This window comes from Ipomoea nil, unplaced genomic scaffold, assembly GCF_001879475.1.
Source record: "Ipomoea nil cultivar Tokyo-kokei standard unplaced genomic scaffold, Asagao_1.1 scaffold0193, whole genome shotgun sequence".
Classification (NCBI taxonomy): Eukaryota; Viridiplantae; Streptophyta; class Magnoliopsida; order Solanales; family Convolvulaceae; genus Ipomoea; species Ipomoea nil.
In genome coordinates, this window is record NW_017616621.1 from 813,912 (window position 1) to 886,000 (window position 72,089).

Here is a 72,089-nt window from a genome sequence, read left to right on the forward strand (position 1 = left end):
GGTATTATTATATATACTGCATATTTCTATTATCTGGGAATGAATGAGCAAGTTTATGCTTGATGCATGCCCTGCAAATGAGAAACATTTGGGTGTCCTTGAGCCCATGCCTCAATACCATTGCATACTCTGCAAAAGCAATCACAATAAGATAAGTACCTGAGCTGCGCTCTCCATTGCCTTTGACAATACTACATTGACAAGACCTACAGCTCTAGGAATGTTGCATGTGCATCTTTCTATTATGTCTGATTAAAGAACTTTATCCTTAATGACCTTGAAATTTTGTGGTGAGTAACAAGCTAGGGGATGTGTTGCAGCCTCACACATACCAACCAACTCGTATTCTATATGTGATTCATCATATTCAGGTTCCATGACGATACTGCATCTTTTATAGTCTGGGATTATATTGATCAAGGAAGTTTATCCTTAATGCCCTGCCCTACAAATGAGAAACATTTGGCTGTCAAAAAATATCAAAAGCATTTTTTGAAAGAGAAACCAAAAAGCTAAGCTAGTTTTGTTTTATTATAGATCAAATAGTATGTTGCAATTAATCGGCATGCAGATATTGTAAGTATTTTCCCTAATATAGTATATTATAATATATTGTATTAATTAAGTGGTTGTGGTGCAAGTGGAAGATTAAGTCAGTTAGTGGCTTAATCTGTTAGGCAACTCAGGATATTCAGTTAAGCTTTAACTGAATATCTGCCTACATTGATGGCATGTAGGCTTCTAAGCAAAATAGTCCTCCCACAGCTCTCGTGTTCAGGACACGCACCATCACGTATTCGGGAGAGAAGTGGTAGACAAAACGACACTAACCTTTATTCTGCAGGTTTACCATCTCGTGGCAATACCAACGACTATGGCTGGGGATATTCGGGCGATCCTAAAGCTTCCGCTGTAACGAGGCAGGTTACTCGTTTACTATAGTTTATGTTAGCATTAATATTATTATCTAACATTTGGTATCAGAGCCCTATTAATCTCTGCCTAGTTGATTAATTAGTAACAAATATATATTTTGAAAATATATTTGTTTTTGTTTTAAAAAAAAAAAAACAAAAAAAAAACAACGAACTATAATTCCATGCTTGCCTAAGCATATTACAGTACATTTTTTTTTGGTAGATATGTACTGTTGGTTTTCTTTTGTTGTTTTTGGTTTGTCAGCACCGTGGCTGGCGATGGAGGTGGGCATTGGCTGCCATGGTGGCGTCATCCATGGATACATCCCTGTCTAGCAGTTGCTGTTTCTTCTTCATCGGTGCTGCAGTGGAAAAAGAGAAGAAGCCTTCATCCTCGCCACTGCAAATTCAGGCGGCGTTGGCGGGCGTTGCGACGAGGCTAGGCATCCGGCGACGTCCGGCTTCCTCTCCCTCTTAAAGCCGCGGGCAGTGGGTGGCGTCGGCGAACCAGGGCGCCGCTGGACTAGCGTTGTGACAAGCTTTGGCATTGCGGCGTGGTGGTCCGGCTCGGCGGAGGAGGGCTGAATTATCGGCGTCATCGCTGTTCTCTTCTCCCCTTCAGGTGTCACTAGTTCCGGCCGTCGCTGCATCAGACTCCAGTGGCGTCGCTGCTGGTCTCTGTCTTCAACGGCCGATTTGTTCGTCCAGTGTGTTTGAACGGTGATGAACGGCGCAAGGAGAAAGAAACGGAGAATATGAGACCTCTTATTTCTCCTAAAACTTTGGACAAACAATCTCATCCTGGTACGCCTTGAATGATCCAATTATCTATTATTTACCATATGTATTAATATTTGCCTTATATTTAATAATTATGTTTATATATATTAATTTTGGTAAATGGTAATTATTTGGTTTAACATTACCATATTAATATTACCTTAATTAATATTGTAAATTATTTTGGCAAATGGTAAATATTAGTAATTGTTTAATTTTGAAATAATAATGCCCTTTAGTTATTCTTTGAATTTTGGCATTAAAAATTTCAAATTGAGATTAATTATGACATTATTTGTGATGATTGAATTATTATCATTATTAGCACCATTCTTGTCACAATTAAATTATTATTCATTTTGAGCAAATATTACGTTTTAATTTGCCATTTAAATTTTAATTTAATATTGAGAGTGATATTGTCACGCCCCACTTTTAGGACATGACACGGCCGTATCGTTACGTGAAGACCTGTAACAATACGAAGCCTAACCATACATACCTCTCAGAATCTTCATAATAACTCTTGAATATACAATAATTCCACAACCCAAAATTACAAAATATAATCGACTTGTTCTTCCCAAAAACTCATCAAATCCACTATTAGATATTTATAATTAAGAGTAGTATGTCCAAAATGCATCACAAGCACCAAAACGAAGCACAATGGTCTACCAAAAATACAAAGGGTCAAAGGGAAAGTCTAAATAAACAAAAATCCATGATAAGCTCCAAAACTAGGACTAAGTCTCCAAGTTTCAAAAGTCACCTTCGAGACCCCACCACTTGTGCTCGTGCTATTCACATGTCCTTAACTACTCTGAAACATGAGAAAAAATACAAATAATGAGCTAATGCCCAGTAAGTGATACTCCTCTCAACCCCGGATCAAGTAGCCCCAATATAATACAAAAAGCTTTAGAGTAACAACTAGATGCAAAACTCAATCCTTAAATTATATCAAAATCATAACATACTTCCATCATACTATACACAAATTCCCAAAACGAAAAACTTTAGCTACATGGGCATCAATATTATGTCATAATACAATACTTTCAAAAGCACCAATCATTCCTTTACATATAACTCATTGGCAACCTACAACCACCATTATATTATGTGGCACATGCCATTATCGGTATAATGGTCCAAAAAGACTCGACGATTCGGAATGAGTCAGGCTCGACGATTCAGAATGAGCCGGATGGAACGTTCCAACAAATAATTCGAAAGACTTGACGATTCGAAATGAGTCAAGCTCGACGATTCGGAATGAGCAATTAGGAACATTCCAAGCCAACCAAAACAAACAACAAAATGTAGGTTGCCTCATGAGTTTGATCAAATAATCAAAATAGTTCTTATAATCAAATAGCCCGATGTAGTAAAAATCATTTGCTTAAAATCACATAACAAAGTTCATATTTCCAAAATAGGTAATAAGTTTATCAAACTAAGAAATATGCAAGGTATAAACCATTCTCAAAATAATAATTTTCTTAGTACATAACTCTTTAGACATCATAGAATGGTTTATTAAACCAAAGTAATTTCAAAGGGATTGAAATGGCTTAGTTAGAAGAACTTAAGTTAATATAATCGTGAGGTTAAGAGTTCAAATCTCACTTTAAGCAAACAACCCATTTTATAAACATATAGCATACAAGTAAAACAGCACACAAAATGTTAGCAAGGGGAGTTGAACACACGACATGCAACATCTCACCAAGGCACCAACACAGCACCAACAAACCACTCCAACACCTCTACACATAGTGCCAGCTTTCAGTCCAGAATATATAAGTCAAGACCCGAAACAGTTTCAGTCCAAAATATTCAACATTTCCAGGGAAAAAACCAGAGTTTTGAAACACAGTTCCGGTAGACATTTCCAGTCCAAAAACGCAGCTCAAAACATCAATATACAACTTAAAACACAAGTTTAATTTATAGTATAGGGTAAAAAAAGTTTGAGAGAAATAAACACTTACCTAAAAACATCCAAATCTTAGCTATTAAGCTCGCCCAAATACTCCTTGTCAAAATCCCTAATATTTTCAAACATTAATCTTAGGGCTCAAGTGATAAACCCAACTCAAAGAGTGAAATATAGAGGTCAAACTTACCTAGAATACTCCAATAGCTTTGAGATCTAAGCTTGAAGAAGATGGAGATCAAAGCTCCAAGGTTTTTCCTTCCCCTATCTCTCTCTAGTTAGCTCCCCTTATCTTCTTTCAAATGAAATGTTTATCCAAGACCAAAGTGGTTCCTTAACCTTTAAGGGTAAAGAGGGGTAATTTAGTAAATTCATCCAATATCAATTTTAATAACCTTTGACTTGTTGACCTATTTTAATAACATAGGTATATTTTTTATTTCCAAGATAGTGGGTATTACAATCTCCCCACCTTAAAATAAGTTTCGTCCTCGAAACTTACGTACCATCAAACTTGAAGAGTTTAGGATAGCTATCCTTCATATCATCTTCCTTTTCCCATGTTGCTTCTCTTGGAGTATGATGTGAACATTGCACTTTAACAAATGGGATTACTCGGGACCTCAATACTTGTTCCTTTTGGTCAATGATGCGAAGATGTACTTCTTCATAAGTTAAGTCATCCTAACTTGCAAAGGTTGATACTCCACAACATGACCCGGATCTGCAATGTATCTTCGTTGCATTGATACATGGAATACATTGTGTACTCTAGCTAGTTGTGGTGGTAGGGCTAGCTCATAAGCCAAACTACCAACTCTACTCAAAATCTCAAATGGTCCACTGTAATGTGCACATAGTTTTCCTTTTTCTCCAAACCTCATTACTCCTCGAGATGGTGAAACTTTTAAATACACAAAATCTCCAACTTTGAATTTCAATTTTCTTCTTTTCAAGTTAGCCCAGCTCTTTTGTCTGTCTTGGGAAGCTTTAATTCTTTTCCTAATTAATTGAATCTTCTCAAATGTGATTTGTACAGGTTTTGGCTCTAAGATCTTTCTTTCTCCAACTTCATCGTAATATAAAGGAGATCTACATTTCTTTCCAAATAAAGCTTCAAAAGGTGACATTCCTATACTCAATTGGTAGCTATTGTTATATGCAAACTCAATTTAAGTTAAGTATTTACTCCAACTACCCTTGAAATATAATCCAAGCCACAAGCTCGAAGAATATCCTCCAAGGTCAGAATAGTCCTCTCGGTTTGCCCATCTGTTTGTGGATGAAATGCAGTGCTTAATTTTAATTCAGTCCACATGGCTCATTATAAGCTTCTCCAAAATTTTGACACAAATCAAGAGTTTCAGTCAGATACTATACTAACAGGTACACCATGAAACCTTACAACTTCTTTCACATACAACTTAGCTAGGTCTTCTTAATGGGTATAAAAATGTGCAAGCTTAGTGAGTCGATCCACAATAACCCAAATTGTATTTTTCCCACGAATCTTAATCAACTTAGGCAACTTTAATGCGATCTAATAATACCAATTTTGTAATCATAGTTTCTAATATCCTTCCTTGCTTATTTTGCAAGATAACCTCAACTTTTAAATCTTGAAAATCTTTCAACAATTGGGTTTGAGTAGTTACCACTATCACATTAACCGTGGAAAACTTACAACTTAAAGCACCAGCTACCATGTTAGCTTTACATGGATGATAATTAATAGTGAGGTTATATTCTTTTATTAGCTCCAACTATCATCGTTGTCTCATGTTCATTTCCTTTTGGGTAAAGAGGCACTCCAAACTCTTATGGTCTGAAAATATTTGACAAGATTCTCCATACAGGTAGTGCCTTCAAATTTTTAAAGCAAAAACCATAGCTGCTAGTTCTAAGTCATGAGTGGGGTTGTTAACTTCATGAGACTTCAATTGTCAAGAGGCATAGGCTACCACCTTATCATTTTGCATCAACACATATACTAATCCGCTTCTTGAAGCATCACTATAAATAACAAATCTTTCTTCCCCAGATAATAGGGCTAAGATAGGTGCACTAACCAATAATTCCTTTAATTCTTGAAAGTTCTTCTCACACTCCTCATCCCAATTAAACTTTATACCCTTCCGAGTTAACCGAATCAATGACATAGTTATTAATGAGAAGTCTTTCACAAATCTCTTGTAATAACTTGCTAAACCCAGAAAACTCTTTAATTCTGTAATATTAGTGGGTCTCGGCCATTGTGTTATTGCTTCAACCTTAGTTGTGTCTACAGAAATCCCGTCTCTAGAAATTACATGACCAAGAAAAGATACCTCTTTGCGCTAAAATTCACATTTACTTAGCTTGGCATACAATTCATTTCCCTTCAAGGTGTGCAAGATGGTCCTTAGATGTTGAGCATGTTCTTCCTCACTCTTTGAATATTGCAAAATGTCATCAATAAATACCACAACAAATTTGTCCAGAAACGACTTGAGGACCCTATTCATTAAATCCATAAAGAAAGTAGGAGCATTAGTTAGCCCGAACAACTTCACCAAAAATTCATAATGGCCATACTGGGTCCTAAAAGCAATCTTGGGTACATCACTAGCTTTAACCTTCAATTGATGATACTCTGATCTCAAATCAATTTTTGAGAAGTATTTAGCACCTTGCAACTGGTCAAATAAATCATCTATGTGAGGTAGAAGATACATGTTCTTGACAGTAACTTTATTCAATTCCCAATAGTCAATACACAATCGCAAGCTACAAATTTTTTTTTCTTCTTCTTCATAAATAACACTGTTGCACGCCGAAGAGATACACTAGCTCTAATAAATCCCATATCAAGCAATTCTTGCATTGCACCTTTAACTCACATAGCTCAGATGGTGCCATGCGGTAAGGGGCCTTTGAGATTGGAATAGTTCCGGAACAACCTCTATTTCAAACTCAATTTCTCTATCTAGAGGCCAGGTAACCTATGTAAACGCTCTGGGAACACGTATGGAAATTCCTTAACAACTAGGATATCATCTAACTTAACTTCTTTCTGGTGGGTATCCATTACATAAGTCAAGAAACCGCTACACCCTTTTGCCAATTCTTTCTTAGCTTTCAATGCAGAAATTACTTTCAATGGCACTTCCGAAACCAACACTCCACTCCTAGGAAAGTGTCCCAATAGTAAAGATAGATTGTCCAGGAATTTGAAACACCACATTCCAACGAGCGCAATCAATGTGGCATAGTTTCTGGATAGCCAATCCATTCCTAATATCATATCTAAATCCTGCATATCGAGCTGAATTAAATCAATTGACACATCACTCCCATTAATTTGTAGATGACAATCTTGAAACCAAGTATCTGTTACCACCATCTTCCCCATACGGTTATTAACATACAAATGATCACTCAACTTCTTAGCTTGCAAATATAAATCCTTTGCAACTTCTCATAAATAAAATAATGCGAAGAACTTGAATCACACAACACAAAAACATCTACAACTACATTCCGAATAGGCGACACATTTAACAACAGCCTAACTCTGCAACTTGAATCCCCATTAAAGGCCTCCAAACAGACGCCATCACCTGTCTCATCACCTTGAATATAATGTTCCGGTCGGTAAGAAAGCGACCAACCAACTTACAGATATTAATGCCCCTTTAGTTTTTTTCTTAATTTTGGCATTAAATTCATAATTAAGGTGCATATTAAATTGCCTGAATTATTGCAATTTATTTAGGATTTATGAGTTAATAATATATTAATGTGCAAAATCCAAACATACTTTGTATATTCATAAATTATTTTATTATAATTGTACATTTAGAAAAGCATATATTAAGATTGGATATAGCATATTATTAATTCATAGCCTTCATACTAAATATCATTCAATTTTGGATCCTTAGGCTAATTTTGGACAATATAGCCTATTAAGACAGCTTGTTGGTTTCTCAATTAATTTTGAGTATACTTTAGTCCTATTTTTTCACATGGGACTTTAAAACCTATTTTGAACAAGCTATTTAGGACCTATCTTGGTCAGTATGGACCCTGGCATCATGCTATTATTTGATTGATATTTTAATAGTAATTGTAGCATTTTATTTGATTATAACATGTTTATTAAGTTTCAATTATTACTAACTACCGTATTTTGTTAACCGTATTTATTGTTGGTGATAATATAATGTTTGGATCTATTTCCATATTAGAGCATTTATCATTCATGTTATAATTAACTTGGGACATTAAGGTTTATGGGCCTGACTTAAGCAATTTTGTGCTATAATTATTATCATTGCATGATTTTGAGTCATTAAGGGTTTAAGGATTACATTTACTATTTGAAGTCATTAAGAATTATAATTATTGTTTTGGCCATTAAGAATTATAACTATTATTTAAGTTGATTATGTTTTAATCTATTAATAGTTTTCAGGGTCTTAACGATAATCTTAAGTATTTTTCATGGCAAGCAATGTACATAGTTGATATATTGCCTTTCGAATGGTAATTTGGTTATACCTTAATTTCAGTTTCCTTATGGACTCATTACAGTCTTGATTAATTATTATGTGGTAAATTGAGATTAGTATTTAGCATCCCTTAATTACAGTTTTACATTTAATTGCAATTATCATTAATTTGCATTATTAATTACTGTTATTAAGTTTAGGGGCTAATCTCATGTATTACCTTTCATAATAATTATTCATTCATGTTAATCTACTATATTTGGTACATTGGTAAGATTACCCATGTCATTTCATTTTTCATTATTATTAATAATGGTAATTAAGTGTTACCAATAAACTGTTACATACCATTGGGCGATTCAACTAAACTCTCCGTGAAGATGGAAGATTTTGGAGGTTTTCTTCGCTATCGCTGTTAGTGCTATCGATAGATGCAGTTTGCATCATTAAGGTACGCAAATCATTAATTACAGTTTATTATTATTGGTAACTATTGTTATAGCTGTTAACCATTTTGAACTAGTCACATTTTATCCTTAAGAATATGGAAACATTAAGATATGTATTACCATGTTTGTCATTATTAAAATGTTCATAGTGATTATAATGCTCCTTATTACTATTAATATTTTACTTAATGATAACATTATTTTTTATGGTATTAAGACATGAATTGTTTCCAAATTGATTTATGTGGCATTTTTTCGGACTTAAGTTTTATTAAATTTTGAAGTGATATCCGAAAATGTTTTAAAGGTTAACAAGTTTTAACTATTGTTTTTTCATATTTAGTCTCCAAATTAACATAATACTATTATTATGGCTATTTATTGCCTTTTTGGTTTATTTGCAATTTTATGCCATTAATAATACTATTAATTGAGTTTTGGAGTGTGCTTTTGAATCAATTCAGATTTTGGAAAAATATGTTTTCTTGGCAATCTATGACATAATTTATTTAGTATTTGAATTATGATTTTAGATGTCATTGCCCACATTTAGTTAACTATGAATAATTGAATACACATTTGGTGTTTTTCATACTCTTTAGATGGTTTTATGCTTTTAATCACATTAAGTGCATAATATTAAATTTAATTATGCAATTAGAATTTGTGAGATTTTTTATTTATGAATAAAACATATACTATGGCTTGATATTTGTGAATTCAGCCTGTTTCTCACAAAGTTGATTTTATGCAATTAAAACTTTTTCACGTGGGCTTATAGTTTTTAACCTTTCAAGTATATATCTATTACATTATTATTCAAATTTTGGATTTCTTTTGGTTAGAAATCATACTAGTTTTGAATATTAATTGTATACTTTGAGGTTATTGCTCATATTTAAAATTGTTTTGTTTTATTATAGATCAAATAGTATGTTGCAATTAATCGGCATGCAGATATGTCTCTACGTAAGTACCATTTTTCAAATAGCAATAAATCCACAGTGAGGTCTACATGTGGATATGGTGATTCTTTAGATCAAGCCTGTTGATTTTAATCTATGAAAAAAAAAAAAAAAAAAGACAATGAAATAAGATATTATCAGAGAAAAAAATAGTAAAATTAAAGCTTTTATAAAGAAAGTAAAAAATTAAGAATGAAGCATGTTAACTGCATTGTAGTAAACCATTTACCACTACCATTTAAGTGGTTAGTTAACCCCTCAAATTTTGCATTATAAAAGTGGAGTTGTTAGCAATCAAAAAGGCGTGAGTTTTCGAAGATTATTTCATATTGTAATTTTAAAAAGGAGTGCTCAGTTAAAATAAAATGATTACATATCGATTACCTAATTAAAGAGTGACTTCAAGATTTTAAATCCTTTCTTTAAAACCAAGATCAGTGTCAAATCTTTGCTTTAAAGCCATACAGTATGCATAAGATGGAGGTTATTTATAGTTAATTCTAATAACAGAAGTTTTCACAATTATACTTAATTAGCCTTGCAAATCATTATCAATCTGGCACCAAATGAGATAGTACAAAGTAAGCAAGCAATTCCTCTTACCTCTACATTATCTCATATAGGCACCAAATGATTTGACCTGCATATATGCCACACCCAACAAACATGATTTCTTTGAAAAACATGATTACTTAACTCAAGCATACTGGCAAATGACCAACATGCATGCGTCTATCTCCGGCAAGGAAAAACTGACCACTGTCCATTTGACAGGAAGCCACAACTCTCACAAATAATTGGTAGACATGAGATATGTATCCGTGTACATACCATTTTTCTAATAGCAATTAGCTCACTATGATGTCGGCCAAGTCCTCTTCTACATGTGGATAAGGTGATTCCTCAAATTCAAGCCCATCGGTTTTTATCTATGGAAAATGGAGAGAACGAAATGAGTTCAGAAAAAGAAATAGTAGTAGCTTTTGTAAAGAATGTATAAGAAAATTAAAAAAAAAATGAAGAAATATAGTAATTCACATACTTTTCCGTGGCACCTTCAGTAATGGAAAAGAAATATAGTAATTGTGAATGGATCATGTGTTGTAGCTTCTAACCTCAAAAATGCAGTTTCCTTTTTCAACTTGCCAGTATCCAACTTAGTTGACAGCAGGTTCAAATTTTCTGTTAAACACCAAGGGAATTTTACAATGTTCGGCGAGGAAAAATTGACCATTGTCCATTTGACAGACTGGAAGCCACAACTCTCAATTATGTGGGATTGAGTAACTTAATCCTTAATGCCTTGCAAATGAGAATCATTTAGCTGTCAAACAATATCAAATGCATTTAAAAAAAAAAAAAAAAAAAAAAAAAAAAAAAAAAAAAAAAAAAAACAGAAAACTAGTCATGTTTTCTAATATATCATAAAGTATTTTAGAAATAATGGGCAGACCATAAAGTATGTTGGAGACAATGGGCAGACATGAGATATGTATCTGAGTACATACTATTTTCTAATAGCACTTAGCTCACTATATATGATGTCTGCCAAGTCCTCTTTTACATGTGGATACGGTGATTCCTCATATTCAAGCCCATAGGTTTTGATCTAGGAAAATGGAGAGAACAAAATGAGATCAGAAAAAGAAATTGTAAAGAATGTATAAGAAAATAAAAAATTATGAATGAAGCAAATATGATGTAGCTTCTAACCTCAAACATTCAATTTTTTTCATAATGGATGCAGCCTTCTTGAATCTGCCTGGCAACAACAACAATACAAGGGCTGCACCTGTTTCAACTCAATTGACTGCAAAATATTGCAAAACTCCGATCCCGGGAATCTCTTCCAAACAATGGCAGAATCTTAGACACAAGTGCCAGTGTTACGAAAGTGAAGAGAGAAAGTTTCTAATGTGCTGTCATATATTATATCAAACTCTCATAGGAATAGAAAATACAAACCCTATAAATAGGTACTAGAAAATTACGAATAGAAACAAGTTTCCATATGTCCTACCTACCTAAAACCCTAAACTGCCTAATATATAGAGATTCTATATATCAAATATATATTCCTTAACACTCCCCCTCAAGTTGGAGCATATATTTTAATAATGCACAACTTGTTACACAAATGAGTGATAACCCAAAATAACTAAATAACTAATAACTCAAGTCCATTTGATCGAACAAGCTTAAAATTGGATACTCATACTCCCCCTCCAACGAAAGCTTCGAAGGCCACGAATCCCACGAACAATGGATGAACACAAAGTGACCGAACAAGCTTGAAATTGGAAACTCCCCCTGAAACGAAAGCTGTGAACACCACCAATACCTACGGACAGTTGGGTGAACTTAACGTGATACACCGAACAAGCTTGGGATTGGACCATCCCCTGAACAGGAAGCTTGGACGCCACCAATACCGCAACTCCGGGTGAACAGAAAGTGGACCGAACAAGCTTGAACACACAAAGTAAAGAAGACAAACTCCAAACTAGAGGACACAAATTCTTTACTAGCAAAAGGGAAGTATCTTGACTAACAAAAGGGAAGCATGCTCCAATCAACGAGCATAAAAAAGGAGACAACACCAAAACGAAGGAGAGATAACACCAAACCGAGGCAACACCAAAACAAGATAGGACAAAAACAAGACAACACCAAAACACAAAACGAGACAGCACTAAAACACAAAACAAGACAGCACCAAAACGAGACAAACTGACCGTAGAACAAAAGTCAATGGTCCAAACTAAGTCAGAACCAAGACAAACAGACTTAGGCGACTCAGGAACAAGTTGACCAAAACGTTTTTTTAATCGTTGGAGGAGCCTCACGCACCGGCGGCACGTGAGGCTCACGCTAGTCAAAACGTGACGACAACGGAGCGGAAAAAAAAATTATCGTAAAGGCTCAGATACCATGTTACTAAAGTGAAGAGAGAGAGTTTCAAATGTGCTGTCATATATTATATCAAACTCTCATAGGAATAGAAAATACAAAACCCTATAAATAGGTACTAGAAAATTACGAATAGAAACAAGTTTCCATATGTCCTACCTACCTAAAACCCTAAACTGCATAATATATAGAGATTCTATATATCAAATATATATTCCTTAACAGCCAGAAATATGGAAGGAATATTTATTAGCCTTCAACTGCTTCAGGCTTTTTTTGTTCAAGAAGCAAGAATCCGAATTGATAGAATCCTCCTTCAACTACTTCCCCTACTTTTCCGTGGAAGGAATTTTCTAGCTTGAACGCCAACTACGTACAGTTATATGCCTCTCAAAATGATTAAAACCCATTCAATCTCAACTTCTCGGGTAGGAAAGGAAACACAGACCGATTTTAAGAGTTACAGTGCAGTCAACAGAAACTTAAATCATTATTAGCTTCTCAAGCCCTTCCAAACAGTCAAGGTTGTCCAATTGATGGATTACTGTAACGACCCTGCAAGCTGGTCCCAATGGTGAAGATAAGGAGGGGAAGGGAAGAGAAGCAACGAGTGAGAAAGAGGAGTCTGTAATTGATAAAGGCTGAAAGTCGAGGGACCAAAACGACGCCGTAAGAAGGGTGGTTGAGAGAGCCGTTATAATTTAAGCCATACGACGTCGTTGTGAAGGAGCCGTTGCGGTGGTTAAAAGAAGGCATCAGACGACACCGTTTTGAAGCATCTGTTATTTCCTGCTGCTGAACGAGCTCCTGGATTGAAGGGGACTGTTATGCCAGCTATTTTTCATTGATATTAGCTTTATTTTTCTGTTGCCTTAGCCTTAAAAGGGGGTGTAAACAGCAGAGAAGTTTTTTATGGAATGAATACAACCCTATTTTCTTCTTCTTTCTCCTTCTATTTCTCCTCTCTACCCCAAATTCCCCATTACTAGACCGTAGATCTGGTTCTTTTACTCAAGTGCCTTACATTTGGTATCAGAGCTCACGATGGAGGACCGTATGCGAAAGTTGGAGGCTACCGTGATTGAGCTCAACAGCAAAATTGACAACGGGATCCAGGCCACACAAGATTCAGTCACTGAGTTGAGCTCACAGATGAATACCCAGTTTGCATCCTTCAGAGATGAGATGATCAACTTACTGCGGCTGAATCGACCTGCACCTCCAGTCATGGGACACTCACCTGGGCAATCCTCAGTCCAAGGGCGAGTTCCTGAGAGTTCAGGAGGCAGGCCAGACAAGGCACCTGTGCAAGAGCCTGAACTGGAAGAATTGGACCCTGAGACAATGGCTTCTGAAGGGCCACAAGCTGAGTGGATCCCTAGGAGAAGGATAGTGGGGGGCCTTAGGCCAGGAGCAGGACAAAATTCAGACATCTACCCCAGATTTAAAAGTGAGTTTCCACCCTTTGATTACGCTAATCCTAGACAGTGGGTGCTCAGGTGTGAAAAATTCTTTGTGTTATCTCATATTCCTAGATATGATGTGATAAATCTGCTGTATGTCCACTTGAGTGGGAAGGTTGGACTGTGGTTTGAGGGGTACATTCATGGGTTGAGAGAAGGGTTCCAGTGGATAGACTTTACAGAGGCTGTGTGTAAGCGATTTGGGGATAGTGGTGTGTCACTCATGGAGGATTTTACTGCCTTTAAGCAATGGAGTGGAGTGGATGAGTATACTGATGGGTATGAGGGGTTCAAAAGCCTTTTATTGCAAGCACACCCTGGTCTCACAGAGAACTACTTCCTGGAAAACTACATTGCTAGGCTCAAGCAAAATCTAAGATGCTTTGTCAGAACTGCCAAGCCAAACAGTCTAGAAGATGCCATCTGGCTAGCCAGACAGTATGAAAAGGGGCTGAAAGGGAGTGATGGACCTAAGGCTCCCAGTTGGAACTCCAAACCTACACAAAACCCTAGAACATATAGCCCAAATACCAACCAATCTTACCCTCAGAACCCAAACCACAAACCACCCTTGCAACACCAACCTACTGCCTCTAAATCACCAGAGGTCACCCAATTCAGAAACCAACTAAGAGAACAGAGGAGGTGCTTCAGGTGTTTTGAACCCTGGCAGCCTGGGCATAAGTGTAGTGGTCCTACCTTCAATATCATAGAGGGCCAAGAGAACAATGAATTGCCTAGCTTAGTGGAAGCAGAAGAGGATGGGACAATTCCTGAAGAGGCAGAAATATCATTATGTGCTGTGGTGGGTGGAGAAGGCCTAAATACTATTAAGTTGTTGGGATGTATTCAGAGGCAGCCTATTGTCATACTAGTAGACAGTGGAAGCACCCATAGCTTCCTTGATCCCCAGTTGCTTGATCACATGAGGAGGCAACCTGAGAAGGCCAAAGCCTTGGAAGTCACAGTGGCAAGTGGTGATAAGGTGATTAGTGATTCAGTTTGCCCCAATCTGAGTTGGCAGATACAACAAGAAAGTTTTACAAAAGATTTCAGGTTATTGAGACTTGGGGGTTGTGATATGGTGCTTGGTATGGATTGGGTGGATCTGTTTGCCCCCATTCAGCTACACACAAGGCCCCCTGGTATTTCTTTCCACAAGGATGGGAGAAAAGTTTTTCTGAAGGGATTGACTAAGAAGGTGATTTTGAAAGCTGCCACAGACAAGCAGCTTAAGAAGTGGCACAAAGAAGGAGTGCAAGGCTTCCTTGTGCAATGTTGCACTGTGACAACCTCCCACTTACCCTCCAAATCAGCCACCAATATCACTAAACCACAACCTAAGTTCCCTGAGCTCAGCAGTTTACTCTCAGAGTTCCAAGACCTATTCCAAGAGCCAAAAACCCTACCACCCAAGAGAGCCTTAGACCATACTATCACCCTCATACCTGGAGCTAAGCCTGTTAATGTGGGGCCTTATAGGTATTCTTTTGATCAAAAGAATACCATTGAGAAAATGGTTGATGAAATGTTGGCTGCTGGGGTGGTTACCCCTAGCTCTTCTTGCTTTGCATCCCCAGTCCTACTTGTCCCCAAGAAAGATAGCTCATGGAGGTTTTGTATAGATTACAGGGCACTTAACAATATCACAGTGAAGAATAAGTTCCCTATTCCACTAGTGGAAGACCTTTTCTCAGAATTGTCTGGAGCCAACTGTTTTTCTAAGCTGGATCTCAGGTCAGGGTACCATCAGGTTAGGATGAAGGAAGGGGAGGAATTCAAAATAGCATTTAGGACTCATCAGGGGCTCTATGAGTTCAAGGTGATGCCATTTGGGCTCACCAATGCACCAGCTACCTTTCAAGCCCTAATGAACTCAGTATTCAAACCATTGTTGAGGAAATTTGTTTTGGTTTTCTTTGATGATATACTGGTCTACAGTCCTAGCTGGGAAGTCCATTGGCAGCACCTAAGAGAGGTCCTTCTAACCATGAGACAGCATCAACTTCTAGCCAAAATGAGTAAGTGCTCATTTGCACAAACTCAAGTGGAATACTTAGGGCACATCATCTCCCAGGAAGGCTTGCAGACTGATCCTACTAAATTGGAAGCTGTGGCAGCTTGGCCTAGACCTAAGACTGTCAAGGCCTTGAGGGGTTTCCTAGGTCTTACAGGCTACTACAGAAGGTTTATAAGAGCCTATGGGGTGTTGAGCAAACCCTTAACAGAGATGTTAAAGAAGGATGGATTTAAATGGGGTCCAGAGTCTGATCAGGCTTTTGAGCAACTCAAGTCTGCTTTGTGTAATTCCCCAGTTCTAGCATTGCCTAACTTTCAGAAAGACTTCATAGTGGAAGCTGATGCAAGCCATAAAGGGATGGGGGCTGTGTTGGTCCAAGAGGGTAAGCCTATAGCCTTTTTCAGCAAAGCATTTGGGGAGAAACACCTTGGGCTGTCTATCTATGAAAAGGAATACCTTTCCATTATAAATGCTGTGGATAGATGGAGACCATACTTGTTAGGAAGGCACTTTGCTATCAAAACTGATCACCATAGCCTTCAGTTTCTCTTGGAACAAAAGATTACTACTGCCCTACAACAGAAAGGATTATCTAAGCTTCTAGGGCTGGACTACTCCATCCAGTACAAGAGAGGGGCAGATAACCAAGTAGCTGATGCCCTATCCAGAAGGGACTATGATGAAGGTCCAGTTTTGAATGCAATCTCAGTAGTACAACCTCAGTGGTTAGAAGAGGTTCTCAATAGTTACACAGGGGACACTTGGGCTTCCACTAACCTGACTGCTGCCCTAATTGACCCTACAGACACTACCATTACAGTCACTAGTGGGCTCTTAAGATATAAAGGCAGGCTTTATATTGGCTCCAATGGAACCTTGAGGAAGGAATTGATGTTGAAACTGCATGAATCTGCCATTGGGGGACACTCTGGTCAGACAGGTACATACCAAAGAATGAAGGCACTCTTCTATTGGAAGGGGTTGAAGAGAGATGTGATTGAGTTGGTTAGGACATGTGACACCTGCCAAAGGTGCAAACATGAGAATGTGGCCAATCCTGGTCTTCTACAACCCTTAAACATCCCAGAAGAAGCTTGGCAAAGCATTTCCATGGACTTCATAGAGGGTTTGCCACTGTCCAAGCAGAAAAATGTCATCTTAGTGGTGGTTGATAGATTGACAAAATATGCACACTTCATTGCAGTATCTCACCCTTACACTGCTGAAATTATTGCTAATCTCTTTATGGAAAATATATACAGACTACATGGGCTTCCTAGGAGTATCATCTCAGACAGAGACAAGGTATTCACTAGTAGGTTTTGGCAGGCTCTATTTAAGAATATGCAGGTCCAATTAAATCTTTCCACAGCCTATCACCCCCAAACTGATGGCCAAACAGAAAGGGTCAATCAGTGCTTGGAAAGTTACCTGAGGTGCATGGCTTTTCAAAAACCTGCTAGCTGGGGAAAGTGGCTTCACCTTGCAGAATGGTGGTACAACACCAACTACCATTCTGCCTTGAAATGCACCCCATTCCAGGCCCTCTATGGGTATACTCCTCCAGCTCTAGTCTGCAATGCAATCCACAAGGATGAGGAGTCCAGTTGGCTGATTGAAAGAAATGCTGTGTTGGCCACTCTTAAGGAGAATCTGAAACAAGCCCAGAATAGGATGAAAGTGCAGGCAGATAAGGGTAGGAGTGAAAGGGTCCTCATGGTGGGAGATTGGGTTTATTTGAAGATACAGCCCTATAGACAGGTCTCTTTAGCAGTCAGGAGCAACCTCAAATTGGCTTCTAAATACTATGGGCCCTACAAGGTCATTGAGAAGGTGGGGGCAGTAGCATATAAGTTGCAATTACCTGCAGGAGCACAATTGCATCCAGTGTTTCATGTTTCCCAATTGAAGAAAAGGGTGGGGGAAGGCACAGTGGTGCAGCTCGACCCTCCAGTACTGGACAGGGATGGGCAATTGTTGACTGAACCTGTCGCAGTATTGGGCAAGAGATTAGTGGAGAGAAACAACCAGGCTGTTACACAACTTCTGGTACAGTGGGCTAATCTCCCTGACTCTGCTGCAACCTGGGAAGATTATTACCACTTGAAGAGCCAATTTCCTTCTTTTGATCCTTGGGGACAAGGATCGTCTGGTGGGGGAGGTGATGTAACGACCCTGCAAGTTGGTCCCAATGGTGAAGATAAGGAGGGGAAGGGAAGAGAAGCAACGAGTGAGAAAGAGGAGTCTGTAATTGATAAAGGCTGAAAGTCGAGGGACCAAAACGACGCCGTAAGAAGGGTGGTTGAGAGAGCCGTTATAATTTAAGCCATACGACGTCGTTGTGAAGGAGCCGTTGCGGTGGTTAAAAGAAGGCATCAGACGAAACCGTTTTGAAGCATCTGTTATTTCCTGCTGCTGAACGAGCTCCTGGATTGAAGGGGACTGTTATGCCAGCTATTTTTCATTGATATTAGCTTTATTTTTCTGTTGCCTTAGCCTTAAAAGGGGGTGTAAACAGCAGAGAAGTTTTTTATGGAATGAATACAGCCCTATTTTCTTCTTCTTTCTCCTTCTATTTCTCCTCTCTACCCCAAATTCCCCATTACTAGACCGTAGATCTGGTTCTTTTACTCAAGTGCCTTACAATTACTGCACAGTTCACAAGTGAAATCGGGTCATCTTTAATGGCCTGCAAATCACAAACTATTTCTGTCAAAGAATATCCACTGCATTTCTTGAAACAATGTAATTATGATCAATAGTACAGCTTGAGTTTTTGAAGAATACGATTTTTGCAGGTTCTGCAAGCTAAGCTATTTCAAAAATACTATGCATCTGGCAACTTCTGGATACTCTGTAGGGTAGTAGCAATCAATCATAATAAGTTTCTTTCATTAATGAGGAATCATTCTCTCTTAACCAAACAAGTAACTAATTAAACTGTCTAGTACAGTGCATCTTTCTATTATGTTGTTGGAGTGACTGCACGGTACATTTTCACAGCTGAGGTCTAAGGAAACAACGAAATTAAAACCTTCAATATATCTGATCTGTACAAGGAAACAACACCAGTCCTCCCCCGGAATATATAGAGCAATATTGATGTTCTTTCAGGTAATAATGTGGTGATAGAGTGATATAATTCTAAATTATAAAAATGAATTTATTTTTTTGTAATTACAACTATACAAGCCTGACTCTAGGCACCAGAGTTTATCCTCTCTTTTGTTGAAACTGATTGGAAGAAGGACAAGGGAAGAATGACAACCCTCCAACTTTTTTTTCCATTGTAACTGCTTGGCAGAAGCGACAAGGAAAGAGTGACGCCCCTCCAATTTGATCTATGGAAACTGGAGACAACGAAATGAGATTAGAAAAGGAAATAGTAACAGCTTGCTTTTCTAAAGAAAATAAAATATTAAGAATGAAGCATGATGTAGCCTCTAACCTCGACCATCAATTTTGAATTGAATTGAAAGATCGGTTGATGAAGTCATGAGGAACCAATTCATTTGTAACCTTCAATTATCTATACAACTAATACAAGGTAGCAAGACCATTTCATTTTATCTTGCGTGCAAATGTAAATGCAGATACAAAGACACCATTTTAAACTAACTGTTAGTTCACTACAAGCCCGACCAAGTTGTCTTGTATAGACTCTTGTATTTGTAATTCATTGCATTCATGGATTTTGATCTACGAAAAAATAGTGCAAAACAGAGAAAACAAAATGAGATCAAATCAGAAAAAGAATGCATCAAACATATCATCATCACAGAAACAAAGTTGTTAGATAGCAACTGTATGTAGAGGTGTAAGTTTTGTAGGATAATTTCATACTGTGATTCTAAACTTCTCCATTTTTTATTTCATACTCTTAGTTGTTGGCAAATTATATTGAATGTTTCATTCATTTATCCGGCCTAATAGAAATAGTAATTAGTAGTTCAATAGTCGTGAAGTTAAAATAAAAAGCAACATGATTTAGCTTTATTGGGGAAAGCTAATATAAGGTGTGCTTCTTCTGCACGTTTTGCAACCTCTTTGAAGAATACAAAATTTTAAGGTCCTGAAAGCAATTTCAAGATCACTGTAAAATCTTTCATTTTAATGCCTTACAGAATGCCTAAAATGGATATAAATATAATCCATCTCATGAAGAAGTTTTTAGAATTATAATAAGCCTTAGCTTGACAAATCATCAATATCAATTAGTGAGGGGCAGAACTGTTGAACAAAATATATAAAAACAATAAGTGTAGTCTCACTATGAACTTAATGTTTTACTTGAAACAAAACACATACATCCATCCTTCAATTAGAAGGAAATAATTTATCAAGTCTTCTTACCTCTACATCTTCAATACTTGACTACAAGCAGCTTAGCTTCCCAGTTTTCAAAAAGGTATTCAATTGACATACCAATCTCCAAAAGCACATTAGTACTCGGGATTAATTATATTGCGAGAGGTAGATAAAAGAAACATAGATGTAAATTAAAGTAGTATGATCATCACATATAGGCATGCACCAAATGAGATGAAATACCTTCAATTCCTTGCCTAGTGACATATACTCATGAAGTAGTAGTATATCTTTAATGACCAACATACTCATGAAATAACTGACCATTGTCCATTTGACAGCCCGGAAGCCACAACTCTCAATTATGTGGGATTGATGAAGTTTATCCTTAATGCCTTGCAAATGAGAAACATTTGGCTGTCAAACAATATCAAATGCATTATTTTGAAAAAGAAACCAGAAAACTAGTCATGTTTTCTAATAGATCATAAAGTATGTTGGAAATAATTGGCAGACATGAGATATGTATCTGTGTATATACCATTTTTCTAATAGCAATTAGGTCAATATGATGTTGGCCAAGTCCTCTTCTACATGTGGATAAGGTGATTCCTCATATTCAAGCCCATCGGTTTTTATCGATGGAAAATGGAGACAACGAAATGAGATCAGAAAAAGAAATAGTAGTAGCTTTTGTAAAGAATGTATAAGAAAATTTAAAAAAAAAATGATGAATGAAGCATGATGTAGCTTCTGACCTCAAACAATCCAATTCATAATGAATGCAGCCTTCTTGAATCTGCTTGGCAGTAGCAACAACAGAAGGGCTGCACTGTTTCATCTCAATTGACAGCAAAATATCTGCAAAAAACTCTTCCAAACAATGGCAGAATCTTAGACACAAGTACCAGAGATATGGAAGGAATATCTCTTAAGCTGGAGCAACATGCCAACTACCATTATATGCCTCTCAAAATGATTAAACCTGCTCAATCTCAACTTCTCCAGTAGGAAAGGAAACACAGACCGATTTGAAGGGTTACAGAAACTAAAATCGTTAGCTTCAATTCTCAAGGCCTTCCAAACAGTCAAGATTGTCCAATTGATGGATTACTGCACAATTCACAAGTGAAATTGGGTCATCTTCAATGGCCTGCAAATGAGAGACTATTAGTCTGTCAAAGAATATCCACTGCATTTCTTGAAACAAGGCAGTTATGATCAATAATAAGCTTGGATTTTACTGAGTAACAAGGAAAGAAAAGCACCAAACTAGAAATCTATGTTTCGAATTGAAGATCAGTTGATGAAGTCATGAGGAACCAACACCATTATATTATTCCATTTCATTTGGTATGCATATGTAAAAGCAACCTACCTAGCTCACACATACCATTTTCAAATAATTGTTAATTTACTGCAAACACAGCCCGACCAAGTGATAAGAATGTTTTTTTACACATCCATCAAGTATCAAATCATAGTATATTGCTCCATCAAAGAGGTGTGAGTTTTGGGAGCTTCTCCATTTTTTATTTCATAGTTTGAATTGTTGGCAAATTGAATGTATCGTAAAAAATGGTAAAAAAACAACAATCACCTGACTACTGACTACAGGATTTGAAAGCTAGCATTGTCTTTGAAATCAGGCAGAATCACTGTAAAGTCTTTGATTTGATGCCTTACAAGATGCCTGAAATGGAAGTGTAATCAATCTCATGAAGAAGTTTTCAGAATTATACTTAGCCTTGCAAATCAATATCTGTTAGCTAGAGGCACAACTTTTCAACACATATAATACATATCAAATAATAAATGTGTAATATAAGAGATCAAGATAAAGAAATTGTTCCCCTTCATTAAATTTCCAACAAACGAAGGTTTTAGCTCCAAGGAACAAGAATTTTAGCTTACTGAAATTTCAGTCGGTGCCTTTCCAATTTGAACCATTGGAGACTTGTTTCAGTTTTATCAGCTCAAGAAAAGGAAGCCCAACAAAGTCGTCTTCCAACCTCCAAATTTGGTAATGGACATTTGGCAAGCTAATACATGTAATGTAGCTTCAGAAGTACCATTTTGTAACAACATTTATAATTCACTCTGAGATCATATCAGAGTGTGAGGCTGGTCAAGTTGTCTTATGTAGATATATCTGTATCGGTACTATGTATGTGATTCATCATCATATTAAGTGCCCAGGATTTTGATCTATTAAAGGAATAGGGTGTTAGTTGAGAAGATCTTTCTTAGCCTTAGTTTTAGGTGTTTGAAATCTATGACTAGGATTAGTTCTTGTCTTATATAAATAGCTCTATACTTCCTTGTACATCTACACACAGAACATATAGAAATATATACAAGTTGAGTTCATTGTTTAACATGGTATCAAAGCGAGATTGAGGTGACTGGGTAGTGGGCTTTGATCGGCGCCGTTGGGAGGAGCGGAACAGCCATCGGAGTTCTCACGCGCCAGCGCAGTCCTAGGGTTTCGACGCCACGTGCCGGTGCGTGCGCACTGGTCCGGCGTTTTCTCCGGTCGCGGCTTGCACTGTTGGGCTTGTCTCTGTACACCCGACACATCTACAGTGGTGGTGTAGCCTGGTGTTGAGGAGATTTTTTATGGCTGCGATGTCTTCGTCTCCTGCTGCGTAAGTGGTGCAAAAATTCCAACTGGGGAAATTGAAGAGTGTTGCTGGTCGCGAGAGAGAGAAACCAGCGAGAGAGAAAAATCGCTAGAGAGAGAAAGAAAGAAAGAGAGAGAGGGGTAGGGTTTGTGAAAATATGGCTGAGGAGAGTGAACAGAGGATGAAGGGCTGCGTCAAGTGGTTCAGTGACCAGAAGGGGTTTGGGTTCATAACCCCCGACGACGGCGGTGAGGATCTGTTTGGTCAAGAGAGACAGCCGAGAGAGATGGTAAGGGAGGTCCACGAACAGGCCCGGTCCTATCAATTTATAGGCCCAGGGCATAGCAACAAAAATGGGCCCCTATATGTTATAATTAAAATTTAAATTAAATAAGGAGAAAATAATAATGTCAAATTAACTTGAAGATTCACAAGTTTTTAACAATTGTACATATACATGAAAATAATTCTAGATGCATTCCTAAATCCAAAATAAGCAATAACCGCATTAGTGCATTCATAAACAAAGAATTGAAAAAATTGTACTTTTCGTCCCTAAGTTTTAGGATAATTATAGATTTCGTCCCTAAGTGTTGGTTATACTCACTTTATAAAAATGAATAAATAATTTAAAATCAAATGAGCTTATATGGAATCACATTATTATTATAATAAATAATAAGTAATTTTTAATAAAAAATTTATATTAAAAAAAAACTTACAATAAGAGCATAGCATAAAATCTTAATTATTGGAAGCAATAAATAAATCAAAATACCATAAACGTGATAAAAGATATTCATAATAAAATATAATACATAATTAATTGGATAAAGTAGTTCAAATAAAAAACACATCTTCTATATTGCTATCATATTTATAAATATTTTTCCTTTTAGTTATGATGCACAATAGGACTTTTAAACTATATTGCCTAGATAATTCATAATAATAAAAAAAAACTAAACTATTTTTAAAAATATTTTTCATAACTAAATCACAAAATATATTACATATACATAACTCATTATAAAGTTCACAAAATAGCACATATTTTAAATATAAGTAGTAAATTACTCAAATAGAAATAGATTCAAAATTTGATATGAATCACAAATCAATCTATCTATATTATAAATCTTAAAAGATTAAAAAAAATCACAAAATTATAAAAAGATTTTAAAAAATCACAAAATTACAAATGAAATTTTAAATAATACGGAGTACAAATTAGAAATATAAATAAAGAGTAATGTATAAAACTATTTTTTTAAAAAACATTACATGGCGTTTGGTTGGAGGGGGGAATTATGTGGGAAAGGAATTGTAATTTCATGGGAGTTGAATTACTGGGAATAAAGTGGTAATTTAAATTTCAGTGTTTGGTTGACAGGAATAGAATTACTGGGAATTTCAATTCCAATGTTTGGTATACATGGGAATTGAAAGGGAATAAGTAGTATAAAGTCAAAAATGTCCATTATTGTTGTTAGACATTAATTTTAGGTTAAAAAAGGAAGGGGTAATTTTGACTCATCACTATCTTTTTTTCCAAGGAATTAAAATACCAGGGGGGACATGGGATTTTAATTCCATGAAAATGGGGGAATTGCAATTCCCTCCAACCAAACTACGGAATTTAATGGCCTTTGAAAATGGGGGAATTGCAATTCCCTCCAACCAAACTACGGAATTTAATGGCCTTTGGAATTAGGTGGGAAGGGAATTTAAAATCCCTCCAACCAAACGCCCTGTTAATGTATGAAATTATGATGCGTGTAACACAGTATGTAAAAGGTGCAACGAGGGGATTCGATCACTGGATCTGTATCATAGAAGCCAAAACTCTTTCCAGCTCAACTAACTTCCACTTTGTTAACATAAAGCTATATCAAATTATTATAAGATCCATAGTATATATAAAAGGGATGGCATAGTTCGGTGGGCCCCTTCCAAGCGTGGGCCCTGGGCAAGGGCCCAGCCTGCCCTTGCCCAAGGCCGGGCCTGTCCACGAAGCTGGGTGGTCTCATGGCTACAAAATAAAATTGTGTGGTTAGGTTTGTGCTGCTGACGAGGAATAATTAGGCAGTAGGTTCTTTTGTTTATCGTATTAATAAGTATTGAGCTTTGTGTTTTGTTTATCATAGTTTGTCGCTTTAAGTTAATTTGGTATGGGAGCAATTCTAGGGTCTGAGTTGAGTCAAGTGCAGCTTGTTCAGTGTGCGTAAACAGTGGTGCTGCAAGAGTGGGCAGCACAGGTGCCAGGAGTGGGGCGGGCTTGGCATATGTCGCGGGGGAGGTCGACGGCTGAAGAATGATTCAGAGTGAATCGGTTTACGTGCATGCACCAGGGAAACGTTGTGGTGTTAGGCAGCATTGATAAGGGTGCGTTGTGAGAGGGACAGGTGCACTATGGTCTAGCAGCGCTAATGGTTTGTGGAGTGAGAGGCAGGTACGCTGTGGTGTTAGGCAGCGGTGATAAGGGTGTGGGGTGTGAGAGGCAGGTGCGGCGCTGTGGTGATTGGCCTAGTTTTTGTGGCTCCGTAGAAGCGTTGTTGGTGCGACAAGGTGCGTTGTGGACTGGTTTGGCACAACGTGGATCGAAGGTTGTTCGAGTGGTTCAAGACTTGGGCGTTAGCCTTGGAAGTTATGAGTCTAGGTGTGGAGTCCTATGGTTCATGTGATACATATGTAACAAGTTGAATGCTCCAACTTGAGGGGGAGTTTTAGAGGAATAGGGTGTTAGTTGAGAGGATCTTTCTTAGCCTTAGGGGGGTTGTATTCAATCATGACTTTTGTAGAGTTTTAAAGACTTTTAAAATGATAGATTTTAATAAACTTTGATTGACTTTCATAGAGTCGCTTAAAACTTTTTAAAACTTTATAAGACTCTGTAAAAGTTTATATAAAAAACATTGATAGACTTTTATCAACTTTTTATTTTAAAAAGTCTACAAAAGTCATTGAAATTCTAAATTGAATACATCCTTACAAACTTTCAATGATTTTGATTCTTATCATTTATAATTTTCTTACAAAGCATTTATAATATATCATAAAATTCTTCTTATTATATAGTTCTTCACCCACATCAACATTCTCAAGATTATTATTTTTGTCCCTAGTATGCTGAGACTTATATGCTAATTACTTATTCTTAAAGAAAATGCTAATTACTTATTTATATATATATATATATATATATATATATATATATATATATATATATATATATATATATATATATATATATATATATAGGATTATATTCACATACAAACACCCTTAAAATACAAACATGAGGACAGAATCTAGCCATAGGATAAGTGCAGATGGACGGATTAGATGTCGGGGATTAAATTAAATTAAGATTCTATTTTAGTGGAAAAAAGGGTAATTATGCCAATTCATTAACAATGCAATTATGGATTAAACTTCATACGGATATTACGCAAAAAATTAGGAAGTGTAATTATAGTAGGAGTTGTCTAAGAAATGCGTAGAATTAAAATATATAAACAGGCGTACGTAGACCCCCAATATATTTATGAACTGTGTTTTGGTACCATATTTCGTTACTGTGTGCCCCCAATATATTAATATGTGCAATAGCATAAGCTAATTGGAGACATTGCAATATAAGCGACAGATGGCTTTGATATATGGTCTGAAATTGGATCATGTTGTTTTAAATGTATACTGTGTTGGGTGCTACCTATTAATACTGTGTGCATGTCAAAGCGTTAGTGTGTGCACTAATTATTCAACACGGTTTAAATTGCAGATACAAGCTAGTATTTGTTCCGTTTACAAGTGTGGCAACAACCAAATAGTCATTGAATCTATATTCGGCGCAATGGCACCTGTAGAGATACGCATTAAAGAACCCAAAGTTGTGAAGAACAAAGGTAGTGGGAGGAGACGCAAGAGCACTAAAGAAAAAAAAAACGGCGAAGAAGAAAAAAAGGTAAGGACGTGCGCTATATGTGAGGCGTAGGCCATGATACCCGCAATTGTCCAAACAAAATAGAAGCATCAGAAGACTAGAATGTCATAGATTTAAGAGGAGAGAACGAAAACATTTTTATAGTTGCTAGAAAGTTTAATAAATAGACATGGAAATGTTGGTTAATTGAAGTATTTGTTAGTTGAATAAATTGAGAACTACAGTTGCAACTTTAATAATTATTGGAGACAGCGGCAGTAGTAGTAATGGATTAAAGTGCACACTAAGATGGGTATAGGTGCACACAAGGCCGAGATAGTCTACCTATTGGGCATGAATGACATAAATTCGAAGGATACCATGCGTCGAACTAGCGTGTGGGTATTCCACTTGGTCACCGACGACAACACACTTGTGTAAGAGAGTGTGCACAAACAATTTACACGCGGTAACGAAATACATACACTGCACCCAGCGAGCATTTGTGCACACAAAGCATCACCGTGCACACTCGTGTGCACGATCGCCTAAAAGCAGGTGCACCCCCAAGGGAATTGTCCGAATCATCACCATAATTGGTCACCGAATCATACTGCGCGAAAGGCAAGGTACAAAGTCCACAAGTTTACAGACCAAAGGTTAGTAAAGTGAGGTTTGATGAAATCTGGCATTATACATTTTATAGGCTAATGTTGTTGACATCATTTTCCATGTTATGTATTATCACTTTACTATATATGATTTAGAATATTGTTCTTTTGGGAAGGAAAATTGTGTTTTGAAAATCAGGTGATGTCTGGAACAGTAACATAACAGTAATACTGTATAGTACTCTAGTTTGCTTATTCACAGGGAAAAAAAAAAACTTGAATCCAAAGGTGGGCAAAGTTCATATTCAAGAGAGGAATTAGATCCAAAAGCTTGATTCTGAATTTCCTTTCATAAATACCATACGAGAAGCCTGTAGTCATAATTATAAACGGGCAAACACAATTCTATAGCGTGAATTGTAGTCAACGAGAAACTTAAATCGACAAAACGACATAGTGGGAAAAACATTTCTAGGAAGAAGCGAGAGGATCACTGATATACTGGTACGCCCAACATAAACTTCGAGATTTATGTGCATTGAATTTAGAAACTGTGAGTTCCTTCATGCATTGAATCAGCGAACGAGTCTTGACCCTAGGAAATTTTGAAACCTCTTCCACCGTCAGCTCATTATCTAGGGCATCCTACACGGGATCTTCTTGCAACCTTTCAAGAAAGGCCTTTGGCGGAGAAACAAAGTCCGAACCTTGGAACCTTATACTTCTTACCTGGGAAAAACAACACAAAAATCCAACCACACACACATCTAGACCACTAGACGAGCAACAATGACCACATATAACGCCAACCAACAAAAAATTTTGCAAATATACAATGCTACAAAACCCAACAGGAGAACACACACACATACCAAAACATGAACACACTTATTCCAAATGCAACCAACTTTAGAATACGACAATAAATAAGCCAAAAAAGATTGTGCAACCTATACCAAACTACACAACCTACCATAACTAAGTAAATCAACCCAATTCAGCAATACGAATTAACTGCACACACTATAACTGCACCACACACACAACAAATTCACAAACACAAATGTCGAATAGAACAAAATAAATGACCACACTGTATGTGGTTAAACTGTGCACATGGACAACTAAACAAATTTCACCGATTGATAATAACTAAGTTAAATTCACATAACTGACTACTTAACTATATGCATGAGCATACAGTCAAATTTCAACCATGGATAATGAGTACATAAATTTGGCACAAGTGACATGCTCAATACCAGCCTATACCCTTAGTGCATAAATACATGTGTGTGCACAACTACATTACGGTGTGCACTAGCCAACACAACTTTAAAAAGTTGCTATCATCATTAGCTTATACAATTAGTAAAAGAATAGATATGTGCACTTTGGGGCCAAACTGTGTGTAAACACAGGATATATAAATTTAATTAGGTTATACACGTAGCGAAGAAATAGATTGTGCACGTATGCGTTAAACTCTGTGCACGTGCAACTAAATAAATGACTATATGTTATCCCAAAGACTGTTATATTAACTCATTTCTCTAAATTAATTTCATAAATATTAATTTATTTCTCTTATATATGTTCAACTTTGCAAGTCTCCATGCGTAGTGTTATATTAATTAATTTCTCTTAATTAATTTCATAAATATTAATTAATTTCTCATATATATGTTCAACTTTGCAGGTCTCCATGCGTAGTAATGAATTGTTTATTGCTGCTGGGGAGGAAAATGTGGTTTATGTTAGTTCTTAATCCATTATTCCTAAGTTATCCTATTCACTTTCTTTTTCATCCCTAATCTCACCAATTTCTTGAAGTTATTAGAGCAGCCTATAGTGCAGAGAATGATGAATAATAATAAAAAAAAATCCCGAAATGAACTAAATTCCCCCCAATCCCGCCGTCGAGCAAATACACCACCGTCCCCCGCAACCCCTCCCTCCCCAGACACACGAACACAGAAAAATAGCCCCCCCAACAAATGACACCGACCGAACAAAAAAAAAACAAGAGGATACAAACAGCAAAAACCTCCGAAAACGGCAAAAGGGTACAAAAGAAATACCTCGATCTACACTCTGATTTGGTGGTCCCCGCCGCTTGGCTCCACTTCGGCCCCCATCGACGACCATCGTCCACCGCTGATGAAGAATCTGGATCTAATAGCGTGGGAGGCATGTCTTCGACAACCGTACGACGAACAGAGAGAGGGAGAGATTTGTGTAAAATAAACTTCCTAGTGTTGATTGAATCCCAATAATTTAATGCAATTAAAACAATAGTCAAAACCCAAAACTACCCCTACTAACCTAAAAACAGGCGCTTGGTAAATTAAAATATGCAAAACTAATTAAATAAATCCTATCCATCCAATTCCAAGATCTTATGATCTTAATTAATCCACACGTTTGTATAAGACCTGTTTATATTTGAATATAATCCTATATATATATATATATATATATATATATATATATATATATATATATATATATATATATATATATATATATATATATATATATATATATATATATATATATATATATATTAATATTAGATTTTTATTTTTTTATTTTAGGAAACTTGTAATTATATTTTTAAATATTTTATTTGATCAATTCTTAAAATATAATTACAAGTTTTCTTATAATATTTTCTTAAAATAAAATATTTAAAAATATAATTACAAGTTTCCTAAAATAAAAAAATAAAAATCTAATATTAATATATATATATATATATATATATATATATATATATATATATATATATATATATATATATAAATTATACTTGATATATTGCTAGGCATCTATCACGCAAAGTACTATTATTTGCAATAGCAATTTGAGACTGCGAACAGCAACAAGGTGCTACTGTGTGCAACCCCAAATTGTTATGGCGAACAGTAGTTCGCTATTCATAGTAACCTATTGTTAAAAAAGGAAAAATATATATTACGAATATAAGCATAAAAAGAATAAAAAACAAAATATATAAGTATTTATATGAATATTATGAAACATATACAAAAATTTGACAATGAAAAAATTGCTTTGTTCATGTATTTAGAGGGAATTAGAGAAAGTTAGGGATACAAAATTCATAGAAAAAATAAAAATCAATATAAACAAGCAATAATGAAGTAAAAATAATATTATTTCAAATTTTTAGATGAAGATTGTAAAGTTTAGGAGAGAGAGAGAGAAAAATTAGTAGAGTTTAGGTATGAGGAAAATATAGGATAATGAAGAAAAAAATAATTTTATTGAATTTAGACAGGTTTATAAAGTTTAAATAGGGAGAAAAATATAGAGTTTTAATAGAGAGAGAAAACATTCAAAGTTGTAACAAAGAAAATTTTGAAATCTTGGGGTTAATGGTTGGATTTCAACTATTTATATTTGAGAAGGAAAAGTCTGCAAAAGTCTTAAAATTAAAAAATCTACAAAAGTTCATAACTTTTTGAATACCACATGACTTTTAAAAACTCTTTAAAAGTCTTAATCGAATACCACACGACTTTTAAAGACTCTTTAAAAATCTTGATTGAATACCGCCTGACTTTTAAAGACTCTCTAATAGTTTGAATTGAATACCTCCAAACTTTTAAAGTTCATAAAAGTCTTTAAAACTCTATGAAAGTCATGATTGAATACACCATCCTTAGTTTTAGGTGTTTGAAATCTATGGCTAGGATTAGTTTTTGTCTTATATAAATAGCTCCATATTTCCTTGTACATCTACACACGGAACATATAAAAATATATATAAGTTGAGTTCATTGTTTAACATGATCTATGAAAACACAATGCAGAAAGTGGGATAATGAGATCAGAGCAAGAAAAGAAATATATAGTAACTGATTTTTATTATTAAAAAAAAATCAGCATTAAATAGAAAAGAAATAAAAAAATTAAGACTAAGTAACTCTTTAGTTTCTAACTGTTATATACACATCAACACTTGTAACCTAACACATACCATTTTCTAACTGTTATATACTGTGAGGCTGCCAAAGTCGTCCTAAAAGTTAAAAATTGAAAGACATATAGCTTCTAACCTCAAGATTTAAGGAACGTTCCATCTGTTTCAACCGCTTGACAGAAGCGACAAGGGAAGAGTGACATCCCTCCAACTCAATTGTCTCCAACTTGTAACCTTTAAAACACTTTGACATATGTTCCAAACAATTACATGATCTTAAGACTAAGTGTCTGAGCGCAAAAAAGAGTTACCAGGAGCCAAGTACCCACTGCTTGAGTTCTTTAGCTTCAAGGAGCAAGAATATTAATTCATGAAATCCTCCCTAAGCTATATATATTCCATACTGTTCCATGGAAGGCATTTTCCATCTTGAGCACCTTAAGATGGGGTAACTTGCCAATTACATATAAATACTCCTCAGAAATATTAGTCTCACTCAACTTCAACTTCTTCAGTCTTGAAGGAAACCTAGCCAGTTCTGGAAGGGCTGCATTGCAACCTATGGAAACCGAAATGCTAAGCTTTTCAAACCCTTCCAAATAGTCAAAATGATCCAAAATAATAGGATTGTTGCAACATCCTCCAATAATGTGACTAGGCTCTATGTCACCCTTTAGGAAAATTTTCAGATTTTTAATGTTAGGGAATTTGTTGTACACCTTTTGTCTGCATTGAATTGGTCTCCAATTCATTTATTAATCACCAAAAGCATGCACACTCCAATACTACAAATTTAATTGACCACATTGCAACTCATTTCCATCCCGGCCTGTTGAAACAAGTAATACACAAATCAAGCATGATATGTATCAAAAGGTACAAAGCTAATTGTGTAGAAATGAAAAATAAAAATCTAGTGATGGTTGACCCCAATACTATTAACAATATAATAACATATTACTATTCCTCTTTTGTTACATAGGTTTTTATTTTAGTCATTTTCTAAAAATGAAAATAAAAAATTCTAGTGATGATTGATAGATGTGTTCCTAATGTTAGGACTAGAATGTAGATCAATTAACCCATAAATTCATCACTCACAGAATCACAAGTATTACTATACAAATATGCAACTAATTAAGTGCAAATACATGGGAAACAAACGAAGGTATGTAGCAACACATGCATACCATTCATTTATTCAGGGAAAAATGTCACCATCTTCAACTCCTATTTGTCCCACTGCACTGTCATTAAATCAAATGACAAAAAGCAATTAAGGATAAATTTAAAAAATTATCTTAAAAAAGCAGTGAAAGAGAAGAGACAGACCATGCATGACAAATTGCAATGGGGTATGGTTGTATTCATAAATTTTCTATCGAGCGTCATATCATTAATTTTATTGGCCGAAGTCAAAACAGAAGGGGATCAAGTTTTTAACTCAATTGACTAATAAATGACTACATTCAATGATCTCTTCAAAGCTAGTTGGAATCATTTCCAAACTTGAACATCTTTTAAAGACTAAATATATGCTCAAGACAGCACAAAAATTGTTCCTCTTTATGAAATTTCCAACCAACGAGCTAGGAACAAGAATTTTAGCTTACTAAAATTTCCGTCAGTGCCTTACCGATTTGATTTATTTCAATTCACTCCAAGGTAAAGAAAGAAGTAGTTATCTTCAATTTCAATTTATTGATGTCAAAGGCATTGTGGCAAATAATTCAGATTCTGAAGCCCTAATAATCAACTTAACATGCATTCATCTCCAACATGGCGAATCCGATCTAATTTTCTTGACCTTAACTTTTTGTACGTTAAACACCAAGGGAACTATTCCAAATTGATATTTTTAGAATCTAACAGAACACTAATTAACATTTATATATGCCCTCTACTCAAATTCAATTTTACTTTGGATACTTGAGATTTTATTGAATATCATAAGCTCTTTCAATTCCATTTTATACAAATACACATTCATCATAAGAAAAAACGACAATGCAGTACCTTTGCCTCCAATTCAAGTCGCTTTAAACCAATACAAGTTCCCCTCACTACCCTGTTTGCAGTGAAAAGATTAATGCAACAAATAAATAAATAAAATACACACCTTTGTATGTTTATTCAGTGATTCATCATGTTCAAGGTCTATAATTTTGATCTGTGAAAAATAATCCAAAAAATGAAATCAGATTAAAAAAAAAAAAGTTACTGATTTAGTACATAAGAATGACAGCGCAGCATTGATAGAAAAGAAATAAAAATTAAGAGGCTTCCAACCTCAAAATCAATGTATCTTCTACTCTGTTGAAATTGCTGGGCAGAAGCGACAAGGGAAGATTTACAACCCTCCAACTCAATTGTCTCCAACATGTGACCATTAAGATCCTTTGGCATATGTTCCAAACAATAACACGATCTTAAAACTAAGTGTCTGAGCATCGGAAAGTGCTTATGGCCAACTACCCACTGCTTGAGTTCTTTAGTTTCAAGGAGCAAGAATCTTAATTCAGAAAATCTTCTTTCTGCAACTTTCCATACAGCTCCATGGAAGGAATTTTCCAACTTGAGCACCATAAGCTTGGGTAACATGGCATTACATTTAAATCCCTCTCAAAAATATTAACCCCACTCAACTTCAACTTCTTCAGTCCTAAAGGATACATACACTGTTCCGGAAGGGCTGCGTTACAACCAATGGAAACCGAAATGCTAAGCTTCTTAAGCCATACCAAACAGTTAAAATGATCCAAAATAATAGGCTAAAATGTCATCTAGCACCATGAACTATATTGGATTTTTCATCCCGCACCCTGAACTTTCATATCGTATATATCAAGCCACAAAAAAAAAAAAAAAAAAAAAAATTCACCTAGAACTTTTAGCAAGTTTCCTTGTCTTCCTGCTGACATGGCACATGATGTGGCATTTCTTTTAACCTTATATTGTCCACGTAGGCGTTTACATATTTAAAATTAAAAAAACCAAAATTATTATATTAAAAAAATCAAAATGTTCTTCTCTTTATTTTCATAATTTATACTTTTTAAAATTTTCAATTCCAATGTTTCATTTTTCGTATTTTTTTCCAGAATTTATAATTTTTCTGGCTAATTTTTTGTTCAGTATTTTCCCAGTTTTTCTAATTTATAGAAATGCTATTTTTTTTTTTAGTATTTTTCCCACATAAATATATCCCCAAGCACTTTGAATGTATATTGCTTACTCATCCACATAAAACTATGAGTCAATTCCTTTTTTGGTCCTAGACTTATTAGGCGTTGGACAGTTTTGGTCCACCATAAAAAGATTTGCCAATTTGTAGCCACGCTTATTGATCGTTGGACACTTTTAGTCCTTCGTCAACTTCTCTGTTTGTTCACTGTCAAAATGAAGGGTGTTTTTGTCATTTCCAGTAGTCTTCTTCATCAGTCCAGCTCTGTCGTCTATGCCTTTCTCCGCCTCAAATCTGGCGACCTTCGATGGGTTATTAAATCTTGAAAAACAATATAATGATTTGTGAGGAATTGCAGGTTGCAAGCAATTAGGACAAAACCTTTGAACAAGAGAGAGTCAATGAGGTTTTTGTAGTAGTTGATCCCTTTCCAGTTAATGTTTCCATGTCTTCCTTCTTCAGCATATATATATGTAACAACTAATGATTAGGATTTAGATGATATGATAACAGTTTTTTTTTTTTTTTTTTTTTTTTTTTTTTTTTTTTTTTTTTAATGTTTTTAAGGAGAGAAATCAAAGAGGAAATAAGCATATGTGGTTCTAACTTGGCAGAACCCGAGACCATGAAATTGAAAGCTTATGATTGTTGATTCCCAGAGACGCTTACAGTCTCCAGACTACATCAATTAGCCATCGACATCCATAGTAAAAACCACCACTGCCACCGTCATCTACTTCGATTTCTTCAGGGAATCGCCCGTCAATCACGTTGCCTATTTCCTACTCGAACCCGGCTGTCCATTATCGTTCTGCTTCTTCGCCCACGCCTAATTTCTTGAGATTTGCCTATTTTGAACACTGAAGCTTTTACTTTCGTGAGATTTGCCTATTTTGCACAAAGGTATGAGTTGAAACAAACCCTACTTTGCACAAAGACCTGCTCGTGGACGAGGGAGAGAAAGAGAGAGCGAAGACCAGAGGCGATGGATCTCCTTCTGATCTGTTTCTGGAGAAAGAATCGCCCATGCTATGATCTGCTTAGGAAAGAGATTTATCCCAGAGGATCTCTTTGCTGTTGCCGTTATTCACTGCCGCAACCGCCACAGCTGCCACCGACTGCTACCGCCAGAGAAGACCTCCACTTCCGCTACTACAACCGCCTCCACCACCGGAGAAGACCTATCATTCATTTTCCCACTTTGTTCTGACCGTGATTTTCCCGGGTGGATTTGCCTGCGGTGCAGAATTTGTCGAGTGGATACGAAAATAACTTGCCACGAAAAAGGGAAAACCGAACTTGGGGAGCCCGACTTTCTGAAAACGAGAGTCGGTCTCCCCAAGACCGAATCTCTCTCTCTCCTGCTTTTAATAACCCCTTCCCTCCTGACAGGCTGACACTGTCCTTTTAATAACCCATTTCCCCCTTTTTACATTACCCATGTACCACCTGTGACATTTAATTGATTATTTAATAAAGAGAAAATGATATTTTTTCCCCCCTGAATTATATACTTATAGCATTTTTTCCTTCTGAATTATTTAAGTGGCTTTTTTTCCCCTGAAATGTTAAATGGACATATTTATTCTTAAAATAAATATTTAAAATAAATATTTCATTTATTTTTCTTCTCCAACAAATTATTACTATAATTTGGTTCAAACCAAACAGATACTATAGCAACCAAACCAAAATATTCCAATTACAATTTATAATCAAAACGCGATATTTAGAGTTTATTAAAATCGTGAACCGGAATGGCCTGTTCATGTTCCGAACTGAAAAATAAAATACATTTATTGTTGAATTTAGTCTATTTTAAAATAAAAAATAAAATTTTAAAATAAAGACGGTTCAAAATCGCGAACCGGGTCCGGAACTGCCGATTCACGGTTCATGATCCATTTTTTTTATTCTTAAATTTAATAAATTGAAATCCAAATATTGAGTTCTAGATCTGAATCATAACCAAAAAATTTTAATTTGATTGCTATAGTGTCTGGTTCAGTTCGAACCGAACCGTGCTAATCGCTACATATACGTAATAATTTGTTGGAGAAGTAAAATAAATAAAATGTTTACTTTAAAGGTAGAAATGTCAATTTAATATATTAGGGGAAAAACCACCACTTTTAAAATAATTGAGGGGACTAATGTGCTTACATAAATAATTGAGGGGAAAAAATGCTATAAATATATAACTTAGGGAGAAAAAGTGTCATTTTCCCTTTAAAAAAATAATTCTTTGTTTCTATTTATAATTATCCAAAATTTTCCTATATATTGTAATTACTAATTACTGCTAAATCACTGCTTTATTTTCAATTAAAACAAGCTAATTATTGTTAAATCATACTAATCGTCATTCCTTTACTCCATTTCTTTCGGCAAACAAAAAAGTAAAAAAAAATAAAAAATTAGTAATCAGACTAGGGGAGTCCAAATTACCATCAAAGAAAGTCTTTTTCTTTTCCGTAAACAAAAAATGCAAAAAATTGCAACAAAAAAAAAAAATGAAATCGGACTAGCAAAGTCCGAATTCCAAGCAAAGCAAAGTCCTAGAAGTCGGTTTTCCTCCTCCGGTATCCAAAATCCCATGCAGCAACTTTTCATATCTACTTTCCCGAGACACACCATTCTAGTTTATGATTTTTCCCACTCTGTTTTGATCGTGAAATCTGACTATGTGGACAACCACTGAGCCTATGATGTGATATTGTGATCTGCTTAGGGAAAATTAGGAGGAGAATACTAAAAAGACATAAATGCCCTTCACTTTCACGGTCAACAAACGGCACAAGTGACGGAGGACTAAAAGTATCCAATAACCCATAAGCGTGGCTACAAATTGGCAAATTTTTTTATGAAGGACCAAAACTGTCCAACGCCAAATAAGTCTAGGACCAAACAGTCAAAATGATCCAAAATAATAGGCTAAAGTGTCATCTAGCACCATGAACTATATTTGATTTTTCATCCCGCACCCTGAACTTTCATATCGTATATATCAAGCCACAAAAATAAATAAATAAATAAAAATTCACCTAGAACTTTTAGCAGGTTTCCTTGTCTTCCTGCTGACATGGCACATGATGTGGCATTTCTTTTAACCTTATATTATCTACGTAAGCGTTTACATATTTAAAATTAAAAAAACCAAAACTATTATATTAAAAAAATCAAAATGTTCTTCTCTTTATTTTCATAATTTATACTTTTTAAAATTTTCAATTCCAATGTTTCACTTTTCATATTTTTTTCCAGAATTTATAATTTTTCTGGCTAATTTTTTGTTCAGTATTTTCCCAGTTTTTCTAATTTATAGAAATGCTATTTTTTTGTTTAGTATTTTTCCCACATAAATATATCCACGAGCACTTTGAATGTATATTGCTTACTCATCCACATAAAACCATTTAGATTGTCAACAAGAGTGAATTCCATTTTTGGTCCTACTGTTATAGGGGCGTTTCCAATTTCAGTCCACTTTAATTTTTTTTGCCACTTTACAACCACTGTTATTGAATGTGTTCCACTTTTAGTCCACCGTTAATATTTCCGTCAAGAGACCGTATAATCAAAGGGTATTTTGGTCTTTTTATGTTTGTCTCTTCTCTTTTAATCCAGGCGCTTCGTCGTCCTCCTCCGATAATCGAAGATGGCTCTTCGAACAACGAGAATGGGAAGCCAAAGCTACATCGTTTCGTTCGTTCCAACATGGGCCGGCGAGGTTTCTTAGGTTTTAGGTTTAATGTTCTCATTTCTTTAGTCAAACATAGTCTTGGATGAGAAGAAAGGTCAAAATACCCCTAGATTACACGGCCTTTTGATGGAAATACTAACGGTGGGACTAAAAGTGGAACACATTCAATAATAGTGGTCATAAAGTGGCAAAAAAAAATTAAGGTGGACTAAAATTGGAAACGCACCTATAACAGTAGGACCAAAAATGGAACTCACTCTGTCAACAACTAAACAACTGCCAAGTGAAATTTAAAATGAAATCAGGTTACTAATTTAAATTGTCAAAAAAAAAAAAAAAAACCAATAGCCATTACCAAGAACAAAACAAAATAAACTCCCAATGCATAATCCACTAGCTAGTTAAAAGACTACATCGTACATACACAATAGCTATAAACACTAGCTAGTTAACACACCCAAAAAAAAAAAAAAAAAAAAAAAAAGAGAAGAATCGACTCCATCAATGTTCATCTGCTTTCATGGTCCCATTGAGCTTCACTCTGTGCAAGCTACAGAAAAGAAGAAAGCATTGCCAATTAATCATAAACTGCTAACATCCATCTACATACATGAATTATTTAGATATGCATTATGTTCAATTTATTTACCTTGACATTCCCACAAAGCTTTCCTAAGACAAGTTTGTCCCTCTTCCTCTTCCACTTCCTCTCCCTCTCCCTCTCCCCCTCATAGTAGTCGATGCTCTTCCTCTTCCTTTAACGCCAGAAGAACTGGCAGATTCTGCTTGTTGGCTTGATAATGTAGGACAATAGTACAATAATTCTTAAAATTTGAAATAAATTAACAATAATTCAATATATAATAACAATCATCCTAAAATACTATATATATATATATATATATATATATATATATATATATATATATATATATATATATATATATATATATATACACACACACACACACACACGATAATTCCAAAAATTCAAAATATATATACAATAACTTATAAAATTCAAAATATGTACTGAATAAACCCTAAAATTCGAAATACATTAATCAATAATTCCAAATGTAATTAAATAATTATTGTCAAATTCCAAAAATTCAAAAATTGAAACAATATTTCAAAAATATACAAAACTCACAAGCTAAGGTAGGTCGTGGCGGCGGTGCCGCTGTGCAGCGGTGAGGCAGTGAGGCTGTCAGGCGGCGCGAGTGTGCGGCTGTGCTGCTGTCCGGCGGTGAGCGGTGTGGTTGTGCGGCAGAGAGAAGAAGAAGAAAGAAGGTAGACGGTGGCCTTGGTTGCAGCGGTAATGCGGAGAGACGAAAAGAATATGGAGGGGGTGGGTTTCTGTTTCGAGGTTCGATGCCTGCGTTTATGTTTTTTGGAATAAGCCCTAGGGAATTTAATATTTAAAAAGAAATTTAACCAAATACGACGTCGGTGTAATGCCTAACCGACGTTATATATGATTTAAAAAATCTTTAAATAAAAAGAAATTACATATGACATCGGTTATTTAATTAACCGACGTCGTATGTCTTTTTTATTTTTATTATTTTTAATTATTGATTTTAGACGTCGATTTGTAATTAAAAACCGATGTTAAATGTTTTTTTAATATTTTATTAATTCATTTGACTTTTAACGTCGATTTTATAAACAACCGACGTTATAAATCCGACGTTAAATGTTATAATATTATAAAATTGTGTAATACAATCTATACTATCTATACTATATATATAAAAACAAAATCCTGAACTTTAAATTCCCGCACAATTCCTAAAAAATCTCTCTTCCTAATAAAATATATTGTTTTCTACTTTCTCATTCGCACTATAATTCTGGGTTAAAATTCTATTCTAATATTATAAAATTGTGTAATCTAATTTGTATTATAATCTATACTATATATAAACACAAAATCCTTAACTTTAACTTCCCGCCCAATTCCTAAAAAATCTCTCTTCCTAATAAAATATATTGTTTTCTACTTTCTCATTTGTACTATAATTCTGGGTTAAAATTCTATTCTAATATTATAAAATTGTGTAATACTATCCCTATTCTAATCTATCTCTATACTATATATCAGTGTTGCAAAAATTGCATCGCTGGCCGCGGCGAGGAAGGACGGAATCGGCCTCCTATGAGGCCGCCTAGCCGGTTGAACCGGCGATTATTTTTTTTTTTTTTTAAAGTTGTAAAGTGTCAAAAGTTCGGCAAGGCATAACTTTTGACTCAGTTGTTCTGAATGTTGCTTCCAGTGAAATAGCATCTTTGCTCTTGCTGGGAGGCCGGACAGCGCATTCCAGATTTTCTATACCACTCCTTTTGAATGAAGATTTCACGTGCAATATATCGCAATGCATTAACCTTGCTGAGCTTATAATCATGAGTAAATTGATAATATGTGATGAAGCATTGATGACACACAAACACTGTTTTGAGGTTTTGGATAAAATCATGAGGGATCTATTGAGGTTCGTCATACCGGGTAGTGTTGAAAAGATTTTTGGTGGAAAGATAATACTTTTGGGCAGCAATTTTAGACATATCTTACATGTTATTCCAAAAACAACAAGACCAGTAGTTGTCGGGGCAACTATTAATTCTTCATACTTGTGGACAAATTGCAAGGTATTAAGGTTCACAAATAACTTGAAACTACAGACCTTAGTTTCAGAGGAAGATAGACAGACGGTTAATTGGTTTTCAAAATGGTTTGCAGACATCGGATATGGGATTGCAAGGGTTGTAAACGGCAGTTCATTTGAGATCGATATTCTGGCACGGTTTTTGTTGAAGTGTGGGCACGATCCCATAGCAACTATAGTGGAAAGCACCTTCCCAAGCTCGAGATATGACATGTTTGATGAGTCACAGCTAGAAGGGGCGGAGCGATCATCTCGCCGACTTTAGATGTCGTTGATCAAACTAATAAGTACATATGCGACATGAATACTGCAGAAGGACAAACATATTTAATTTGTAACTCATTGTGTAAGACAGAACCAGACAATGAAAATCCATCAGAAGTACACACTCCTAAATTCTTAAATAGTTTGAGATTGTCGGGTCTTCCTAATCATTATATTCATCATTCATTGACATTAAATGTCGGTGCACTTGTTATGTTATTGCGGTACATAGTCCACTCTCTTGGTATTTGTAATGGGGCGCGGCTCATCATCACAAGATTTGCAGATCACATTTGCCTAATTTATAAAAATCTTAAACAATGATATATAGAATCTCTAAAGTTACAGCACCACATGCCTACATCTACACATTAACTATTAATTTGAGCAATTATCAAATAATGATAGCATCAACAAACATAAACCATCCAAACCATATCTTCAATTGCACTATATAATATTTGATGTTATAATTTAAATAATTGGATAACGACCCAATTATTCTTAATATATTATAACAAATTCATTCCGTGCAATGCACGGGTGGAAATACTAGTTCCTTGTAAAGGCAAAAATAAAATCTACAATACTAATAAGAGCCCAAGAGAGTTAGGCCTATAATGGGTCAAATATTTAAATCAAATGAATGGCTCAGATTGATCAGATTTTAAATTTTCCTTGAGATTTCCTAATTTATCCTTAATGAATATGATTATCCGTTAACTTTTTCGTTAAATATTATCTTTTCCGTTAGTTTCTGTCAATTCACCGTTAACTTACTCATTGATTTTAATAAGAAAGGTTTCAGGTTCGAACCCCATCCCAATCAAATTAAAGTTGGCATAATTAGTACTCTATTTTACTCTTATTAAATTAATTAATAATTTAGTAGCTCCAACAAAAAATAATACATATGCATTTCTTTAATTTAGAATTATGTATGTACAATGTCTTTATTCAAAAAAAAATTTATTCATTATCAATAAATTAAATAAGAGAAATAATTTCATTAGTTATATTGTCTTTATTTTTCTCCAATGTAAAAATTCTTTACATTCAAATTAATCAATTAATTATATTCACTACATTGTCTATTATCTTTTTTTGTGTACTATTTTAAAATTAAATATCAAAGGTATAATACAAAATAATGCTATATATTTATTTACCAAGTATTTTATTAATACCATGAAAAAATTAAAAATTAAAAAAACATAATTAATAAAGCAAGTCATATTAACTATTTGAGGAATTTGTTGACAAAGAGAGTATTCAAATCACGCAACAAATTGAAGTGAGAACTACATCGCAATGTCCTTGTTTGATAATATGCAGTTAGCGGTTAACGTTAGTGGATTTGACCAACGAATTATATCAATGGTTGGTAAAAAGATATTTGAAAAAATTAGTCGTTTAGATTAATGTAAAATGACATAAGAGTATAGATAGATTTAATAATAATAATAATAATAATAAGTATAATAATTGTTATAAAAAAAAATAATATATATATATATATATATATATATATATATATATATATATATATATATATATATATATATATATATATATAATTAAGCCAATCATATTAACTACTTGGGGGATTTATTGATAAAAAGAGTATTCAAATCACACAACAAATTGAAGTGGGAAACTATCTCGCAATGTCCTTGTTTGGCATTAGCTCTTCAATATTAGTATTTATGCCCTAATTTTTATTTGTTCTCCCTTATTTCCCGTATTTGGTTTCAATCATACCCATACAATTATTTTATTGACAATTATAATAAATCTTGACTATATTATCTTGCATTTGTAAACTTAGAATTACCTATTTAAATACGCAAATTCAACATTCAATTATCTATGCATGAACAATTCCAATATAATCTTGCATTGATATATTTTATAGTACTTATTTAAAAAAACAAAAAAACATTGGGCATTATCTCAATCGCGCAATGCGCGTAAAAAACATTGGGCATTTCCGTTAATTTCTATTAGTTTACCATTAACTTACTCATTGATTTCAATAATAAAAAAAAAAAAGTCTTAGGTTCGAATCACATCACAATCAAAGTTGGCATAATTAGTACTATATTTTACTCTTATTAAATTAAATAATAATTTATTAGCTACAACAAAAAATAATACATATACATTTCTTTAATTTATAATTATGTGTCTACAATGCCTTTATTCAAAAAAAATTATTCATTATCAATAAATTAAATAAGAGAAATAATTTCATTAGTTATATTGTCTTTATTTTTCTCCAATATAAAAATTCTTTACATTCAAATTCATCAATTGATTATATTCGCTAAATTGTCCCTACAATGTCTTTATTAAAAAAAAAAATTATTCATTATCAATAAATTAATTAAGAGAAATAATTTTAATAGTTATATTGTCTTTATATTTCTTCAATGTAAAAATTCTTTACATTCAAATTCATCAATTGATTATATTACTACATTGTCTATTATCTTTTTTGTGCACTATTTTTAATTAAATATCAAAGTTATAATACAAAATAATGATATATATTTATTTACCAAATATTTTTATTAATAGTTTAATACCATGAAAAAATAAAAAAATATAGATAATTAATAAAGTCAATCATATTAACTAGATTTGTTGACAAAGAGAGTATTCAAATCACACAACAAATTGAAGTGAGAAATTATCTCGCAATGTCCTTGTTTGACAATCCGCAGTTAGCGGTTAGCTTTAACGGATTATATTAGCGGATTTGACCAGCGAACTATATCAACAGTTGGTAAAAAGATATTTGAAAAAATTAGTTGTTTAGATTAACATGTAAAATGATCTAAGGGTATACATATTTTTAATAATAATAATAATAATAATAATAATAACAACAACAATAATTGTTTTAAAAATAATTAAAAAATAAAAATATATAATTGAGCCAATCATATTTACTACCGGGGAATTTATTGACAAAAAAATATTCAAATCACACCCTTGTTTGGCAATCCGCACTTAGCTCTTCAATATTAGTATATATTTAATATTTTATGCTCTAATTTTTATTTGCTCTCCCTTGTGTCTCGTATTGAATTTCAACTATACCTATACAATTATTTTATTGGCAATTATAATCAATCTTAACTATATTATCTTGCATTTGTAAACTTAGAATTACCTATTTAAATACGCAAATTGAATGTGTCTATGCATGAATAATTTCAATATAATATTGCATTGATATACTTTAAAGTACTTATTTTTTTAAAAAAAAACAACATTGGGCATTATCCCAATGCGCGTAAAAAACTAGTTTTAAAAAGAAGTGCTATTAATTAGTATGGTCATTTTTCAGAATAGAATGACTAAAATGAATAATTTATAATTTTTTTATTTGATTATTTTCAAATGTTTTAAATCTAATTTGTATATTGTCGGAATTCTCGTCACTTTTGAATATTATTTCAAACTATATATTTCTTAAAATTACTAAAAGAATTTTCATATAAAATATAAAGACTTCAACCATAAATTTTTTTTTTTACTTACACAATTCCAATTACTTTCAAAAATTCATTCAAGATTTTTAAATAAATTTCATTATGTTTAAATAAGTCTGTGAACAAAGAAAATTGAATAAAATATATATGGAATTCAAAATTCTAGAGTTACATTGAGTATCAATGTGGTGTGGGTACAAGATCCCTGGATGGTCCTCTGATTCTTCAATTGGATGCTTTGAACACTCCACCATTGAAGGGCCTTCGAGTTTCATTGAAGGGCCTTCGAGTTTCAAGTGGCTTAATCTTCAAAGAAGGGCTTGTATATATAGCTTGTTCTTCTTGAAGGGCCTTCGGGTTCAAATGGCTTGATCTTCAATGGAGGTTTGGATCAACATGCATCAACAAATGGATGAGGAGAGACTTTTACTTTCAAGATCACTTTTTTAGTGTGATCTCTGAATAAATTTTAGAGTTCTTTCTATGATTTTTCCTAAGATGTGTACATAGAAATGAAACCTCCTATTTATAATTGTAGGATAGAAGAGTTTTGATAAACTCAAACTCTTTTGATATTATCTAATTAACAAATTAGATAATATCAATATTATCCATAAATATATTCAAATATACTTATATTGATAAAGAGAAAATTTCAATTCTGGTCCATTGACTATTAGTGGTCTGTTAATTGCAGCACTTGACTATTAAAACTGTTAATGTAGTACCTTGACTATGCGATTTCTATCAATTTTGGTCACTCCGGCCAAATCAATGGCGAATTTCCACCGGAAAAGTTTTAGTCAAACATTTCTCCGATTTGGCAGGGGCAAATAAGACATTTCAGGTGCTAATATGGTTTGTATGTCCGGGTTGTTGACCCTGTAGAGACCCGACCCGTTTCTAATGTAATATACCCGTTCATTTTCGACTTTTCCCTAACATTGTTCTGCGTTTGGTCTCTGCCTTCACAGACGATTGAAGACTGCGTTTCCAAGAAGAGGAAGCACTAAAGTGGTTCAACGAAGAAGGAGATTTCAGGTCTGCGTTAATCCGTAATGGGGTATGAGTAGTGTGAGTTATTATTCTTCTTCTTCTACTGGTAATCAGTACAACGAATTTGGGGAAAGGTTCCCAATTCTCCATTGTAAATGTGGTCACCAACTCAAGATTCGAACTTCATGGACTAATGACAATCCAGGTCGAAGATTTTGGCATTGCTCCGGTGGTGGTGTAAGGAAATTATCGTTTTTTTTTTTTTTTTTTCAGTGTTCCTGTATACACAATTTGATTTTGTTTTCTGTTGGTTTGTGAATTTTGTATAATCAGAGTCACAGGCATGCTGTATGTGGATTTGTGGAGTGGTATGACCCTCCGATGTGCTACCGTTCCAAGCGAATTTTCCGGGATTTCTTAAACGCATAAATAGACTGGAGGAAGATGTAAGAACTCTAGACATGAAGAAGATTGAAGGTGACAAGAAAGAGGCTGGAAATGGGTTGAAGAAGATTGTAGGAATAATGCTTGTAATTTTTGTATGTTATATTGCTACCAAGTACTGTGGCAGTAATTGCCTTTGATTTGTAGATGTGTGCAGTGGCTTTTGAGTTGTAATGGTATGAATTGGTATTTTTGTACTGCATTGGTCATTTGGTAATGAATTGGTCTTTTGGTAATGAATTGTTCTTTTGGTAATGAATTGGTCATTTGGTACTTACTTTGAACATGTGGTTATCAAATGGTCATTAAGTAATTGCATCTCTATCTTGGTAATGAAACTTTGCAATTCAGTATGCATTTCAAAGAGGCAAAAACTTAACATTAGCACCTTTCAAATTCGACTGTGAATACATTCCCAAAGAGCATAAAAAGAAAACAACACAGCTTTTGTGCATTGAGTATACAAAAAAACCACTACTAAAGCAGTCTACCAGTACATTCTACCAAAACCAAAAACATAGCCAAAAGCTAATTCACTCAATGTTGATAGGGTCATCATTGTTTCCATGGAATTTGGACTTGAATGTTGTCTTACTTCTTGTATAGTAGGGCTTCTTCCGATTGGACTGCCTTTTCTTTGAGGCCTTGGTGTTGCCTCCTTCTTCAGAACAGACCTCCATCTTAATTGGAACTGATTCAGTAACTTCTCCTTGCTGCTGCCTAGGTGGTTGATCACTACCTTCTCTTTCCTGCTGGCTAGGTGCATTATCACTACAATCTCCTTGTTTCTGGCTTGGTCCTTGATCAGTACCTTCATGCTGCCTAGGTGCTTGATAACTACATTCTCCTTGCTGCTGGATTGGTCCTTGATCAGTACCACTTTGCTGCCTAGACACCTTTGCTTTGTTCTTGATGGGGATTTGCTTGGTGGAATAGATGACTTTTTTTTTTGCTTCAAGTAAAACAAAAACACAGTGTTAGTACCATATGGTTTCAAAACAGTAAACTCAACTTCAGCTGGAAAAAAGTCATTTTCATCCATAGTTTCTACCCAAATCTCCAACATTTTTCCTTCAGTCTCTGCTTCTCTTAGACAGTTTTCTACATCAATATCATTTTGTAGTAACTTACAAAGACCATGTCCACCATGATAAATGTATGCTCCTATTGAAGAATACCCTAGATCTTCAATCTTATCCTTAAAAAATTGTATACACAGATCCTTAGCTTGCACCTTCTCATAGATTTCTACATCACCCCCCATGTATTTAGTTTCACCTTGCCAATTAATTACACCATTGTGGAAGATAAACACATCAAAAGGGCCAAGATCATCCCCTGGAAAGCAGCCAAATAATAAAATAACTACTTAAAGAGCATATAAGTACTCCTAAATTAATTTCCTAACACAGGCATAGTATATCAACAGACATAGTGGTCCCACATAGCTTAGCATATACACAGAACACAACAAAGGCATAAACAATTTGGTCCCCACCAACAAAGGCATATATGAACAGATTCCACACAACCCACTTAGCACTCAAATGAACACCCAACTTTAAGCTACATATGGTCCCCACATGTAAGTTTCAGAGAATACTAAAAGCACAATAACAACTGCTGAAAACACTGAACTGAAAAATCAACTCCAATTTCAAAATTGGTCCCCACATGTAGTATAGTGAGCATATTTAAAGCACCACCTACCAAATTCAAACAACTTCAGTAAATGAAAATGAAATACTAACCACTGACAGCCATTAAAATGCCTCGTATGCAGCGCGTCCTTCTTCGTGAAATACTTCCTGGTATGCACCACGACTGCTTCTTCCTTCGTCGTTTCACTGGAGGTTTCTCTCAACTCAACGTCTTCTTCACTGGTCCTTCCTTCCTTCTTCGATTCAATTAGGTTTCAGAGGTTGGGTTATCGGAGGGAAAAGTCGAAAATGAACGGGTATATCACATTAGAAACGGGTCGGGTCTCTACAGGGTCAACAACCCGGACATACAAACCATATTAGCACCTGAAATGTCTTATTTGCCCCTGCCAAATCGGAGAAATGTTTGACTAAAATTTTTCCGGTGGAAATTCGCCATTGATTTGGCCGGAGTGACCAAAATTGATAGAAATCGCATAGTCAAGGTACTACATTAACAGTTTTAATAGTCAAGTGATGCAATTAAAAGACCACTAATAGTCAATGGACCAGAATTGAAATTTTCTCTATTGATAAATAATCAATATTTATCAAAATTTGAGGGTCAACAAAGTCTTATTAATCTTTCAAAACAAAAAAAGTCTTATTATTAAGTGTTTTTGAGTTTTCTTTTTAAAATTTTAAATTTATTGTTTAATCTCCTTGTTCGAAATTGGCTATTAATGATAGTTATGGGCTTAGGTAGTGATGGGGTGTGAACCCCGTGGGCTCGGGGCCCAAGAAGAAAAGAGATAAAGCCCAAGACAAAGAAGGGAAGCCCAAGAAGAAAATGGAGCAAGCCCGAAAGAGATACGAGCCAAACCGAGGAGTCGGTTTGGCCCAGGAGTCGGCTCGACCCGGAGGTCGGCACGGGTAGAGGGTCGGACTAACTAGCCGTTATTCCTAATTATCTACCCTTAAAAGTCCTATTTATCTACCTCATCCATAACCCCCCAAATAAAGGCTACCTATTAAGTCTCCCACTTATTACCCCACTAATAACCAAGTTAATATACCTATTAACTACCCTACTAAATGGTCCAATGGACACTTTTGGGATATGCTAGCTATAAAAGGAGGAGAAGACATGAAGAAAAGGGGGACCATCCATTCATTCACCTGCACACATGGGAGGACTCTCCCAAATATTATCCTCCCACTCACCATCCTTTCTCTCAGAGAATACTACACCACTCTCCCAAGAGAAGGCAATTTCACATACACAACAAGAAGGTTATCAAGAAGACTCCATTCTACCACAAAGAAGCATACTCCCTCCATGTACAAAGTATAGCTCCACCACTACACAATATTTCCATACTACATGTAGAAAATAGCTCTACAATATGTACAAAGACACCTACAAAATACATAGTGGAATTAGGCTTGGCACCGCCCAAAAAGGCCCGTGGTTTTCACCTTTCGGTTTCCACGTAAAAATCATCGAGTTATATTTCTTCTATTTTAGTAGCCTTATTATGAAAGGTGAATCCACCAACCACAGGTTGTGTTGGACCTCCTTGGGCCCGAAAACCCAAAAACCAACACTGGCGCCGTTTGTGGGGATCGTGACGAAAGGTCACGTTTGCCTCTTTATCTGAGCAATTTCGGAGAGCGTCCGGTCACTACGGACAGAAGATTGAGAAGGTTCACGGAGAGCCGTGGACCAAGAAGAGAAATAGAGGAGAATCAAGCAAATAAAACTGTATTGAGGTCTACAAGAGGTAACCCTTAAATTAGGCATAATATTTAAATTAAAGTACTCAAAGTTGTCGGCAAAGAGTGGTCGGTCCATCACATTGAGGGACTCGGCCGGGGAATCAAGAAGTCGGGACGCCGAATAAATGGTTCCCCCACCGCGACCTTAACGGTAACCACCGTGGTCACCATTATGTATTTTATTCTGCCTTTACTTTTGATCGTATGAAAAGCTTTGCTTATAAAAGTGAGCTAGACAAGCAGTACGTTGTTAAAATGGGGCTGGTAAAGGAACTCTCCAATACATATTCTAGCTGGATGTCTACAAGAATTCCAAGAAATGGAATTTCTTAAACTGATATCAGCATCCAAAGTTGTATGTTCCAACCAAGAAAAATCAAGCCTGACGACTTGATGCAAATCGGTTCCAAATTGGCCGTCCATACGCAGGGAGACAAAACAGACAAGGCATGTACATCTACTGAGCGTAGCAATTAAGTATGCAAGAAGAGTGCATGTGTTATTAAGAGGACACATGTGGTGGAAGAGCACGAGGCATATTTACAATCTCAAGGCATATTTACGCAAGGAAATATTGGTATTATATGGCATTTTTTGAAGAGAAGAAAAAGGTTCCTTTAGAATGGTGGAGCAAATTTTTGAAAGCTACTGGTGCCTGAATGCTTGTGACAATAAATAAGGAAATTTTCAGAATCACTTCAGTACCTTCGGACGTAGGAATTTTGCTAAATTAATGATGACCGACTCCTCGTGACCATCATCAGCCGCCGGCCAACAAGGGAAACTGATGATGGTAGCCTGTGAAAATAACCAAGGAGTGGATAAACCGGCCAGACTATTCCCTCCATGCGCATCACCGGTCGTGAAATCTCACCACTATCGTGAGCAAAGTCGAATAAGGAAAACTGATGTTGAATATTCAAATCGCGATGATGTTATCGACAAAGAGGCTTCCAGTTTCACCGACTCGGCCTCACACTCGGTCGCCAAGTTTGCAGGAGCGATCAAAAGGTTTTAATAACGAAAGGAAGGTACTGGGAACGCCCATCACTGGTCAGACCATTGATCGGCAGTCTCCGGACTCTCCGGGGCAGTCGACCACAAACTGTATAATCGATTATGGCAGACGACAGTTTGACGACAGGTTTCTCCGGAAGGCCTTGATGCTAGCAGCAAAGTCTCAGGGCAGGGAGTATGAACAATCACTAGTGGGAAGCCATTACAAATGATCGATGGCAATGGAGAAAGCACTTGGCACGGAGAACGATTGGCATTCGATAAAAGGGAGACCGTTCCTACGAGTTCAATTTTGGTTTCATCTTTGGCAAATCTAAACTTCAATTACCGATGTTGCCTTCCTCACCTTCACCGGATCATGGCGTATGCGCATTGTCGAGGGGAGCAGGAGTTACGATTGCCATAATCGCAAACTCGTTGGGCAAATAGGGAGATTTCGACATTCAAAAGGGGGTTCAGGAGATTATTGAGAGCAGACCTGGTACTGGTAGAGAAGAAAAAATGGATCAAGAAAGTTGCAGAGAGATGGAAAGTAAAGGGAAAATCGCCCCCACGAACGTTGCGGACGCAATTCTCGCAAAAAGCATTGAAGGCAGTAGTAAATGTGCTGGGAAGACGTGTATATACACATGGAAGGAAGATAAGTAAGTTTTATTACCATCTCAATATGTGGAAAATTTGGTAAATTATTGAAGAGGAGCGAAGAACTATCGCCGAATTACTCCGACGTACTGATCATTTTGCGCCGACACTCTCCTTGCCGACTACATGCCCCTATCAGTTTGAAGTACCCACAGTCGGTCACCAGGCCTCAATATAGTCGGCCACTCCCCGGCGAACAAAGAGGTGAAGAAGCTGGCCAGGCCATTCTCACCACCGACTGCATGCCCATCGACGAGAGCGAAAACTGAGCCATTTTTTACGATGAACGCGGCTTAAAGTCGGAAAGACAGAACCGGCTGGCTTCCGAGCTCTGGCTTGACTTACGCAAAAGTCGCCGTCCGATTCCAAATCCAACGGGCGTCGAAGAAAGAAATCCGGAATAGCTCCTGACATATTGCCGTCTCCGCTCCATAATGGCGAGTCTTGATCCATACGTCTCCATTCCCGCATAGAAATATTGCAAAAAAGGTCGAAGAGGAGCATTCAAAACCGGTCGCTTCTGCTCCCACTCGCTCCGCTATACACTTTGCCGTCTTCGAGAAGAGTCGGTAATGGCGGATTCGGTACAAGAAGCTGAACAATGCATGCGGACAACTTCATGTGGAGACTGAATGTGTTCTTTCCCAAATTCCATTCTCTCATCTGACCCACGCTACGTTCAGAGGATGATTAGAGAATAGGAAAGAAAATTGATGCGCCATGTCAAAACCACCGACAACCCTCGTCGACCTCACCAACTCGCCATGGCTCTCGAAAGAGGGAAGTCGGGTGTTGGTTGTCACTTTGCTGAGAGCATTAATCGGTTGATGAGGCAACGGACAGATTAAATTAAATCAAATAAGAGTCAGAAGATAAAATATATGAGGAAATCTGATCGAATAGAAGTTCAATTTGTACCTGGCCACATATGGCATGTTTCACTAGGGGATTCTTGCATTTGAAATGCAGTAAGCCAAAATCTCCGTCGCACGATCGGAGCTCCTACTTCCCGAGTCCTCGAACCAAGCACCGTGGCTGCTCCGCCTCCTCCGTATGCTAAAGTGCCGCTTCCGAGGAATGGTTTCTACTGCCGACTCCACGTCAATAACAGTACGTAATGGACTCGGCAAAAGGCCCAGTGGCTATGAAGAAAAGTCGACAATGGCGGACTCGGCACAAAAACAATGAGAGCCCAGAGAGCCCTATGAAATCCGATGGAACTTGGCGGAGTTCTTGTGGTAGGATTCTTACTGAGAATCTCAGATTGTATCCTCCTTGAACATCGCCTCCCAAGATCCAAAGCTCGCAGTCGGTTATGGAGTCACACTCGGATACTGCTCTCTTTCCACCATCGGCTATGGTGTCAAAACTCGCAAATCTAAAGGAGCTGTCAGAAGAGAAAGAGCCCGAAGAATCCGTCGATGGTGATAGTTCGCTCGACCATCTCCTTCTCATCCCGTTCGCCTGATCGGGAGCAGGACCGAGGGACTCGGCGGTGCCCAGTCGGCGTTCAGGCGGTGGACTCTGACCTGTCGCGCGGAGTAACAGAGCGTAATGAGTAGGAGACTATAAACTACCATCGGAGAACAGCGAGGTCAGCAGCATATTCCGAAACTGGCACTCACACTCGTGTCCGATCGCAATCCATTCCATCATCGGCGATCACCGTCCTCGGGAATCCCCTGCTGAACTACTTCGGACTCGACCGAAACTCGCTCTTGATTGACTCGCCAGCGATGCAGTGACACCACCGCCAAGTCTTTCTTAATCAGATGGTTGACGCTGAAAGAGTCGAACGAAAGATGGACTTAAATCTCCCTGTGAATCAGCTATAGCGGTACGACATTCTCGTTATTTACTTCAGCACATTTCCGAAACCTGGACAAGCTTTGCATGGAAAGTCTATATTCGCAAGGGGAAATGCATTACCACCATATTGGGATGCATCTGTTATTTGGAAACTCTACATATGTGCAAAGGGCCACACATGCCTATGCATGGAAAGAAAGAAATACACCTCCTAAGTAAATTTGAATCAGAAAAGAAGGAAAACCAAACATATTGGGCCATGAAAAATACCCAGCAAGAAGCCTACCAACATGCTGCGAGACTGATCGAAAGACTCAGCCAGACGGGTCCGGCGATTGACTATCAAAATCATGATTAAAGCAAGGTGCCATAAAATTATGGTTTGCATAAGGTATTTCTTATAAAAGCGTGACTCCAGTGCACCCTCCTGAGATATGTTACATTCAAGGCTATGGAAATCCAAGAAGTCAATTTTGTAGGAATGGCAAGGGTTCGAAAAGAAAATAAGGTGGCCAGGGCTCAACTCCTCTCGCCCTAACATTAATATTTTTTCTCACCTCGGGTGGAAGCCGGTGGAATTTCTAAAAGCAACAACCAAGAGTCACTCGAGTTAGTAAAAGAGCCAAGAGTCCGAGAAGTCTACTTAGAAAAGAAGAATCATAGCCAGGACGGGGCACTGACCCCGGAGAAAAAGAAAAGAAACAAGGGCTAGGACCCTTAGAAAAAGCCAAAAGAGTCACCTCGACTAAGGGACTCGGCGAGAAAAGATAGGAAACAAGGGCCCAGACCCTTAGACGTTTCCGAGAAAAAGCCTACAGGAGTCGCCTCGACTGAGGGACTCGGCGAGTATTGAGAGAAACGACGGGGCACTGACCCTAAACTGTTTCTGAGATAGAAAAAGCCTAATGGGTCACCTCGACCGAGGGACTCGGCAAGAAAAGATAGGAAACAAGGGCACCGACCCTTAGACGTTTCCGAGAAAAAGCCTACAGGAGTCGCCTCGACTGAGGGACTCGGCGAGTATTGAGAGAAACGACGGGGCACTGACCCTAAACTGTTTCTGAGATAGAAAAAGCCTAATGGGTCACCTCGACCGAGGGACTCGGCAAGAAAAGATAGGAAACAAGGGCACCGACCCTTAGACGTTTCCGAGAAAAAGCCTACAGGAGTCGCCTCGACTGAGGGACTCGGCGAGTATTGAGAGAAACGACGGGGCACTGACCCTAAACTGTTTCTGAGATAGAAAAAGCCTAAGGGGTCGCCTCGATTGAGGGACTCGGCGAGAAAAGATAGGAAACAAGGGCCCAGACCCTTAGACGTTTCCGAGAAAAATCCAAAAGGAGTCGCCTCGACTGAGGGACTCGGCGAGTATATAAAGAAACAATGGGGCACTGACCCTAAACAGTTTCTAAGAAAGAAAAAGCCTACAGGGGTCGCCTCGACTGAGGGACTCGGCGAGAAAAGAGAAAAGAAACAAGGGTTACGACCCTTAGATGTTTCTAGAAGAAAGAGAAGAGAAACCGGGGCACTGTCCCTTAGACATTTCTTAAAAGGAAAAGAAGATATCACTGAAGAGTCGCCTCAACTGAGGGACTCGGCAAATAAAGAAGGAATCGAGGGTCCGAACCCTTAGAAGTTTATTAAAGAAAGAAAAAGTTACAGCCAAGATTCACTTCGAACGACTAAAGAGAAAGGGGCTCAGAGCCAGAAGGTCACATCCACTGAAGCAGTCGGTCATACGGCAAACAAAGAGAAGTCATGAGGATAGAGTCGTGTAGAATGTTGAATAAAGACTCGGCAAAAATCGAGGGGGCTAATAAAGGAAATTTTGAGGCAAGACAATATACTTTTCCATGCCCTGCTAAGCACGAGACATAGAAAAGTGAGGGACTACTTGATGGGGTGTGAACCCCGTGGGCTCGGGGCCCAAGAAGAAAAGAGATAAAGCCCAAGACAAAGAAGGGAAGCCCAAGAAAAAAATGGAGCAAGCCCGAAAGAGATACGAGCCAAACCGAGGAGTCGGTTTGGCCCAGGAGTCGGCTCGACCCGGAGGTCGGCACGGGTAGAGGGTCGGACTAACTAGCCGTTATTCCTAATTATCTACCCTTAAAAGTCCTATTTATCTACCTCATCCATAACCCCCCAAATAAAGGCTACCTATTAAGTCTCCCACTTATTACCCCACTAATAACCAAGTTAATATACCTATTAACTACCCTACTAAATGGTCCAACGGACACTTTTGGGATATGCTAGCTATAAAAGGAGGAGAAGACATGAAGAAAAGGGGGACCATCCATTCATTCACCTGCACACATGGGAGGACTCTCCCAAATATTATCCTCCCACTCACCATCCTTTCTCTCAGAGAATACTACACCACTCTCCCAAGAGAAGGCAATTTCACATACACAACAAGAAGGTTATCAAGAAGACTCCATTCTACCACAAAGAAGCATACTCCCTCCATGTACAAAGTATAGCTCCACCCCTACACAATATTTCCATACTACATGTAGAAAATAGCTCTACAATATGTACAAAGACACCTACAAAATACATAGTGGAATTAGGCTTGGCACTGCCCAAAAAGGCCCGTGGTTTTCACCTTTCGGTTTCCACGTAAAAATCATCGAGTCATATTTCTTCTATTTTAGTAGCCTTATTATGAAAGGTGAATCCACCAACCACAGGTTGTGTTGGACCTCCTTGGGCCCGAAAACCCAAAAACCAACAGGTAGCACTACTATATAATTGATAATTGCTAAAGTTAACCACTACTTTGCAATAATTGGATCACAACAAATTATAAGCATTTCAATTACATTTGTTATTTAAAGTTCCTCTAAGAGGCATTTTAACTTATAAGCTTTTGCTAATTGTTTTAGTGTTGTTTGATTTAGGCTTATCTATGTTTATATATATATATATATATATATATATATATTTTAAATCCTTCTCTCTTCTTAGTATGTTAACAAAAAAATAAATAAATAAAAAATTGATAGCTAAAATATTTGCATTATTGTGGCTCCATCCCCATATCTTTATAGTCCATATACCACTACTAAAGTTGATAGCTAAAATGTTCATTTAACAAACTCACATAAGAAAGTTTGCATTATTCTAGCAACTATAATTATACAATTCATTAAATAATAGTTTTATCTTTTCAATGTTAATAATTACAATTAAATGTCTATTAATTTCTAACCTCTTCCATGACTAATTCAATCAAAAACATATCCTAGGGTGCATTTGCTTCAAGCCAAATATGTCATATATTACTTTAGGAATGTCAAATTTACGGAAATAACACATTTCGTAGGAATGTGTGTGTTTAATTTGTGTTTAGTTTTTTTTTTTTTTAAACATTGAATCTTAAAAACTTTATTACCTTTTCAATGACAACTTCCTTCTACATGAGTACCAAAGCAGAATTTTCATCTACAGAACACGATCTTAGGGCCCTCAGTCAATTCTTTTTTTTTTTTTTTTAACAAACGAACAAGTTTATTAAGGCCGAATAGCTCGGTAGGTTGCAAACCCACGAAGATCAAGCAAGAGAGCAAGCTTAACGTTTACAGGAAAGGAGCTAATGGTATAAAAAATCGATGGCGATCTAGAGTTGAGGCCAGCAGCCGCGAGAGAATCGGCCACATGATTTGCCTCCCTGTAAATATGTCAGACGGAGGAGTTCCACTACAAGAAGCAGGCACGAGCGAAAAGAACAGCATGCTTCAACCTCCAAGGAATGGCCGCTGTTACGGAGGCAGCAAGCTGTGCTGCCTGTGCAAGAGCCAGTGAGTCTACTTCCACAAAGGCCGGGAGTAGCACCACAGAATCACACCACTGCAAAGCAAACCACAGCGCGAGTGATTCCGCCTCTAAAGCATATGAGGCCGACAGATTGAAGCTCAAAGCAGTAACCAAGCCTCCATTAGAGTTCGTTAGACAAGCACTTCCTGTCGAACCTTTGGGGGAAAAGAAGGCGTCCATATTGAGCTTCAACCTCCCTGATGGCAGAGAGAGCCACTTAACCCAAATAGACTGCTTCGGTCTTAGAGCTCTAAAATTGGCCACCAACCCCGCTGAAAGAAGAAAGCGATCTGCAGTACCGCATGCACAAATGGAGCAAGCAACGGAAATAAGCATCGATTCCCGACTTATTTGCTTAATTAAGCCTGAAGCAGAGAACGCAGAACCATCGTAGAGACATTCATTGTACGCAATCCAAATAAACCAGAGCAGAAGGCAAGGCACAACACGCACAATAAGATGAGACGCCAGAGAAGGGGATGGAAGCAGCCACCAAGAGTGGCACGCCGCACGTACAGAGCTGGGGGCAGAATAGATAGGCCAAAGAAACCGCCAAAGTATATCTAGATGTCACGAACTCTGCTGCAAAGCAAGAGGCAGTGATCAAGAGACGCGCTCGCACTGAGGCAAAACGGACACACCGAAGGCAAACAAAAACCCCAACGCTCAAGCACATCCGGGAACGGGAGCAGCCTTCTCAAAAGCTTCCACATGAACACCGATACCTTTGAAGGGACCCCAATTGTCCAAATACATTCTGAAGAGATAGTGGAGCCTGCCTTTGGTCGGAGGGCTTCGTAAGCTGAAGAGAAAGTGAAGTTGCCAAGCCATGAAAGTTGTCAGACAAGGTCCTCTGAATCATAAGCAATATTCTCCTCAACAAAAACCCTTGCCAACTGCATACGCCTCCAGGTGAGAGAACACGACCCAAATTGCCCCCTGATAGTGAGCTTGCATAAAAGTACACCATAATGAGCCCCCACGCAAGAAACCAAAATAGAGTTTGGTCGAGTAGGCGTGTTGAACAGTCGAGAGGTCACGAACTCCTAAGCCCCCTTCTCTTGCGGGAAAACAGATTTTGCTCCAGCACGTCCAGTGGCGCCTCGGCCTTCCCTCGGCAGTGCCCCAAAAGAACCTCGCAAATTTGGCTTCCAGTGATTGCTTAACGTGGCGTGGTAGGGCTACCGAGGCCATCGTGTAGAGAGGTATCATGGAAAGGACATGCTTTATTAGAGTAAGCCTGCCACCCGGAGATAGGAGCTTGCGTTGCCACCCTTGTAATTTGACGTCAACTTTTTCCAGCAGATTATGATAAAAGAGAATCCTGTTTCTCCCGCGAAACATATTCACGCCCAAGTAACGAAAAGGTAGAGACGAGCGCTGCATGCCCAGCACGCGAGACATAGCCGCGGAGCGGCTAGCTGTGCAGTGCTTGGAAGTGACAAAAAAACTTTTGTTGTAGTTGATTCGTTGCCTCGAGCCAGCTGTGTACTGAGATAATATCCTTGTCAAGGCTTTTAAAGAACTAGATGAACCATTCGCGAAGATTACAATATCATCAGCGAACGCCAAGTGAGATACACCAAGTGAGATACAATCGGGCAATGCAACCCCGACGAGAAGGGGCAGAGCATACCCGTTTCCATATTGAGGATGAGTGACCGAGACAGGGCTTTCGAGACCAGTATGAAAAGGAGCGGCGAGAGTGGGTCTCCTTGTTTAACTCCTCTTGACGGCTGGAAGAAACCACAGCTAACTCCGTTAACCAAAACTGAAAACCGCGTCGCCTCCAGATTGTTCATAACGACCCTTGTAAAGGCTTCCGGGAAAATAATTTTGGTAAGCACCGCCTGGAGGAAAGGCCACAAAACCCTATCAAAAGCCTTCATCATATCTAGCTTGATAACCACATTTGAGCCCCGTCACCGTTTGTCAATGTATTGCAGCAGCTCAAAAGCCAAAAGGACATTGTCTTGGATACTTCTGCCCTCCACAAACCCGGCTTGCTCACTAGAAATCACATTTGGGAAAATAGAACTTAGCCGGGACGCGAGGATTCTCGTGAAGACCTTACTGATAAAGGTGCACAAGGAGATTGGCCTGAAATCTGCGAAGGTATCCGGGTTGGCCTTTTTTGGAATCAACACAATCTGAGCACTGGCCATAGCACGATGGACCGGAACGACTGCAAAGAAATCCAGGGCCGCCATGTAGACATCGTCCTGAACAATGTCCCAACAGTGTCTGAAGAAGGCACCAGAGAACCCGTCTAGGCCAGCTGCACTATCAGGGTTTAGCTTCCAAACCGCCCCATTGACTTCCTCACGGGTGATTGGTCCAGTCAAAGTGGCAATATCAGAAGGACCCAGCCCCTCCGGAAGGCTCAAGTCGTTCTTGATTGCATAGATCCTCTGCATCCGGTGTCTATCTTTTACCACTGTGTGGAAGAAATGAGTGTTAGCGTCCCCTTCCTTAAGCCATTTTACCCGGGCCTTTTGCTTCCAGAACATCTCCTGCTGCTTGAGAGCCAGAAGAAGGTCCGCATGGTGTTTGTGCAACAAAGCCCGGTTTTCCGGCGATGGGCAAGCATCAAAAGAACTTTCTGCCTCCATTACAATGGCCTCTAGGTCACGAACACGGTCAAAGACATTGCCAAAAGTGTCTTTGTTCCATGTTTTGAGGGCTTGCTTGAGGCGCTTGATCTTGAAAGCTAGGGCTCGCATACCACCTCCATCCGCCGGCAAAGTCCAACTCGTTCTGACCACATCCGTTAGTTCCACTCAATCGAAACTGCTTAGGGAAGCTCAAAGACACGTTTGTTCCACTCAATAAAATTGGGGAGTGATCAGACGACGTAATTGCAAGTACCCAAATACGCAAGTCCGATAAAAAATCACTCAATGCTGAATTCATCAAGAAGCCGTCAAGTCTCTTCCATACCAGCCCCGAGTTGCAAACCCCGTGTGACACCCCGAAATCCAAATTCGGTTAAGGGATTAATTAAGTAATTAATCCTATTTCAATTTGTAATTTAATTCCTTAATTCCTGAAATTTAATAGTCGGGGACTAGTAATTGACTAGTCAACCCAAAGTCAAAGTTGTACCTTGAGCTTTGTAAGGAGTTCCCTTGTTCCTTACACCTTTCCATGTTAGTAAGGGTATTCTTGACCTTTCACCTTGTGTTAGTATTGTAACCTAACCTAGTAAGAACATCCTCATTTCTTTCCTTACACTTTCTAAATTCTAGCTCCACCTTCTCTCTAAAAAGGTAGATAGCTTTTCTTCCAAGACTTCAAGAGTTGTCTCCAAGATTCTACCTTTCATACATTTGGGCATCTAGGAGGGTAAGATCCATGTTCATCTTGTGTTTTTAGTGTCTTCTTAGGTGTCTTTTCTTAAAGATAGAATCTTTATGATCTTTTGGTGTGTTCTTGAAGTGGGTTTGGAAGGTGAGCTTTGATAGGAGCTTGGTGAGGTCTTAAGTGAAGGTTTTTGGTCTACAAGAGGTAACCCTTGCTCTACAAAATCTATTTTGCTTACCTATATGAATATTTCTTGGATTCTACATGTGTTTTGCTATGAAATGTGAGTGTTTATGCATTGTCTTGTGAAAATGCATATCTAGAGCTTGTGTTTAGAGTTCATGTATGCCATTGCTTGGCTATTCCTTTGATTCAAGTCATTTTGTTGTATTTGGTGAGATTTGGCATGTTTTGGACTTGAATTTGAGTTTGGAGGTGAAAATCCCCGAAGGGATTGTTTGGTGCAGGTATGTGTACCCGCGGGCGGAACGGCGGGTAGGGGTCCAACCCGCCGCCCACCCGCGGGGTACAAAGAGGTTGATGGCCTGTACCCGCGGGCGGAACAACGGGTAGGGGCCTACCCGTGGGTCCACCCGCGAGGTACACTGTGTGGTTGATTGGGGATTTGTTCCCCGTGATTCTTTTGACTCGGTATTTGGTCTTTTGACTTCCCGATGTTCTTTTGTGGAACTATTTGAGTGTCTTCTTGATGTTTCGTATGTCTAGAACTATATGGTAGGATTTCATGTAGGTTTTGGTGTCTTGAATCGTGCTAAGTGTTCAACATTGTGATTCGTTGAACCATGATGAGTCTTGTGTGTTCTTCGGAACTACGTTTGGTTTACCCGTTTCATAAGCGTGCTAGTTCGGTGTTTAAATGCTAGCGTGTGTGTTGTTTGTACCTTCCTATTGGTTGATGATAACTTGTGTTATTCGTCGTTGTTGTTGTTGGACTGTGATCCATTCCTTGATTGAGTATGGTTTCATATCTTCGTTGTGATCCGTTGATTGATTCCTGTTGTGGTGTGATGTGTGTGTGGCTTTACCTGGATTGCACGATTAGTGGTATGGGACACTAGTCACCAAGGTATTGCAGTGGTCCTCGTGGTGGCCATGACGTGATTATGGAGTTGTGACCTGTGTGTCAGGTTCACGTGTTTTGGGTAAGGCGTGTGTCGCCGTGTGTGTGAACGGTACCCTCGTGTATAGGGGTGTTCAATCGGTTAACCGTTCGGTTAACCGAACCGTTTTAACCGAACCGAATTAACCGAAGTTTTTTTTCCTTTAACCGTTAACCGAACCGAAGTTTGCTCTACCGAATTCACCGAACCGAAATTTTTTTCGGTTAATCGGTCGGTTAACCGAACTTTTTAAAGCTAAAATTTAAAATTCAAAAAATAACACCTAAAATAATAAATCTAATTAAAATAAAATACATATCATAATAAATTCATAACAAAATATACAAAAACATTAATTAGAAACTCCAAACATCCATAACTTCAAATTAGTATTTATATTTATATTATTATTTATATATATATTAAAAACTTCGGTTAACCGTTCGGTTAATTCGGTTAACCGACCTTTCGAACCGAATTAACCGTTAACCGAAGTTTTAAAATTCCTTTAACCATTAACCGAACCGAAAAAGTTCGGTTCGAAAACGGTTAACCGAACTTTGTCGGTTCGGTCGGTTAACCGAAAATTATCCGAAATTTGCACACCCCTACTCGTGTACTATGAAATCGATGGTCTCGTTGGTGGTCGTTGGTGGGGGACGACGGTCCCAGGAGGGAAAAGGTTGGACTAAGAAGTACAGGGGTCCTGGTGGTAATGGTTGGAAGAAGATATAAGGTTGGGGGGTAGCCATAAGGTAGGAACCGGGCATAAGGAAGGCATATCAACTCGTGATGGGTGATGTCATGAGGGTTTGTGTAGCCGTTGTTGTGAGTTCTCTTCTTGTGACGTGTGTAGTCACAAAGGCGTGTTGCCTTGGCATGTGTTGCCATTTGTTGTGTCTTATTCCTTTGAGTTATGCATGTCGGGTATTAATCTATTGTGTGATGATAGATTATACCTTGAGACTTCTTGTGACTCGTTGTTGTTCTTTGTAGTCTTGGGATGTGTTCCCGTGTTCTTGTTGAGAGTGTTTGAGTCTTGTGTTGACTATTACTCTTGGTTTCTGACTTATATATATGTATTCCGTTTCGAAAATGGCTTTACAAACTTATATCTTACCTATGTATGATATTTCACATGTATTGGTGGGTTACCAGCATTATTCGCTGACCGGGCGTCGTCCCATGTTTTATATGCTTCTTTCAGGTGATGCTTAGACGAGTGCGCGGTCTAGTGCCAGCTAGTATAGCTCCCCTTTTTAGGTTCTGTGGCCTGTGAGCCAATCTAGACGTAGTACTCTGTTGGATGGTTGTAGATTTTAAACAATGCAGATTTAGCCTATGCGTTCACCCTTGGGTGAGCGTGGCATAGCACCGGTACCCCGTTCGCTTTGTTTTATATATTTCCTCTTCCAGTCTTCCGCTGTGTTTAGTGTTTTGGTTTAAGTTATTTGCATGTTTTAAGGCTTTAAATTGCATGGTTTTAGGGGGTGTTACACCCCGTGCCAGGTGTATTGAGAACCGATCGTATCCAAATCAATTAGGGAGTTGTCACCGATGAAACCAGAGAAATCCGATATGCTTCCCAGCTCCGGGGAGGCACTTCCTTTGTACTCTGAAATGCTTGAGATCACATTGAAATCACCACCAAGAAGGATAGGCATGTTTTTCATCAAGAACTGCTGCTAAATGGGCCCATAACCGTGATCTTTCCACCCTGGTATGCTTAGCATAAATTGCCACATAACCCAAACTGAACTGCCAAGGGATATAGCGGACTTTACAGTAGATAAATTGAGAATTATCTATCACAACATCTACTTCGAAGCAATCCGACCAGAGAACCCAGATTTTCGATTCCTCCAAGGCATATCCATCCGACAGAGTGAACTCGCGAATGAAGTTATTGAGCTGATTAGAATTTACAAAAGGTTCAATAATGGAGACAATGTGAACATGCTCACGTCTAATGATCCGTTTGAGCCTGCGCCGTGAGGAGAGCAGGCCTCGGACATTCCAACTTAGCAGGTTCATTTCAAACGATGGGAGAAGGAAACTTTGGCGATTTTACCCGCAGCAAGGCGAGTGGTGACTGAGGGCACATTTGCTGAGTAATCCTTCCTGGGCGGCTTTTCTTCTTAGTAACTGCAATAAATTCATTCGGCTTTGAACCTCCTAGCTTAGAGGCAAAGAGTTTGCTCGCTTCTTTCCACGAGTCCAGAAGAGAACTTGAGAAATTCTGAGCTCCTTGAATCTCATCCCCCTCCGACAAGTGTTCGGGCTGGGATTCCGAAAGCGATGCAGGACGGACACCATGGTCATCGAGCAAGGCCACTCCAAGATGGGAATTATTTTCTGGGATTGGAACATGCTCAATTGAAGCTGAGCTGCCCGAGTCCAAAGCCAGTGGCGCCCTGGTGGCTCAATTTGTGTTTAGTTAACACTGAGATAATACAAAATTAATTTATTTCTTAGGAATGTGCGTATTTTATATCATAATAATTATTTAACTTAAATGCCTTCATCTTTGTTTGGGTGAGGGAGAAATAAAGGAATTGAATATGACAAGCCTTAATTTTTTCATCAAAACTTCAATTGTAAGACAAGACTTCTATATATTAATAAGCTCTAGCTTGTAAATAAGCTATAAAGGATTTAAAGCTCATTTAGCAACCCATAACCTAATTAGCATCTTAATTAACATTTTACTATGCTTTAGGAAGATTGATATACAAAACAAATTTTCAAATATTGCAGGAATTGATTATAAATATAACTTAGTGCACTACAATTTAGGGCTCTATTGTCTCTAATTTCTTTTGAATCTTGTTCATAAATCTATGGATATAGAAAATAAACTATCTAAGTTTAAGTTACCTTCAACCTAATATAAAGCACTCCTTGTACATAAGAGATGGAAGACTCAAAAGCAAACAGTGTACACCAATAATACAAACTCAATCATTTCTACGTACCATTACACAACATGTCACAGCACAATCCAATCAATTAAAAAAAGCAAAAGTAAAAGCAAACCTTTAGAAATCCATTATAATGATGATCATTCAAAAAGCAAACTCCAACATTTATTAATCATCAAAATCACACTCCAATCCTACAAATTGACACAAATCAAGCATGTTATGTATCAAAAGGCAGCACGGAGCTAATTAATTGTGTAGAAATCAAAAAACAAAAATCAATATGGAATAGAAAAGACGTACATAGCCTGCTTAAAATCAACTCACTCATTCAGTAGACAATATTTGTGAGAAGAGGAGAAGAAAAGAATACATAATTGAGAATGTTGTAGCTTCATAATTCTAATTAAAAAATGTTGATTCCCATCTCAACTTGTTAGTCTCGAATCTTAGCAAAAAGAACAATAGAAAGGCCACATCGATCCAACTTTCTTGACCTCAGGATTAAATTTTCTCTTAAACACCAAAGAAACTCTTCGGAATAATAAAAACATCTTAAGACTAACCACTTGAGACATTGAAAGTAACATATTACTGTTCCTCTATTGTTACATAGCTAGGTTTTTATTTTAGTCATATTATAATTATAAAAATGAAAAACAAAAATTGATAGATGTGTTCCCGATGGTGGTTTTTGACTGGAATGTGATGAAGGTCGAGTTATGAGAATGAACAGAGAGATTGTATTGAGAAGTTTTGGTGGTTACAATATGAATGAAGTAATGGACTCCCAGTGACTAAACTGGCAAGCTAAATACAAGAAGCTAAAACTGGCGCCAATGGCCGTTACAACAGATATTAAGGACAAAGATGGTTAAGCCCCTTTACATAAGCTACCTTTCACCAGTATACTCAATTCATTCCCCCCCCCCCCCCCTCCCCCCTAAGCTGGGGCATACAAGTTTTGTATCCCCAGCTTAGACAAATATCGTCGGAACAAAGGAATGGCTAGAGGTTTGGTAAATCCATCGGCCACCTGGTTTGCAGACGAGACAGACAATAGCTTGATAAGGCCTTAATTCAACTTTTCTCGGACAATATGGCAAGTCGATGTCGATGTGTTTGGTGCGCTCGTGAAACACGTGATTTTCAGCAATGGGTATCGCCGACTTGCTATCACAAAACAATGTAGCCGATTTGTCAAGTTTGATGCTTAAGTCTTGTAGGAGATAGACTATCCACAATATTTCACAGATTGTAGCCACCAAAGCTCTATACTCGGCCTCAGATGAAGATCTTGAGACCGTGAGTTGTTTCTTCGCTTTCCATGAAACTAGTGAGTCTCCTACAAACACACAGTATCCAGTAATGGATCTTCTAGTTTCGTTACACGCTACACAATCTGAGTCGAAAAACACTTTTAGTTGAATTGACAATGTTAAACATTTTTTCAAAGAATTGGCAATGGCCCTGTTTGGTAAAAAATTGGTCTATAGGTTAATTTTGGCTTATTTGACCATTATTAATTGTTTGATTTAGTTAACATATCAATATAAATGTTTGGTTAATTAGCTTTTTGCAACTCCAAAAGGCTAAAATTCAAAAAGCTACTCCAAACAATTTTTTTCAATAAGCTTTTTGAGAAAAAAAAATTATACCAAACAGCTATCAGCTAACAGCTAATTTACCAAACACTTTTCTACAATCAGCTAATGTTATCAACTATTTATACCCTCTAATTAATACAATCAGTTAACAGTTAACAGCTATCAGCTAACAGCCATTTTACCAAACAGGGCCAATGTTGACATCCCACTGGCCCCAATTGAATAAGTTTACACATCATAATATTATCAATGCATGAAAACTTCTAAAGAAATTTGTAAGTTAATTTAATTTTTACTATATCATTATAACAATATCTATTGTGACCATATATTTTGAATTATTTATTATCAATTGACAACAATTGTAGCAATTGTCATTGACAAACTCTCAAAACAATCCGTCTCAACAACGAATGGAAATTTAAAAAATAACAATAATTTCATTATTGTTGATGAAAAGTATGTACGCCACTTTATTACTCTTATTAAATTTAATAAATTAGTAGCTACAACAAAAAATAATACATATGCATTTAATTACTTTAGAATTAGATGTCTATATTGCCTTTATTTTAAAATTTTATTCATTATAAAAATTTTAAAAAAAGATATAATTTCATTAGTTATATTATCTTTATTTTCTACAATTCAAAGATTCCTTACCTTCAAATTTATTAATTCATTATATTCACTACATTATCCATGGTCTTCTTTTTACATTATCTTGTAATTAAATATCAAAGTTATAATACAAAATATTTTATATATTTTTATTTACCAAATATTTTATACAAATATAATAAATATTAATATTTTGTTCAATACTTTCACATGATAACCTATGATACACATCTCACAATACATGAAACATGTAGGGGGGAAACTACCACTACCAAATATCAATAGGTGCTTGTAAGATAAAGAGTTCATAGTACAACTAACATCATAGTCATATACACAACAACGCAAATCTAAAGCTTCCTACACTATAATCTCATTGCACGATGTATCCCTCTATGCAAGACAAATTATGCCGTGGAACCGTGTCCACCTTGCAAGGTGGACACGGTTCCAAAACTGTTCATAATTATGAATATATAATTCAAAAATTATGAACATATAGTTCTATAATTATGAACATACAGTTGCGAACATAATTATAAACATATTGTTCTGTAATTATGAATATAGAGATTCAATAATTGTGAATATGAAGTTCAAAAATTATGAATATATAGCTTTATAATTATGAACATATAATTCAGTAATTATGAACATAGAGTTCCCTTTCAAAAAAAAAAAAAAAACATAGAGTTCTATAATTGTGAATATAGAGTTCAATAATTATGAATATGAAGTTCAAAAATTATGAATATATAACTTTATAGTTATGAACATATAGTTCAGTAGTTATGAACATAGAACCGTGTCCACCATAATGGTTTGCAGGAATGCATTGCATATTGTGGAAATCGGTTATCTCGTTGGGGTGGTGACCGGTTCCATAAGTTTGGTGAACGCATTAAGCAGCTCCAGAGTGATCAATTTCGCCTGAGGGGGCGGACGGATTCAGTTTCATTAAATGAGTTCCAGCGGCTAGAAGAGGATTTGAGTCGTGTAGAGACCCAGGAGGATGCATACTGGAAGCAGAGAGCTAAACAACACTGATTGAAAAATGCTGATGCCAATATAAAGTTTTACCACAGGTATGCCTCTCACCGTACGAAGAAATTTTTTTTACCTAGAATTATGAATAATGTTGGGGACTGGGTGGAAGGGAATGCCATGAATGATGTTATCTTGCACTATTTTGCCAATATTTTTTGTTCTAGTAATCCTGCTGATGGGCATGATCTGTTTGAGAAATTTATACCAAGGGTTTCGCAGGCGCATAATGATGCGTTATTACAGCCCTTTGGGGTGGATGATGTTAAAAGTGCCCTTTTTGCAATGTTCCCCGATAAGGCACCAGGACTGGATGGGATGAATCCTGGTTTCTATCAACATTTTTGGGATGTGGTAGGTGGGGGATCTCTCAAACTATATTGCTGAATGCCTTAATATACGAGCTTTTCCCCCAGCGTTGAGTGAAACGAATGTTGTGTTAATTCCGAAGAAGGATATGCCTGAGCTGGTAACGGATCTAAGACCCATAGCCCTGAGTAATGTTATTTATAGGGTAATGGAAAAAATGATAACACAAAGGATGAAGCCCTTGATGGACAGTGTGATATCTGATACACAGTGCGTTTATACCCGATAGGCTTATCACTGATAATATTTTGATAGCTGTCGAAGTGGGACATTTCTTAAACAGGAAACAGTGTGGAACAGTTGGCTGGGGAGCCCTAAAATTAGATATGGCAAAGGCTTATGACCGCATGGAATGGTCTTTCCTACGGGGAATGTTGAAGGCTTTGGGTTTTGATAAGAGGTGGGTGGAATTAATTATGCTGTGTGTGACTACAGTGTCCTATAGATTTCTGATAAATGGTTCTCTTAGTGATCTGGTCACGCCCACTCGTGGTCTTAGGCAGGGGATCCTTTGTTACCATATCTCTTTATTATATGTGCAGAAGGGCTTTTCCTATTACTACAGCAGGCGTAGATGAATGGTTTAATACATGGCTGCAGAGTTGCACGAGGGGCACCCCCGATCTCCCATTTATTCTTTGCGGATGACAACCTCTTATTTTTCAAGGCCAATCAACATGAAGCTGTTGAGGTTAAGAATTGTTTGGCCATGTATGAAAACTTGTCAGGACATAAGGTTAACTATCATAAGTCTAGTATTTGTTATAGCAAGAATACATGTGATGGTGACAGGGAAATGGTGGCACAAATTTTGGGAGTGGTCCAGGCCCCAAATTTTGGAAAATATCTGGGTTTACCGGCTTTTGTGGGAAGAAATAAAAAGGCTGCTTTTGCTTATATTGAGGATAAGATCAGACAAAGAATTGGGTCATGGAATAAGAAGCTCCTAACACAGGCAGGTAAAGAAATATTGTTGAAAAGTGTAGCTCAGGCGATGCCTACCTTTTCGATGAGTGTTTTTCTGTTACCTATATCTGTTTGTGCGGCTATTGAACGAACAATGAACCGCTATTGGTGGGGATCAGGGACTGACCGCGGTATTCACTGGAAGGCATGAGATAGGTTATGTATTCCCAAAAAATATGGAGGTCTGGGTTTTAAGGACCTAAGGGCATTTAATGTGGCAATGTTGGGGAAACAGGTGTGGCCCTTACTTACAAACACTGAATCATTGGTATCTCGTGTATACAAAGCTAGGTACTACCCTAAACTACCATTCTCTGAGGCTAGTCTTAGGAATAATCCTAGTTATTGCTAGAGGAGTATTATGGCTACTAAAGAATTAATTACCAGTGGAGTGCGGCGACGTATTGGGAATGGTGAGTCGACTCTAATATGGAAGGACCCCTGGCTCCAGGATGAGTTGGACCCTATGGTCCAAACCGAGATTCCACAACAATTAGCTAAGGCTAAGGTTATAGGATTGATTGACCAAACATCTTGAACATGGGATCCACACATTCTATCAGATATTTTCCACCCAAATGATATACCTAGAATTCTAAAGATCCTCATTTCCCCGGAATATGAGGATACATGCATGGTATTGGTATGGGGACCCAAATGGATGCTACTCAGTAAAGAATGGCTATAGACGTATGGTGGGCACTTATAGTACCAACCCTGGGTTTGATAAATGGGATACCCTATGGAAACTTAGAATCCCCCAAAGTGGAAAATGTTCTTACGGAGAGCTATGAGTAATATCCTACCCACTACCACCAACTTGCTTATAAAGAGGGTAGAAATTGATCCGATGTATGCCATGTGTGGATTAATGCATGAAGACATAATGCACTCATTAGTATTGTGTGATTATGCAAGAACCATATGGAGCCAATCTAACCTTCCAATTCCCCACATTGTGACAAATGTTTTTCATGAATGGTTTAGAACAATGTTAAATGTTCTAGATTCTGATGGAGTATTATTTGCAGCTGCGACCTTATACGGTATTTGGAGGGCCTGAAACAAAGCGGTCTCGAATGCATATCTACCGATGCCGAAAAAGGTTGTGACTACTGCTATAGCCACCATGAAGGCCTGGCGGCGGGTGCACGCCACTGCCGACACGACACAACCCGCCGCCAGCGAGCTCCATGCACAGCAACTCCCGCCGACAATACTGCTGCTACCTCCCAGTTTTGACGCTGCACTGCCACATCCACCCTCCACGGGCCAACCACCTCCCCCGGAAGCCGAAACTCTACCACCCCAACCGAGACGATGCTTCATCGACGCTGGCTACCACCCATCGACCATGACAGCCGCCATTGGTGCAGTACTGTTCACCCACCATGGCGACTACATATCGGCGTTCTGTGCACCACTGCAAAGCTGTTTTTCACCGCTTATGGCCGAGGCTCTAGCATGCAAAGAAGTTTTGTCGTGGCTCAAAGGCCGGGGGGAACAATCAGTTAACATCTACATGGATTGTCAGACGCTACAGACCTATTTATCGTCAACTGCTATTCAACCGGGATCCTATCTCGGTTACTCCCTTGATGACTGTAGAGCTTATATGGCTATGTTTACTTATTGCTCGATTAGTTTTATTTCAAGATCGCATAATAGTTTGGGTCATACTTTAGCAACAACAGCTTTTAATTACACAGTACCTATGTACTGGGACGATGTCCCACCTAACTCTATTTTGATTCATCTATAAATACAATCTAATGATTGACCTTCACAAAAAGATATACGATATAGACAGTTTGGTAGGTAACTTAACTTATTTAATTCAACAAACCAAGAGTAACTTGAAATATATTTGGCATCTTATTGACAATTTACAATTATTGACCATGTCCATTTTCACTTCGCATTGGGTTTGTTGCCATTGTTAACCTGGGCCAATTGGGCCAAGCCCAAACCAATTTAATGCAACATTATCCTATAAACTATATTTTACATTGCAAAGTAAACACCGCGTGCGCGCGCACACACACAAATATATATATATATGTATATATATATATATATATATATATATATATATACATATATATATATAATTTTTTTTTCATGGCACTACACTCATGGTGCCTAGCTCTGGATCCAGATTATCAGCAATTTGTAAAGGCAATTGTGTTGTTGACAATGATATATTTTTATCATAAATTTTTCACATATTCATAAATGTTGATGCCAATATATAAGTCAGCTAGATTCTAGCCATTTCCTAGAGATATTTAAGTCTGGTCGTTTCACATCCCCATAGCACCTATAAAAAATTGAGAAATTTAATTCACTTTTTAGCTAAAGTTCAAAGGTCTATTTCATCCTTTTCCAACTAATAAATGAAAAAAACAAACAAGCTATGGCAACGGTTTATCAATTCAAATTGACCAGAAGCATATATAAACTGCCAAAATTGAATTGGTAAAGTTGTTACCCCTTGTGATGTGGGCAACAAGCATGCTAAGCAAAAAAGCAGGGAAAAACAACAGCCTAGTAGAAAAGCAATTCTCAAATTTTGTCAAATTAAATATCTAAATTATACCAAAAATTCATGCAAAATTTAGCGAGCAACATAGGAGGGCAACAACTAATTAATTAAGAATACTATTGATGAAGAATAGAATTTACTTAGCTTTTTGTGAGCAGGATGCTCGCTCATGTGTAGGTTGGGTCTCTTGCTAGACCTCTTCTATCGCTCATGTGTAGGAAACCAAGCCCTTTAATTCACCGAGAATAAACAGAGCACCCCCGTCTGATAACGTGTTGTGAATTAGGGTGTATCCTCGTTGAATCTTGTATAATCGTACACTATCATCATGCAGAGAGAAGATGGAGAAGAAGATCAAATCTGCCATTTTCATTCGATAACCGCAAACACGTACAGATACAATGTGGGATAAACATAATACACTTCATCCTATTTATAATAATGGCCATCTAAAATATATTTACAGCAGTTTCTTCAGAAAATTGTACTTAATTGCAGAGCAAACATAGCAATTAGTAAACATGTATGCTACTTCAAATGATGACATGCATACATAAGACTTGTTGGAAAAACAAAAACATATATGCTTAGCTTTAATTTTCTCTCCAAAGAAGGTGAAGGAAACAAACACAGATCGATCTTCAAACAGATCAGAGTACTCCATCCACTTCCTTTAATTCTCTGCTGCACCAGAGATTGTTCAATTCCCAATCTGAACACAATCCAATTCAAGTCAAGACAAATTAAAGATTGTTCAATAAGTATATGGAAGT

General features: G+C 37.0%; 2 protein-coding genes and 4 long non-coding RNA genes across 6 annotated transcripts in view; 2 read left to right on the plus strand and 4 right to left on the minus strand.

Annotated features, from left to right (window-relative positions):
• Nucleotides 1-2,836: 2,836 nt before the first annotated feature.
• Nucleotides 2,837-21,445, plus strand: LOC109188357. Its single transcript, XR_002055394.1, has 3 exons — nt 2,837-2,849; nt 12,836-12,980; nt 21,341-21,445. It is a non-coding gene; the product is annotated as an uncharacterized LOC109188357 (long non-coding RNA).
• Nucleotides 10,383-31,451, minus strand: LOC109188353. The gene is made up of 3 exons (XR_002055392.1): nt 31,411-31,451; nt 21,006-21,400; nt 10,383-10,475 (listed from the first exon to the last, which is right to left on the minus strand). It is a non-coding gene; the product is annotated as an uncharacterized LOC109188353 (long non-coding RNA).
• Nucleotides 19,264-20,549, minus strand: LOC109188348. Its single transcript, XR_002055391.1, has 5 exons — nt 20,491-20,549; nt 20,293-20,368; nt 19,545-19,601; nt 19,388-19,468; nt 19,264-19,289 (listed from the first exon to the last, which is right to left on the minus strand). It is a non-coding gene; the product is annotated as an uncharacterized LOC109188348 (long non-coding RNA).
• A 3,499-nt stretch (nt 31,452-34,950) lies between the features above and the next one.
• LOC109188365 lies at nt 34,951-35,178 on the minus strand. Its single transcript, XR_002055396.1, has 2 exons — nt 35,145-35,178; nt 34,951-34,993 (listed from the first exon to the last, which is right to left on the minus strand). It is a non-coding gene; the product is annotated as an uncharacterized LOC109188365 (long non-coding RNA).
• Nucleotides 35,179-67,520: 32,342 nt separating this feature from the next.
• Nucleotides 67,521-68,922, plus strand: LOC109188792. The gene is made up of 4 exons (XM_019339421.1): nt 67,521-67,764; nt 67,853-68,015; nt 68,089-68,205; nt 68,406-68,922. The coding sequence occupies exons 1-4, from the start codon at nt 67,521-67,523 to the stop codon at nt 68,920-68,922; spliced, it is 1,041 nt and encodes a 346-aa protein (XP_019194966.1).
• Nucleotides 68,923-71,589: 2,667 nt separating this feature from the next.
• The window catches only part of LOC109188545 (LRR receptor-like serine/threonine-protein kinase FLS2), a 4,081-nt gene continuing 3,581 nt past the window's right edge, over nt 71,590-72,089 (minus strand). The window contains exon 2 of the mRNA XM_019339195.1: nt 71,590-72,028. The gene's annotated coding sequence lies outside the window, so the exon portion shown is untranslated. The remainder of the gene's footprint in view (nt 72,029-72,089) is intronic.

Bases quoted from the DNA above. Each gene is read 5' to 3' on its own strand.
- LOC109188792 (XM_019339421.1), top strand. From the start codon at position 67,521: ATGAATAATGTTGGGGACTGGGTGGAAGGGAATGCCATGAATGATGTT. The intron at 67,765-67,852 runs GTTTCTATCAAC...CTTTTCCCCCAG, and splicing joins ACTGGATGGGATGAATCCTG to CGTTGAGTGAAACGAATGTT. The intron at 68,206-68,405 runs GTGGGTGGAATT...ACATGGCTGCAG, and splicing joins GCTTTGGGTTTTGATAAGAG to AGTTGCACGAGGGGCACCCC.